The 60937-nt window shown below is 57.0% G+C and overlaps 5 protein-coding genes and 4 long non-coding RNA genes across 12 annotated transcripts; 6 read left to right on the forward strand and 3 right to left on the reverse strand.

Annotated features, from left to right (window-relative positions):
• The first annotated feature begins 1591 nt into the window (after window positions 1-1591).
• On the forward strand, window positions 1592-6657 carry RNF39 (ring finger protein 39). The gene is made up of 4 exons (XM_059179543.1): window positions 1592-2187; window positions 3695-3717; window positions 3903-3994; window positions 5438-6657. Exons 1-4 carry the CDS (start codon window positions 1825-1827, stop codon window positions 6016-6018), a joined length of 1059 nt encoding a protein of 352 aa, XP_059035526.1. The 5' UTR covers window positions 1592-1824; the 3' UTR covers window positions 6019-6657.
• PPP1R11 (protein phosphatase 1 regulatory inhibitor subunit 11) lies at window positions 6594-10143 on the reverse strand. Of its 3 annotated transcripts, XM_059179544.1 has the most exons (4): window positions 9907-10143; window positions 8196-8304; window positions 7751-7842; window positions 6594-6777 (listed from the first exon to the last, which is right to left on the reverse strand). In XM_059179544.1, the coding sequence occupies exons 1-4, from the start codon at window positions 9973-9975 to the stop codon at window positions 6646-6648; spliced, it is 402 nt and encodes a 133-aa protein (XP_059035527.1). In that variant the 5' UTR covers window positions 9976-10143; the 3' UTR covers window positions 6594-6645. The 3 variants fall into 3 exon arrangements, with proteins under 3 accessions (XP_059035527.1, XP_059035530.1, XP_059035528.1); XM_059179547.1 differs by having other exon boundaries at window positions 6594-7842; XM_059179545.1 differs by lacking the exon at window positions 9907-10143 and adding an exon at window positions 9684-9832 and having other exon boundaries at window positions 6594-7842.
• Window positions 10144-11157: 1014 nt separating this feature from the next.
• Window positions 11158-15633, reverse strand: POLR1H (RNA polymerase I subunit H). Its single transcript, XM_059179548.1, has 4 exons — window positions 15366-15633; window positions 15113-15213; window positions 14841-14950; window positions 11158-11849 (listed from the first exon to the last, which is right to left on the reverse strand). The coding sequence occupies exons 1-4, from the start codon at window positions 15499-15501 to the stop codon at window positions 11825-11827; spliced, it is 372 nt and encodes a 123-aa protein (XP_059035531.1). The 5' UTR covers window positions 15502-15633; the 3' UTR covers window positions 11158-11824.
• Window positions 15634-15763: 130 nt separating this feature from the next.
• LOC131834853 (uncharacterized) lies at window positions 15764-19953 on the forward strand. The gene is made up of 3 exons (XR_009354976.1): window positions 15764-16523; window positions 18695-18770; window positions 19156-19953. It is a non-coding gene; the product is annotated as an uncharacterized LOC131834853 (long non-coding RNA).
• A 9561-nt stretch (window positions 19954-29514) lies between these two features.
• ZFP57 (ZFP57 zinc finger protein) lies at window positions 29515-33998 on the forward strand. The gene is made up of 4 exons (XM_059179549.1): window positions 29515-30995; window positions 31370-31496; window positions 31928-32014; window positions 32728-33998. Exons 1-4 carry the CDS (start codon window positions 30789-30791, stop codon window positions 33996-33998), a joined length of 1692 nt encoding a protein of 563 aa, XP_059035532.1. The 5' UTR covers window positions 29515-30788.
• A 94-nt stretch (window positions 33999-34092) lies between these two features.
• Window positions 34093-43700, reverse strand: MOG (myelin oligodendrocyte glycoprotein). 2 transcript variants are annotated; one of them, XM_059179551.1, is made up of 8 exons: window positions 43433-43700; window positions 42038-42385; window positions 38056-38169; window positions 36877-36897; window positions 36536-36556; window positions 35136-35252; window positions 34985-35000; window positions 34093-34744 (listed from the first exon to the last, which is right to left on the reverse strand). In XM_059179551.1, exons 1-7 carry the CDS (start codon window positions 43512-43514, stop codon window positions 34993-34995), a joined length of 711 nt encoding a protein of 236 aa, XP_059035534.1. In that variant the 5' UTR covers window positions 43515-43700; the 3' UTR covers window positions 34093-34744; window positions 34985-34992. The 2 variants fall into 2 exon arrangements, with proteins under 2 accessions (XP_059035534.1, XP_059035533.1); XM_059179550.1 differs by having other exon boundaries at window positions 34985-35005; window positions 43433-43698.
• On the forward strand, window positions 38167-40358 carry LOC131834856 (uncharacterized). The gene is made up of 3 exons (XR_009354977.1): window positions 38167-39298; window positions 39409-39534; window positions 40106-40358. It is a non-coding gene; the product is annotated as an uncharacterized LOC131834856 (long non-coding RNA).
• On the forward strand, window positions 42382-43434 carry LOC131834857 (uncharacterized). The gene is made up of 3 exons (XR_009354978.1): window positions 42382-42536; window positions 42836-42943; window positions 43036-43434. It is a non-coding gene; the product is annotated as an uncharacterized LOC131834857 (long non-coding RNA).
• A 1370-nt stretch (window positions 43701-45070) lies between the features above and the next one.
• On the forward strand, window positions 45071-46825 carry LOC131833313 (uncharacterized). Its single transcript, XR_009354380.1, has 3 exons — window positions 45071-45256; window positions 45814-45894; window positions 45986-46825. It is a non-coding gene; the product is annotated as an uncharacterized LOC131833313 (long non-coding RNA).
• The last annotated feature ends 14112 nt before the right edge of the window (window positions 46826-60937 follow it).

Raw genomic sequence — 60937 nt, forward strand, 5'->3', positions numbered from 1 at the left:
ATCACGCTGGACCCACTTGGATAATCTCATGATTCCAGACTCAGCAGATCAGCAGCCCAAATGCCATGGGCAAGCTTTATTCCTCTCTGCCCTGAGAAGGAACGCAGTCACAGGTTCCAGGAATTAAGACGTGGACGTCTTTGGGGGACCGGGACTCTGGCTAGCACAACATGAAAGCCATTTAGCCCATAGGTTTGGGTCATGTTTGCTGTGTTTTGCTTGTGTAGCTGTGGGTTTTACGAGCGCTGGGCCGGGAGGTTCGTTCTAGGATAAGGATACACGGGTTTATTTGTGTTGGGTTATCAGGGTGTCCAATTTGAGTGTCTCCCCAGTAAGTATGGAGCGGAGGGAAGGACCAGGATGCCTGAGGGCCGCCTGATCTTTATTGTGTTTTATCTTTATGACGTTTATCTCCAAGCGGCTGCCCCATAAAGGCTTACTGCTGCCGGACTGTTGTTCTCATTGACAAGAAAGCTAATGACAGGCTGTCTCTCTGCGTGTTTTCTTTAAGTACGTCTCTCTGTCCCTGAGTAATACTGGCTGTCCGTCCCAGTGACATTCAGCGTGCACAGGAGTATCTGGGCATATCCGTGGCGCCGGCACAGTGTGAGTGCCTCTGTCCGTAAGCGTGGGCGCCGTGGGGAATGTGCACGGGCGCGTTTGCTCAGCGGCGCCTGCGATCACAGTCGTGGGCATCTGGATGTTTACTTCTTCACAAGGCCTCCAGGGGATCCTCACAGAGAGGCCTAGCGGGAGGCGGGCCTGGCCAGGAACTAGGGAGAGGGTCGAGATGGAGGTGAGGGCCGGGAAAACACCGAGAAAGCATCTGGAATGGAAGAGGCAGAGGGCGGAGTCACAGCAAGGGCACAGATCAGATCTGGTCTGGCTGCACTCCTGCTTACTCCCTTGCTGTGGGAGCTTGGCCACGCCAGCTCTCCCCACGGCTGTTTACCAAGAGATTTGAAATAGATAACCCCTGGGTACGTCCCAAAGACGGGGAGAGAGAGACCCGTGGAAATGGAAACATACACCAGGAAAAATGGGAAGAAAGAACTAGAGAGACATAGGAAGAGAGTCCTAAGAGCCGCGCTGGGAGCCAGCCAGAGGCAGGAGTGTGGGCGCCTGCTCCCCACCCTTTACCCCAAAGCTTCAGACTGTTCCTAAGCCCTTAATAGGGAAGGCAGGAAGACGGAGAGAGCCGCCTGGATGACAGCACACACCAACATGAGGCCTGCGGAGCCACAGGAGCCAGGATCCCGGCGTCCGCCCCCGGCCCCCAGATGTAGGTGTGCCGGCCACCTGTTATGACTCACACCCTGGCGATGCGGGCACCCATGCCAACAGCGAGACTGGGCCCCTTGCCCACCCGCACAGCACAGGCCCGGGGGAAGGGGAGATTCAGGCCCCGGGAGGGATGACGAGGGGCTGCCCTCCCCACCGGGCGCCGCCTTGCCCCAGGAGCGCCCCCTCCCGACCACCCCCTGGCCTCGAGGGCCCACGAGTCCTTTCCTCCCGCCCTCCTCCCCCAAACCCTGCCCGGGAAGCCGGAGAACCAGATGAGCTGTTACGCAAGGCCTGTTTACCCGCCGCGGGGGCCTCCTCCTCCCTATAAAACCCGACGCGGCGGGGAGCGCGGCGGAGCTCGAGCCTGCTGGAAGGGAGCGAGGCTGTCCCTGGAGGGCGTCAGGGCAGCGTCCGAAAGTTCATGCGCCGGCCGGAGAGAGGGTCCCCCAATCCGCCAGCAGCAGGCGTGGTTCGCCGAGCGCGCGCTGGGAGGCGGCCGCGGGGGTCGCGGAAGGGTGGGCGCCCGGACGCGCGCTCCCCATGGAGGCGCCCGAGCTGGGCCCGGGGCTGGTGGAGCGTCTGGAGCAGCTGGCGACGTGCCCGCTGTGCGGGGGCCCCTTCGAGGACCCGGTGCTGCTGGCGTGCGAGCACAGCTTCTGCCGCGCGTGCCTGGCCCGCTGCTGGGGCGCCCCGCCGGCCGCAGGCGCCCCGGCGCCCCCCACCGCCTGCCCCTGCTGCGGCCAGCCGTGTCCCCGCCGCAGCCTGAGGTCCAACGTGCGGCTGGCGGTGGAGGTGCGCATCAGCCGGGGGCTGCGGGAGAAGCTGGCTGAGCCCGGGGCCCGCGCGGGGAGGCGCAGAGGGGGCCGCATCCCCACCATGGGCTGCCTGGATCCGCACGGAGAGGTAAGGCAGGGTCGCCCGTAGCGGATCCGCGGCGGCTGCTGGAAGTCCGAGACCGGGCTTTCCGGGGGCGGGGCCCTTATGGAAGTTTAGGCAAAGAATGGATCTGAGACAAGCAAAGAACGAGGGGTCGCGGGCCTGACCCCAAACCCCTGTAGTGCCGTGAGAGTTTCCAGGAAGGACAAGGGGAAGGAGTCTGACACTGTACCCAGAGGTCGGAGGGCTGGACGGCACGCAGGGCCTCCGGAGCCCTCGGCAGAGCGCGGGAGCTGCGGGGGACGCGGAGGGACGCCGCTGCGCGCGGGGGAGGTGGGGACCCGGAGAGAGTCCTGGAGGGCGCGGGGCCTGCGCGGGGCCTGCGCGCCCAGCGGGGTCAGAACCAGCGAGCGCAGAGCGAGAACCAGCCGGAGTGCAGGGCCAGGGAAGGAGGGTCTGTCAGGAGGGCGCGAGGGAGGGAAAGCAGATCCAAACACCCCGGGAGCGCAGAGGGGTCAGCCGCGGGCTTGGCCCGAGCCGCGCCGGGCGTCCTCCGCTCCTCCCAGGGCCCCTGGCGGGGGCGGCGACCGCTGGAGGCCTGGTGCACGCGCCGCGGGGACCTCTGGCTCCTGCCCCTCATCCCATCCCGCCCCCCGCCCCCCGCCGCGCCCCTCTTGGCCCCGGCTCCTTGGCCATCAACCAGCCCCATTCCCTTGCCCGGCCCCCCAGGCGTCCCGGATTCCTGAGCTGCTTCTTCCCAGCAGCCTAGCCGGTCTCGGGTGTTGCTTGCACACTTTGAAGTCTACACAGACCTAATTAGTCCAGGTGTAATTGGCATAATTAGGCAAATTGCCTTAACTCTCTTCCCTTCAGCACCACCCCGGTCTGCTCCAGTCATCCCCAAGGGACCCTGACACGGGCAGGTGGACGCTGGTATTTGGGGGGCGGAGCATGCGCTGCTCCTCCTGGTTCCCACGGTATCCTGCAGATCCGCAGGACGTCTGGGACACATCCAAGTCCAGCTGCCTCTTTGACCAGTGTGACGGACACAACGCAAAGGGCCCAATAAACGCCCCCGGGCTTTTATGGCAACAGGGGAAGCAGCTTTGTTAGAAGGCTTTTATGTACCAACTCTTAGCCCCAGGCTCTGGGTGTTTGGTCTGTCTGATGGATTGATGGACAGGAGGACACCCTCTGGAAGGTAGACAGGGCAGGGGACCACGGAGAGAGACAGAATGAGGCTGAGGGAGGCATCAGCAAAGGTAATGACTCTGGGAGCTAAGTGGGGGCAGAAAAAAGGCCTGGGCCAGGCTGGGGAAGGGAAAGGGGGGCCTTGAGGAGGGGGAGGGAGCAGTAGATGACGATGGGCAGGAAGCATGGGCCGTGAGAGGGGACAGAGAGGCAGCGAGATCACTTTGAGAGGTGACAGGGAGCTCACCGACGGAGATCCAGCTGCCTGGGGGAGGGGAAGAGGGCGAGGCGTCCTGAGGACAAAGCCCAGGGCTCACATCGTGTTTTCTTCTGCCCATGCCAGGATATAAGGAAGACATGGAGAAGGTGAGTTCCGTCTTACCGCCCCTTCCTTTCCACTACGGGCCACCACGTCCATCACCTTTTCCATGGGCTCACAGCCCCACTCAGGGACAGGTTTCTTGCTCCGGGGAGTGAGTGGGGTGAGGGGAGGGCAGCAGACGGCAGAGGGCGTCACCTGATTGCCTGACCTTTCTCCCTCATCTGTGCAGACTCGATGCCCCAAGACCCAAGTCCTCTAACTCAGATGATGATCTCCCCGAAGATTACCCGGTGGTGAAAAACATGCTCCACAGACTGACGGGTGAGGAGGGCAAAGGGACCGCACCGAGGGACGGTGTGTCTCGGGCTTGCTTCCTTTTCTCTCTCAAACCTGCTCAGGTCTTCTCTGACGTCTGTATTAGTGTCCTAGGGCCGCTTAGCAGAGCACCACATACCGAGTGGCTTAGACATCAGAAACTTGCTGTCGTGGTTTTGGGAGGAGAAGTTGGCGGGATTGCTTCCTTCGAAGGCAGGAGGGTGAATCTGTTCCCTGCCTCCCTCCTAGCATCTGGGAGCCTCAGGGGTTCGGTGGCCCGAAGACAGCCTTCTTCCTGTGTCTTCTTTACATGGTTTCTCCCGGTACTCATTAGTCTCTGGGTCCAAATTCCCTCTTCTTATAAAGACTGCAGTCATATTGGACTATGGCCTCCCCTAATGCCCTCATTTTAACTTAATTTCCTCTGTAAAGACCCTATTTCCAACGAAATTCACATCGTGAAGTGCTGGGAGACTGCAGCACACCTTCCGGGGGGAACACGACTGGGCACATAACGGTGTCCTCAGTGCCCACAGCCCAGCGCCCTACTCTCCCAACAAACAAAGCATCAGCCACTTCTGCCCTGTCCCATTACTCCTCTCCAGGAGACTTCCCATCTCTCTGAAGCTCCTGGGGAGTGCCCTCTCTGCCCACTACCAGAGCTGCCCTCTGCCTTTTCTCAGCTGCCAGAGGGGCGCCTGACTGGCTCCATCTGTGGAGCCTGTGACTCTTGATCACAGGGCTGTGAGTTCAAGCCCCATGCTGGATGTCGGGATGATTTAAACATAAAATGTTAAAAGTCAACAAAAAAACCTGCCAAAGATACTCCACCATCTTGATCACCCACCGTCTCCCCCAACCCCGATTGCTTCTAGCACCCCCAATTCAGAAACCTTACCTCAAACGCAAACCCCACACACAGCCGCGAATACTCGGGTCCCTCTGGCTCTCACCGCTGTCCCTCTCTCTCTGTCCCATCTTCCGAAAGCAGCAAGCTGGTCCGTTCCCACCTGCCCTTGGGGTCCCAGTGTCTGTCTGTCCTTCCCTTGCCAGCCACCTTCCCCACCCCGCAGACCAAGCTCCAGGCCCACCCCGGACAGAGCAGAGGGAGGTACCAGTCCTTAGGCTTCCCTGCAAGCTGGACTGGCTCCGCTTCCCCCCACCCCACCCACAAAGGAGAGGCAAGCTTTCCTTCCGCCTTTGCACCCTACCCACCCCCCACGCTCACCACAATCCTTGTCCAAACCCAGATCAACACAAGCAGAGCGTGGGTGCAGGCTGAGAGCTGCCCGCGCCCTCCCTTTTCTAGACCTTGCCCCACTTAGGCTTCTGTGGCCTCGGGCGCTGCCGCGAGGCCTCCGGGATACCCTCTGCCGCACACCGCCTGATCCTCCCGCCTCGGAGTCGGAAAGCCCCTCAAGCCCTCCTTTCCTGCCTGTCCCCACACAGCCGACCTGACCCTGGACCCTGGCACCGCCCACCGCCGCCTGCTCATCTCGGCGGACCGCCGCAGCGTCCGACTGGCCCCCCCAGGGACACCCGCGCCCCCCGACGGCCCCGCGCGCTTCGATCAGCTCCCCGCGGTGCTGGGCGCACAGGGCTTTGGGGCCGGCCGGCACTGCTGGGAGGTGGAGACTGCCGAGGCGGCCTCTGGCCCGGACTCCTCCGGGGAGGATGAGGACGACAACCAGAGCCGCTACGCCGTGGGGGCGGCCGGAGAGTCCGTGCGTCGCAAGGGCCGCGTGGGGCTGTGCCCCGCGGGGGCGGTGTGGGCCGTGGAGGGCCGCGGCGGCCGCCTGTGGGCCCTCACGGCTCCCGAGCCCACTCCGCTGGGCGGCGCCGGGCCCCCGCCGCGCCGCATCCGCGTGGACTTGGACTGGGAACGTGGCCGCGTGGCCTTCTACGACGGCCGCTCGCTGGACCTGCTCTTCGCCTTCCAGGCGCCCGGGCCCCTGGGGGAGCGTGTCTTCCCGCTGCTCTGCACTCGCGATGCCCGCGCCCCGCTCCGCATCGTGCCGGCCGAAGGCTGAGACCCACCCACACCCGCCGCCAGCGGCCTCGTAGGCGCCAGCCAGGCCGTCCGCGCTCATCCACACAGCCTCGGTGTCCACATCCACACCCAGGGCCGAGTTCGGACGCGGTGCCACCGCCACCTCGGGCTACGTCCTGCCTCACCTCTCCCGTCCGGCCTTATGCTCGTCCACACCCGGACGCTGCGGCAGGACGGACGCAAAGGGCCTTACTGCCTGCTCAGGCCTCTCCCCGTCTGGAGGAAACGCACAGTCCTTCTCCACAGCTCGAAGCCTCAGGCCTCCCTGACCTGTCCAATCTGAGCTCCCTCTTCAAGACTCTGGCCTGGGTCCCAGGGCCTCCTAGGATGCTTACTAAGCTTTCTGAGCAGGGGGCAGGCCGCCCTACTCCATGAGGCCTGCTTTCCATGCTCGCAGCCTTTCCCCCTTTGGAACCTCCCCGAGACTCCCCCTGTAAGGAACCAGTGGTGCTATCGCTCTCTCCTCTACTGGGAATGGCCTGGACACCCAAGCTGCTCCTCATCTACGGCTTCACATCTTTCTCCGTATGTATAAATGGGCCCATATTTAACACGTTTTGTGATGCTGGGTTATTTATTTTGTGCATCTGTGGCAATAAATGAGATCTCAGTGGTGGTATGTTTTTGACTCATCTTTGCAACTGTGCATGGCAAGAAGCCGCGAAAATGATGGCAAGATCCCAGTAAGGAGTGGGGAGGGCTGAGAGCTGGACATCTGGGCTGGCAGGAACATCAAAGCCTAGGAAGGAAGGGGTAAGAGTGTAGTATAGGGGACATATCCCCATCTCTTTGCTCCCTCTCTTTTCCTTCCTCTCCTAGGGACCCAGGGCCCTAACACTATGCTGGGTCTGTCTCTGAAGCCAGAAGACAGAGGAGACAGTGGGCTCTAAGTGACCAGTCTTCAGGATGGCTTTGTTGGAAATCCTGTATCCTATGAGAAGGGTGAGGAGAGGCCACCACTGTTTCCTTTCCCATGTCCCATTAACAGGGAGAAAGCAAAGACCCCTTTCCCAACTCCTCCGGAGGGCAGGAGAAGGGAAGGGCTGAAGCTCCCTGAGAGCCCTGAGGTCTCCCACGAGGCCTCCCATCCCACAAGCAAGGACTAGAAGTTCCAATTATATAAGTCCATTCCTGGAAGAGCTCAGAGCCAGGATTAACAGGCACAGCTGGGACAAGACTGCCCCCAATCTGACTGGGACCCCTGGCAGTGAAAGCTAGGGCTGCTGAAAACCCAAGTTAAGTGCTTGGGACTCAAGGGGAGAATGCAAGGGGCCAAGATAACTGCATCCCAGGACAGACAGTTTGGCAGTGAGAACAAGGGCGACAGACCGGGACCTAGGCGCCTGGATCCCTGGAGAACAGAGGATGAGTACTGGAAGGAGAAATGAGTGCTGGGGGAACCCAGAAGTCTGGGTTCTGGAGTAGCAGCAAGTCAGAATTCCAGGATTTCTGCCTACCCTCCTCTCCCCCTTCCCTCCCTCAGGCAGAGGAGAGAGGAGGAGGGGCTGGAGGAGGGATCAAACCATGGGTTTAGTCCCCAGGTAGCCACATGAATACATTCAGGGCCAGACAGACACAGGAATGGTGGGGGACAGAGGAATTTAGTGCTGCATTGGCCCTGGAGGGGGCTGGGAGGGGTCAGGAGGCTGGGGAGGGGTGCTGGGGCTCGGTCCTGGGGTTGCACGACGCCGTCCTTTGCGGTGGCCCCGTACACAGTGTGTATGACCACAGCCCTCCTCTTCCTCCTCATCACTCTCCGTGGAGCTCTCGCCAAAGGCCCGAGGTTTCTCGTAAATACAGCAGCCTGGATTTGGAAGGAGGAGCCCGGTAAAAAAGGAGCAGAAGTTAGGACGGATGTACAGTTGCTTCCACTCCCATGGATCTCAGTAAAAACTCCTACTCCCACCATTGGCTCCTTCTCCCTTCCAGGATCCCGCGTCCCCAGGCCCACCCCCTGGGGCTGAGGCGCCCAAACCCCTGTCCTTTCTGCCAGGAACCCACCGCTCCACTTCTCCCTGGCTCTGACACCTCCTGCCTTCAGGCCTCGGCCTATTCCCACCTCGCTCCCTCTACTTGAACCTCGTCTCCCTGAAGCCAGGAACAGGACCGCAGGCTGCGCCAGAGCACTGTGGCTGCTGGTGGCCGACGATCACTCACATTTTGATGAGCGGCGGCCCATGTGTTCGTTGTCCACAGTGTCACTCGTCCACTCTACCTTTTTCTCTGGCTTCCTTTTCCGAAGCTTGATGGTCAGGCTCCGGTTCTCCTGGAAGGTGAAGAGGGACGGGCATACCTATCTAGCTCCCCGAGGCTGATCTTCCCCACTCCCTCCCTGGGGGCTCCTCTCCTCCAGGCCCCAGGGCAAGCAGGGCCACAGACATGGCAGCAGAGGAGCTGCATGCTGGGAGGGGACAGAACACTACAGGCCTTTGCCCTCCAGGAATCCCTGGGGATTCGAACGTTCTCCATGACTGCTCCGATACAGAGAAGACACAATTTGGAACCTACAGAAGGTCCCAGCAACTCTTCAAAAGAAAACATAACCCTCCCTGTTTCTCTGTCTTCCTCCCCAAATCATCCCTGGTGGGACATTATTCACTCAGTCCCCCATACCCGCGCTTTGATCTCCTTTTTCCCAGACCTCTCTCAAGCCTGCGACCCCCTTCCTGCCCACCTACTCCCTAGCACCCTGGCATCTCTATCATTTAAACGCCCTTAACCCAGGGGCTCTGAAGCCCAAGACACCTCTGCCCTTTGAAAGCAACTTAACCTGTTTTTTGCAAAAATGCTACTCCTTTCTCTATTTTCATCTGTTCTGATTTCTCACAATACTATCTCCACCTCCTCCGTCTGGTTCGCTCATTTCTTCTGTTTCCCTTTAGAGTCACCCGTTCAACAAATACTTATTGACAAGTGTGCTTCTGGGCAAACTGCCTCCAGCAGTGCTTTCTCACAGAACCTTCATGGTCCCCCAGCACCTCCCTCGCTCCTCAGCCCCCTACGTCCCATCCTTGGGTCTTCCCACCACCCCGGGCAGCATCCCCCAACCCCGCATCCGCACTCGGACCCTGCTCCGTGTCCCCACCCTGGGCAGCATCACCCACATTCCACTCGGACCCTACTCTATGTCGTCTGCCCGGGCAGCATCCGCCGCATCCCCACTCGGACCCTGCTCCATGTCCCCTCTCTGACTCCCTATTCCCTGTCCCCACCCCGGGCGGCCTCCCCCGCACTCCCGTCGGACCCTGCTCCGTGTCCCCACCCCGGACGGCCTCCCCCGCACCCCCGGTCGGACCCTGCTCCGTGTCCCCACTCCGGGCGGCCTCCCCCGCACCCCCCTCGGACCCTGCTCCGTGTCCGCACCCCGGGCGGCCTCCCCCGCACCCCGGTCGGACCCTGCTCCGTGTCCGCACCCCGGGCGGCCTCCCCCGCACCCCGGTCGGACCCTGCTCCGTGTCCCCACCCCGGACGGCCTCCCCCGCACCCCGGTCAGACCCTGCTCCGTGTCCCCACCCCGGACGGCCTCCCCCGCACCCCGGTCGGACCCTGCTCCGTGTCCGCACCCCGGGCGGCCTCCCCCGCACCCCCCTCGGACCCTGCTCCGTGTCCCCACCCCGGACGGCCTCCCCCGCACCCCCCTCGGACCCTGCTCCGTGTCCCCACCCCGGACGGCCTCCCCCGCACCCGCACTCCGACCCTGTTCCTCGCCGCCGGGCCGGCCTCCTGCACCATGCCGGCCACTGCGCAAGTCCCGCACACCGCGCACGTCTCCCGACCCCAGGGGTCAGCCCGCTCCGCCCCGAGCCCCAGCCGCTCCCGCCCGGCCTCTCCCGAGGACCCCAGGAGCGCCGCCCCCCGCCTTTCTCACGGGCTCGGTTGTCACGGTAACCGTTGTCTCAGTGACGGTCTCACTCAGCCCGGCCCCTGCCTCGGCCATGGCTAAGGCTGAGGAGAGGGAGGAGGGGAGGAAGGGGGAGGAGACGCCCTTCCCTTTCTCTGGTCTCTGGGGTCTAAGACAATCGGGGTCGGGTTCAGAGTAGCAGCCAGGATCCTCCGCCTTCGTTTCGACCCCCTCCTCCCGGGCCTTCGCCTCCCCGCCCCAGGGGATAACCTGTCCAACCCCACTTCCGGCTCTCTGCTTCCGGGTGTGACGCACTCTGGAGGTCCCCTTTTCCCTTCCGGGCACTAAAGGCGCCTAAGCGCACGCGTCGCCAGAGTAGTTCCGCCGTCACGTGACGGTGCGCAGGCGCCGCAAGAGGCAGCCCCAGAGTTGGCGGAAGCGGCCCTGAGCGCCGGCAACAGGCGCACGCGCACGCGCAGCGGGGGGGGGCGGTCCGGAGGGGCTGTGGGCGGGGCGCGGCACGTGGGCGGGGCTGCAGGGCGTGGCGGGGCGCGCGGAGGATGCACCGCGCCCCGCCGCTGAGGCCCACGCAGCGCCTGCCTGGGTTTCGCGGCCTCTCGTGGGAATGGGGCTCCGACCGCAGCGGCAGGTGCACGCGCCTGCTCCGGGGAGGGCTCCGGTCCCGCGGGGGTCTGCGGGCGCCGGGGCGGGTGCAGGTGGCGCCTTCTGCTCGGGCTGTCCGCAGAGCGCGCCCAGGAGCCCCCGCCCGGTCGGCTGCGGGCTGGCGGGCGGGACGCGGTACGGCCCGCTCCGTCGGCTGGGGCGGGACGGGGGTCCGGGACCGCAGGCACTGCCGTCCCACAGGAGCACCTGCCAGTATCCCAGAGGCAAGGAGGGTGGGTGCCGGGGGCCGGCAGAGCGCAGCGGCTGCGAGGCGGCTGGGCGGGGGCCCGCGTGCGGTGCGGGGCCGGGGCCGGCTGGACGTGCGCTGGACACACGCGCCGCTGCGCCCCGGATTTCGGACCCCAAATCCAGCGGCCGCAGAGCCCCGCCGGCCCACGCGTCCCGGTGGCCGGGGCACACCCGCACGGTGAGTCCGAGCTCTGAGCGTGTCAGGGGCATCGCAGCGAAGCAAGGAATGCGAAACCAGCTCCCGGCGGGCATCCGGGACGGTTATTGTGCCCCGACTCCCGAGTGTTTCCCTTCCAGGGTTTGGACAGACTGATAAAAAGATACACCTCGGCATGTATAGTAAAACCCATTAAAAAAACACGTATCTCTCTGAAGTGGGATTCCTTTTATTTTTTACTCGCCCCCCATCTTTCTACACATGAATCTATCACAACGAATATATATTACATTTATCTCAACAGCAATAAAAAAATTTTTCCAAAATGTCCAACTGTAGTAAGCACATACTGGTATTCCTTAGTATCACATTTTTTGTTGTCTAAGCTCACAACAAAGAGATCTGGTTAAATTATTTGTTTAATCTCCCACTATCCAGATTCCTACATTTTGTTTCTCTAAACTCAAGAACCAAATAGATTTAGTGGTGGAATACTTAAAATTACTTTTTCTATTAGTCTCATTCCTGCCTCCATTTTTTATACTTTTTTTCTTTTACCTTCTCATATACTAATTTATATATATTTTTTGTAGCTGATATACTTATTGAAAGAACAAATATATCTATAAATTCATTTAAATTCCTTTTGGAACAAGACAGATTATAAATAATATACATATGTCTGGCATATACAGAAAAATAGAACTTTGATAAGAAACTCAACTAGAGTAGGTGTACTCTAGGGACAATGGTAATCCCCACATGATAACTTCCTTCTATGGGAGCAAAACATTGCAACTAGGATGAACAAAGGATCTTAAGAACCCAATATCCGTCACCATCCGAGGGAGAATTGTTGCGTTGCCTGGAAAAAAATCAAGAGTCTTCCTTCTCCTGGAACCTACAGAAAAAGAAAGGACTCATTATATTTTAATAAGCATAGAGGTCCTAGCCGTGTAAGAGAAGACATTCATTTGAAGAATCAAGGAGGGAGTTTTATTTAAGACATTGTGGAAGACTAGCTCCCCTCAACAATCCTTCATATTCAGACAACTAAAAATGCCGTATTAAAAATGTATCTAGGGGCACCTGGGTGGCTCAGTGGGTTAAGCCGCTGCCTTCGGCTCGGATCATGATCTCAGGGTCCTGGGATCGAGTCCCGCATCGGGCTCTCTGCTCGGCGGGGAGCCTGCTTCCTCCTCTCTCTCTCTCTGCCTGCCTCTCCATCTACTTGTGATTTCTCTCTGTCAAATAAATAAATAAAATCTTTAAAAAAAAAAAAATGTATCTAGGGGCGCCTGAGTGGCTCAGTGGGTTAGGCCACTGCCTTCAGCTCAGGTCATGATCTCAGGGTCCTGGGATCGAGTCCCGCATCGGGCTCTCTGCTCAGCAAGGAGCCTGCTTCCTTCTCTCTCTCTCTGCCTGCCTCTCAGTGTACTTGTAATTTCTCTCTGTCAAATAAATAAATAAAATCTTAAAAAAAAAAAAATGTATCTAATGAACCATAATGAAATACCACCTCACACCAGTCAGAATGGCTAAAATCAACAAGTCAGGAAACGACAGATGCTGGCGAGGATGCAGAGAAAGGGGAACCCTCCTACACTATTGGTGGGAATGCAAGCTGGTGCAGCCACTCTGGAAAACAGCATGGAGGTTGAAAAAAGTTGAAAATAGAGCTACCCTACGACCCAGCAATCGCACTTCTGGGTATCTACCCTAAAGATACAAATGTAGGGATCTGAAGGGACACATGTACCTGAATGTTTATAGCAGCAATGTCCACAATAGCCAAACTGCGGAAGGAGCTGAGATGTCCTTCAACAGAGGAATGGATAAAGACGATGTAGTTCATACATACAGTGGAATAGTACATTGCCATCAGAAAGGATGAACACCCACCGCATCAGACACGGATGGGACTGGAGGGGATTGTGCTGAGTGAAATAAGTCAAGCAGAGACACACAAATACCACATAATTTCATTCATATGTGAAATATAAGAAACAAAACATGAAGATATGGGAAGGGAAGGAAAAACAGAACGAGATGAAAACAAAGAGGCACACAAACCATAAGAGACTCTTAACTACGGAAACAAACTGAGGGCTGCTGGAGGGGAGGGGGAGGGGGGATGGGGGAACTGGGTGATGGACATTAAGGAGGGCATGTGAGGTAATCAGGACTGGTCAATGACTTGATGAATCACTGAGCTGTGTGAAACTAAAAATAGACTATACGTTTATTAATTGAATTTAAATAAAAAGTGAATATATATATATGCATTCCAAAATATATCTAATGAAATATAAAGTATATGCAAATGATATCTTAGGACACAAAGAGCCACGTGCCATTAGACAAAGAATGAAAAAAGAAAAGGGATAAACTGGACCTCATAAAAATTAAAAACTTCTGTTCATTTAAAAAAAAAAAAAAAAGCTGGACACCTGGGTAGCCCAGCGGGTTAAGCTGCCTAATCTTGATTTCAGCTCAGGTCATGTTCTCGGGGTCATGAGACGATCAGGCTCCATGCTCAGCAGGGAGAGATCTCTTTCCCGTCTGCACCCTGCCCACCCCGACTCTCTCAAATAAATAAATCTTAAAAAAACAAACAAACAGAACTATTCAGTGTAGAGATTACACACAGACATACATAACTCAACTAATAATGACTAAGGAAGTAAATAAGTAAAAAGAAAAAAAGCACCATGAGTCAGTTACCAGGAACAACAAATAGCAGCATCAGACCCACAACTATGGGTATCAGAATTATTAGACACAGGGGCGCCTGGGTGGCTCAGTGGGTTGAAGCCTCTGCTTTCGTTTCCGGTCATGATCCCAGGGTCCTGGGATCAAGCCCCACATCCGGCTCTCTGCTCAGCGGGGAGCCTGCTTCCTCCTCTCTCTCTCTGCCTGCCTCTCTGCCTACTTGTGATCTGTCAAATAAATAAATAAAATCTTTAAAAAAAAAAAAAAAGAATTATTAGACACAGAATATAAATACTCTTATTAAATATACTTGAATGTAATACATATTTTAAGAATAAAAGGAAGAGGGTGCCTGAGTGGCTCGGTAGGTTAAGCATCTGACTCTTTTAAATATATATATTTTATTTGACAGACAGAGATCACAAGTAGGCAGAAAGGCAGGCAGAGAGAGAGGGAAGCAGGCTCCCCGCTGAGCAGAGACCGATGTGGGGCTCGATCCCAGGACCCTGAGATCATGACCTGAGTCAAAGGCAGAGGCTTTAACCCACTGAGCCACCCAGGTGCCCCTGCATCTGACTCTTGATCTCAGCTCAGGTCTCAGGGTCCTCAGTAGGTGCCATGTGGAGCCTACTTAAAAAATAAATAAATAAAAGGATAAATTTATTTATTTACTTTTAAGATTTTATTTATTTGAGAGAGAACGAGTGGGGAGAGGGATAGAGAAAAAGGACAAGGCTTCCTGCTGAGCAGGAGCCCGAGGAGGGGCTGGGTCCCAGGACCCCCGATCAGGACCTGCTGAAGGCAGACGCTTAACTGACTGAGCCCCCCCAGGTGCCCCAAGACAAAGCGTTCTTGGACCCATCCAAGGACCGGAGCTGCCCGGTTCTTGGAGTGACATATGATCAGTGCTCAGGAGAGAAGGGCTACCGTGAACCGGTGCTTCCGAACACCACCTGCTGACCCCGGGGCAGTACTGGCCCTCGGTAGGCTCTCATTTCCTCTGAAGCACTTTACAAGGCTATAACCAGATGAAGAAGTGTTCATTTTACAGGCCCCAGAGCTCCCTGTTGGCTGGACTGTGGAGACGGATGGGGCCAACGGAAATACCCGTTTCTTGGTCAGTGGAGACGCTGCGGGAACTGCAGCTCACCGAGGGCGTGGGGGCGGGGAGGGTGCGCACCTGCAGCGGGTACAGGTGTAGAAGACCGTCTGCCCCTCGTCGGCGGAGCGCATCTGCCGGGTGTGGTAGGCCATTCCCTCGTGGCCACATCGAGGGCAGCGCCGGTCAACCTGGCCGGGAACCGGCGCGGGGACGGGTGTCAGCGCGCACGCCCCGTCCCGTCCCGTCCCGTCCGCACGCGGCCGCCCGCGGGTCACACCCCACCCGCCGCTTCCCGCCGGCCGTCACCGCTGCAGGTCCCCGCCGCCGTCCCGACCGGGTCATCCGCTCACCACGGGTCCCTGGAACTCAGGCCCTTCCTCCGCCGGCGCAGGCGCGGCCGTCCCCGGCTTGTTGAACACGACGCAGCTGCTCACCGCCCTGCCCTCGAAGTCTGCGCGGGCGGCAAGCAGGGCTGTGGGCACCGCGCCGCCCGCCCCGCCGCCCCCGCGACCGCGCCGCCCGCCCCCGCCGGGACCCCGCCGTCCCCGCCGCCCGCCCCCGCCACCCCCGCCGCAACCCCGCCGCGACCCCGGGGCCGCTCACCTCGCACCGGGACGCGGAAGGCGCAGCGAACACAGGTGACCGTGTCCTGCGCCCCGGGCAGCGGCAGGACGGAGCCGCAGTCCGGACAGAAGTCCAGGTCCGACTGGAACCTGGAGCCGGAGCGCGCGCCGTCCATGCCGTACCGGACGCGGCGGGACGGACAGCGGCCCCTCCGCCGGACCGAGCGAGCCGCCGCAGCGCGAGCCCCGCTGCCCGCACGCGCGGGGCTCCGAGTCCAGACCCGCAGGCCGCGTGCGGTCCTCCAGAGCAGACGAGCGCGCCGGCTCCGCGCGGGGCGGGCCAGAGCGTCCGCCGCGCCGGCTCGCCATTGGCCGTGACGTCACAGTCCGTCGCCGTGCGCCGCGGAGCCCGCCGGGCCGGCCGGGAGGACGGTAATGGGCGCGCGGCCTCGGGGGCGGCCCCTCCGGGAGGAGTCCTCTGCTGGAGCGTCAGTGCTCGCTCAGCCGCGGGGGCGCTGGCCCTGGGAATCCCGCGGCCCTTTCCGGCTGCCGCAGCGGGGCCTCCGAGGCCGAGCAGGGGCTCTCCGCCGCCTCTCGGGGCCCCCGGTGCTCCGGGGACCGGGTCCATCGGGGCCTCCTCCGGGGAGGAAGCGGGGCGGGCGGAGGTGGAGGACGGGCCGGGCCTGGGGCTCCACTCCCGGGTCGAGGACAGGGCGGGCCGGCCGGCGTCCGTCGGGGGCAGCCGCGGTGCATCTCCCGGGACCCGGCCCGGCCTTCGGCCCGCGGCCCGCCTGGTCGCCCGGCTCTGGCGCAGCGGTCGGTGAACGCTGGTCGTTCGGCGTCGCGCGGACACTTGGGGTTTCCCTAAGCCCGAGGGCCGGCACGTTCAGAAAACCACGCTGTGGCGTTCGTCGGGGACCGACAACTGGGCAGACCCCGTCCCCGGGTTTCCCGGTTCCGTGCCGGCCCCGCAGCGCCGCCGACCGGGCAGCTGCGCGGAGCCGTCCGTGCCCCTCCTCGAAGGCCAGCTGTGGCCTCTGCCGGGGGAGGCCCCGCCGGGACGGACCGGCCGGACGGGTGGGGCTGGAGCGGCCCGCGAGCTCCCGAGCAGTCCCGTGACTCCCCCCGCCGGGCGCCGCTGGGTCTGTGCGGCCCAGGGAGGTCGGCTCCTCGGCCCGAGGCGGGCAGGGTGCACCCTGTGAGTCTCCCGTGAGAACGGAAGCTGAGATGCGCTGTGCCGCGCTAACTTTCCGTCTTCGGTTGGACGGCGGCCGGGCCTGTCCACCCTGGTTGAATACGGCCCTGATGGGCCGCGCGCCGCGAGGCACAGCCGCCTCCCAGCGCAAACTCGGTCCGGCTGTATTTATTAAGCTGGGGCTGGGGCTGAGAACTTGAGAAACGTTAGGGGACCCTAAGGAGACCAAATGACGAGGATGCAGTGAGAGTACACGGCTGGACCCGTGCGGGAGCCCAGGGCAGGCCTATGAAAGAAACCTGTGCCTCGGGACTGAATGGCAAAGGTTTCAGCAAAAAGACGGATACAGGGACGCCCGGGTGGCTCCGCTGGTTGGACGACTGCCTTCCGCTCAGGTCCAGAGTCCCGGGATCGAGTCCCGCGTGGGGCTCCCAGCTCCACGGGGAGTCTGCTTCTCCCTCTGACCCTCTCCTCGCTCATGCTCTCTCTCACTGTCTCTCTCTCAAGTAAATAAATAAAATCTTAAAAAAAACAAAAGATGGGTACAGTGTTATGGGGAATGTAGCAGAGAGAGATGCTCAAATTTGTGATAAGGGTAATCAGCAAATCGGGAACTTTGGGAACTTGGGTCAGTACTCTCATGTTCAGTACTGTGCTAGGCTCTGCATACTGAGAAAAGTAAGATGGCTGCGCTTTTTAAATATGAAAATAGATTCACATAGAGAAATGAGAATGTGCCTAAGAAGTCTGTGAGGTCCAATATTTCGTATCAGATTCATTCTAATACATTTGTAGATGTAAAATTTTTTTTCTTAAAGATTTTGTTTATTTGACAGATCACAAGTAGGCAGAGAGGCAGGCAGAGACAGAGGCTCCCCACGGAGCAGAGAGCCCGATGTGGGGCTCAATCCCAGGACCCTGGGATCATGACCTGAGCCGAAGGCAGAGGCTTAACCCACTGAGCCACCCAGGCGCCCCTGTAGTTGTAAATTTTAAGTTACACCCTTTCAGAGTCTACATTTCAGTGTCAACATTTTAAAGGTGATAGAGGAATACAGGTATACCAGTGTAAACCCTGATTATTTTCCAGTGAGTTTTTGAGGTAATGGTTAAAAAAAGTTTTCAGAAGAAGACAGAAATCGTTGTTACAGAGACTATTTCAGAAAGACTTGATAGAGAGTCAGGAGCTTGACTTGTGGAGGGGAATTAGCTGCCATTTCCTGAGAACTTACCACATGTCAAGCGTTGTGGCAGGTGCTTTCATCTAATGTGTGTTTGTTCTTTATTACCCTGGGCAGCAGACTTTTGTTTTCTGTGTCCATTTTATAGATGAGGGAGCTGACTGACACTGTTGTCTGCCCAGAGTCCACACCTCAGAGGCAGTTCAATTAGGATTCAGATGTAGCCCTGTCAGGCTTCAAAGCCCATGCTCTTTGCCATAAACAGTACAAAAGGCCCAGGGATGAAATGCCGGGCATCCCCAGTGGCTTCAACACGACCTCACAGTAAACTCAGATTAGACCAGGGATGACACATAAAAAGTTGGCAGGCTTCACTTGTGTTGCCATCAGCCTGGCCCATAAAAAAAGGGGCGTAACCACAAATTCCCACCCTAAGGTGCTGAGCAGGGAACAGTTTCACAGTGGATTTACGATGAAGGATAAGTGGCAGTATAAGGCAGGGAAGCAGAGGGGCGGGTGATCACATAATCTCAGAACCAAACATTGGAAGGCAGAGATGCTGTATGTGCTGATAGAGGCGGAGAGGGCCAGGGCCAAGAAGCTGCAGAGAGAGGAGGGACCGAGAGCTCTGGACTCTGGAAGTCTCTCGGAAGACAGAGGAGGCCAGGAGACAGAGCAGTCCAGCCCAGCCGAGCTTGCCCAGCGCCACACCCAGGAGTCTGCGTCTTCCCTCTCCCAGGCCCAGATTCCCGATTCCGAATGGTTCCCCTTGAGTCCACGGGAGATGTGCGAGCCTACTTTCTGTGAAAGGATTAGATGCTGTTGTTAAATTCCCCGGAGGAGGAGATCCTCACAGCAGGATCTCTCTTCCCGAGGGGACATACCCCTGGCGTTGACCAAAACAGTTGCTTACCCTGGTTCAGTCGGTATGTGAGTAGATAGTTTCTGACACCTCCCGCACTCTGATCTACCTCTGTTTTCTCTGTCTTCCAGTCTGGCCTGGGCGAAAACCTCTACAGACCCTAGGATTGCTGTAGGTCAGCAGTCCCCACTGGAAAAAAAAATCTTGGTAAATAATCTTCACGTTGTACAGTTTGGAGTTACTAGGAGAAGGGGCCTTAGGCTTCAAATCCTGCTCAGGTGACCCCTCCCCAGAGGGTGTCTACCCTGGCACATGTGTTTAGCTATATCCATACTTGCAAAACAGAGTATTATGTTCAAAATGCCCAATACTCTCTTTTTTAAAAAGTAGTTACTGATGTCGGTGGTGGGTGATTCAACTCTGAGAGCTCAGAGTTTCGCCTGGGGTGATGGGAATAAAGATCACAATTGTTAAACACCAAAGTAAACAAGAGACTGCAAATCTTCTCAGTGTCACTGATGAGGTGCAGCTCCTGTTTAAATGTGTTTAAAAAGACGGTCACCTTATAAAATTCTGTGCCTCACTTTGACAGAATCTTGGTGGCGTGCATACAGCAGCGGCAAGACAGCTGATAACTCGGAAGTACCACGAGGAATATGAAACATTGTGCAGGGAGCAAGCTCTTTCTCTTGACCACTGGCTGGCCAAAGCGGAGTCTTATTATAATAAGAGAATAATGGACATGATGAAGGAGCAAGGGACAGGCCATGAAGCCAAGACGAGATTGGAGGGGAAGACGACCCACAGGCTCGAGAGACCAAAGCAGTATTACTTGGTTCCGGAGAGAGAGGTGAAACACATAGAAAGGCACATTCAGAGAGTGGGTCGGGTCAGAGAGTCTAAGAACAAACCAGGTAAACAATTACCACGGCCCCCTAGTGAGACAACGTTCCCCAAAATTGTGCCCGAAGAGCATGGTGTCCTGAGTGCCCAGAGAAGAAAGCAGGTAAGCGAGAGGGAACAGACGCAAATCGAAGGTCACCAGGAACGCATGCTTCGGGGGAGAGCGCTCACGGAGCAAAGGCGCAAGGAGAGAGTCTTGAGGAAAACCCAGAGCCAGCTGCCAACACGAGAGCGGCGCGGGAGGGCAGGGAGAGAGATGAAAGAGCTTGAAAGTGTGACTGCGTACCCCCTCTTCCAGCCTCGCGGTAGAAGCCGGATTAAAGTGAATATCCTCATGGAAAAGAATAGAGAAGAAGTGCCTGCCGTCATAAAACCACATCAAAGAAAATTCTTGACCATGCCACCCTTTCTGAGAAGCCAGATAGGAAAAATGAAAGACTAGTAGAGTTTCAGTGCTTTGAGAATAAACCCCCGTGTCTTAAGTGAACTCTTGTTTTTAGTACTAGTTCCCAACCGTCCCCGGAGTGTCTGCATCAGATACGGAAGTTTCGGATAGCTCTGGGCTAAAAACTCCGTTCTCTCGTGTTCCTGCACCTGGCGAATCCTTGACGTCGGGTGTCACCAGCCCGAATGCGGTTGAGCAATGACACTGAGGAAGGAACTGGGATCCGCCGCTGCGCAGGCCCTGCGCCCAGCCCACTGCGGCTGTCTTGAGGTTGCCGTAGGTCAGTCGGTGGTCTTTCAGTTCCTGTTTGTACGTTTCTTGGGGCTACTGACCGGGTCTTCCACGTCTGGCTTGTGCCCTACAGTTCGGTCTGTGTGAGGGGCTTTGAGAGCCTCCTGTGGGCCAGGTTTTGTGAGTGAATCAGAGGTCCCGGCCCTTGACTGGGCCACAAGTAATGGCATAGATAGCCCCAAACACTGCGTGTGCTCAGGGTTAGGATGGAGGCCTGTGCGGTGCTGTGCCAAGGAGGGGCCCCGAGCCCCGCCCGGCAGAGCCAGGAGGGCAGACACAGGACACACAGCCCATGTAAGCACTGTCTTCCCAAGGTCTGGGTCCGCTCAGATGCAAACTGGACTCACCCTCTCAAGCATATGTCCCCCAACCCTCACTGATGACTCAGAAGACAAACGTGTGCACTGCGAGAATTTTCATCCCAAGCAGAATGAAATTTACGGATTTCCTTTCATTTCCAGTTCATTTTCTTACCATATAGCAAAACTTTGGGAAGGTAGGGGTGAGCGTTGGTGCACAGAGAATGAGTGAGGGCTGCCCCGAGAGCATTCTCCGTCAGTCGTGGTCCCCACCCCCATCCCCACCCGCAGACCAGCAGTTCACTTGCGACATCGGCAGTGTGCCGCGGAGCGTTCCTGGGTGACGGGGCTCTTCTGTGCTCGCCCTCCACTCGCTGTGCCTCCTGCAGACTGTGTCTCTGGCCTTCCGTCTCCGTGTCCCGTGGGAGATCCTCTGCCCTGCACGGTTGTATCGCCCGAGCGCAAGGGGCAGGGGATGTGGAAACCCAAATCCGCGGGGCGAGGATAAGTCCCACATAACCGGGAGGCCCGCGACTCTTCCTCTCAGGGTCCTGAGTTCGAGTGCTGCACTGGGTGTGGATACAACTTAAGTGGTTGTTTACCACGAGGATTTTCAGTGCTGGACACATTAGTGAGGTCAGCTGCCCCCTCTTTCTCCTCCAAATCTAGTAGAAAAGCAACTGCTGATTGCAAGGCAGTTTCCCAGCTCATACAGCTATGGAGTAAAAGTCGGCTTTTGACTCAGTTCAGCTAACCTGACTCCATCATCTCTGCCTGACACACAGTTCACCCTTTATCTCCCGGACCCTGTATGAGCAGCACCGTAATTACCCCAAGCCAAGCACCCTTAAAGCCTGAGTCACACTTGACGCTTTTCTTTTGTCTTGTATTCTTTTAAGATTTTATTTACTTGAGAGAGAGCGAGCACAAGCAGGGGGAGCGGCGGAGGGAGAGGGAGAAACAGGCTCTCCGCCGGGCAGGGAGCCCGGTGTGGGACTCCCCCCGCAGGCCCCTGGGACCATGCACTGAGCCGAAGGTCAGGTGAGCCCGGAGCTTGTGCGGTTCTCACGGCGCTGAGGTGGCGCCCCGGCCTGTTGAAAGCACGAAGAATGTTTGCTGACTGCGGGGAGCAGAGCAGCGTCCAGGAGAGCCCGGCCCCAGAGTGCAAACTCAGCTGGTTCTAACCACTTCTTACCTCCCGGGTGCACAGTCAGCCTTTCTTCTTGTATTTGAGTGGAGGCACTGATACATCTTTGTTTACTTGTTTTCTGATACCCCTCAGTAAAATTCATGACTTGATGCATCCCCTTTCTAGAACTTTCTCTGGTGCCTTCCTCTCAAGGCACCTGGCAGCAGCATAAACTAAAGTGTCATTCAGGTCTGAATAAAGGGTTCCCGGAGGAGGAGGTCAGGGAGCGAAGGTCTGCAGGGACGCTAGGTGAGGCGGCGGTGAGCTTTCTCTGTTACCTGCTGATGGAGAGTAGGTTGTCAGCCCTGAGCACGCTGTGACTTAGCCCCACAGAGTGTAGAGTTGTGGGGTTTGTTCAGGCCCGAGCATGGCCACATATCAGCCGGTGTGGGTCTAGAACGGAGACAACAAAACTTTCCTGACCAGTTGTTCCAGTGGATAAATGAGAGGCTTTGTAGCATAGAAGGCTGTGATATCACGAAATGTCCTTCTACTGGTTTTCTTCCCCTACTGAGCTAAGAAGTGGAGTTTGTAGAAGGTGAAAATGGATCAGGAAATGCCACAAAGTATAAAGCCCCTGGTACCGAAGGTGTGAGACTGTAGCTCTCATCCAGCCAGAACCGTTCAAACAAGTCGCCAGAAAATGGGCTGGAGCCTAAAGTAATCTTTAGGGCTATATTGGGAAAGGTCTCTGACGGTGACCAGCCCTGCCTGATGGAGTGTGTGGCTGACCGCCAGCCCGTGCAGCCCCGTCCACAGCACCCCACGCCGCTGGCCTTGGGGGTGACCCCCACAGATTGATGATCACTCGACCCTGCTCTCACGCAGAGCACAGGCCTCCCTACCCGCTCTCTGAAGGAAGAGCGTTCCTGTGGAACCTAGCGTGAGCCCACCGGACATCCACCAAAGCCCGACCCATTTCCCAAACGCACCTGCCGCCCCACGTCGTTTCTGCGCCAGCTCACACGACTACCTGCTTTTCCTAACACAAGGACGTCTGCAGAGGGTTTTCGCTCTTACGAGAGAAGCCCCAGCCATGCTAACAGGTCTTCTGTACGCGTGCAGTGGGCTGACGCAAACTCTCCGAAAGCAGGGACGTGAGGCCGCCGGGTGCAGTCAAATCGTGAGGCGGCAGCCTTGGGTAGCCGCACTTAACGGCTTAAGTTTGTAACTTAACTTCCAAGTTCGTAAGCAGTTGCCGAGAGAGGACAGTCGTGAATCTCGGTCTCCTTAAGTATTTGGGCAGGTTTAACGCAGGCAGCAAGCTGGGTGGCTGGTTTTCTCTTTGATCATGTTTTTACAGTGGTAAGTTCTGTCCCAAACGAGCCCTGCCTCACAAACCATCACGCGGATTGATAAGGTGTAGCTCGAGAAGGTAAGAAAGCTGGGAAACCTGGGAGGAGCAGGCTGGTAGTGTTTCCTCGGAGCGTTCCCACGTGAATGTAGCAGAAACTCCCAGGCACTAAGGTACAAGGGAGAATACACAGATACTGAGGGAAGGAGTTTCCTTCCTGTGGGTAGCAGGAGGCCAGGTCATCTGTTTAGAGGGAAGACAAGTCTTGAGTACTGGGTTCCAAATGGACCAGGGATCTGGAATTTCTTGTAACAGACTCCAGGCAAGAGTCGGCCCCACAGGGATAATGTTGATCATGGGGATGAAAGCACAGGGAGGCCAGTCGAGGGTATCGGGATAGCATTGTGCGGGACAGCGTAGCTACCCCTGCGGTGAGCGCCGTGCTGGGGTTGGTTGTCAGGTGACCGCTGTGCCCTGAGACTACTGGAATGTCACGGGTCAGCTACGCTCACGTTTAAAAAAATAATGTTGCAAAGTGTGATGTGTTGAAATGTAGCAACGTCATGGTCACATTTCTTGTTTGCAGGCCTTAGAAACTTGCTTAGGTGAGTATCAAGAAAAAAAGAAAATCAGTAGAAAGTATCTGAAAATATTTTATGTAGTGGGCCTCACAGGGGCTCGGAACCAAGGCAGTAAGGACACCCTCCACACTCTCGTCTCTCCTTGTCTGCTCACTCCCGCTCCCTCTTTGCTCTCATAGTGGGGAGGGGCACCGCTCCTGTGCCAACTCTCCACCCAACGGCTTCAGCTGCAAGAGTTGGCTGCTGTTGAACTGGAAGTGTCCTCCAGTTTCTCCCGGCTAAACACGCGACCGTGCTATTCCTTTGCACTCCTTCCAAGCCAGATCTCCTAGGAGGTCTGTAGAAGCTGCCTGCCTTCTGGCCCCAGTGCCCATCAGGCCCCCCAGGCCCCCTTCACCGGGTTGTCAGCTCCCCGCAGCTAAATCCAAAGGACTCTACGGGTAGAATGGAGCAAGGCAGAACCTGACAGGCACGTGGCGCATGGGCAGCATCAAAGAGACCTGGACAGCTGGAGGGTAGGAATCCGGTCCCTGGAAAACAGAAGAGCAAGGACATCAGTAGCCCTGATGGACAGGGAACCGATGGAGCCCATTCAAGGAACTGCAGCAAGGCACCGAGGGTACAAAAGAAGCAAACAGAACACTCAGGATAAAAGACTGGGCCAGGAGTTTTGAAAGATGCACAAAACTGGCCTGCTGACTTGGGTTTCACTAGGGATGGGCAGCCACCAACCGAGAGTGAAGAAAAGCCCAAAATAGAAGCAGGAGACAGAGCAGACAATTACTATATCCCTCATGTTGAGTCAGGTATGTGAAACAGGACTTTGAACTCATTAAAGCATGTCTGATAGTATCTTTAACCATGAAAGTTGAAATGCTTGGAAATGGAGCCTCGGGATGTACAGTTTACAAGACTGGTGCGTGGTTTTATGTAGATCTAATTATACAGCCTTCCCCTGGATTAGCCTCACAAATTAGAGTAAGGATGAACGCCGTGACAGCGTAGGCTTTCTAAAATTCACCTGCTACCTACTGTCAGTTCAAATAGTGAATCATCTGTACCTCATCTGTCATAAATCATATTTTTGTTCGTAAGCTCCTAGCAGAGGAGAAGGGTGGTTGTGTAGAGGGAGAAAATAAGACATATTAAGTGTCTGCCATGCATCAGATACAATTAACTTCTTTGTGTCATCAGTACGTCTTGATTCCAGGGCAATCAGTATATCCTGACTCAGTAGAGAATGAACTGTCTAAAGCTTCCCATATAGACAGAACATTTTGTTGAGAGGAATAAGCAATTTAGCCAATAATTTCCTCAAACTTTCTGTGATGTGCATGTCACATACCCAGATATTCTTTTCTGTTTATATCTATCTTTTGTAGATGTAAAGATAGATATAAACAGGGGGTAGATAGATATAAACAGATAGATATAAACAGATATAAATTGGGGGTCTAGCTCTTTTTCTTGCCCAAGATCTCTTTCTGGCAAGCGAATGCCCACCCCCCTCCCCTTAGAGAATTGCTAGCCCCCGAGTCATAGCCAACCACAGCACGCTCTCTTCTGGGCACAGTGATGGACATCAGTGTAGCTGGTGGTTGGCATGTGCGTGTCCCATGACACCAATCAGAATCCTTCCTGTTTCAACAGCAGGGACAAGAACCTTTTTACAAAATACACAGAAAGCCATTACACACCCGGCTTTGGGCTGCGTGGGACGTGGGACTTAGTGGGCAGTGTCCTTAATCAGGTGGTCATTCCCCTTATAATCTAGGACCAAGTACATCTGGGAATCCAGGCAGCTGCGGCCGAATTAAGTTCGACTTTCTTACCACCGCCCCCCTCCCATTTTGGCTGGATGGCTCCCAACAGGAGGTACCAGTCAGGCCAGCCTGGGGGTATTATTAGCTTATTAGGGAAAAGAAAGAAACACTATGTCCAGGAATTTCCAAAATAGGTCCATATGACCTGCTATCCCGATCATTAGGAGGTAGCCAAGAGATGATCCTTCGGCGGGGGGCGGGGGGGGGTAGCATCCAAGGGTGGCCAGGCTGTCTCACAAAGGTGTGTGGGCTGTTCAGTCTCTGAATGGTGGTAGGAAGCATGAAAGATCCAGTAATTACCTTGACTGTCAGCCCATTGTTGAGAGGCTTTGCAACGGAAGCCATGCCCCGTCGTCAGACCACAACGGTCTAGAAAGCCAGAAGCGCCGCACAGGTTAGTTTCCAGGGCCACTGTGCTATTGCAGGGGTTGGCTGATTGGACCAGGATAGCCGCACTGCGCCCTCAAAGTGTCAGCACTCACAGGTCCTAGAGAGGGTGGGAGGTCCCATGCATCGTCCACCCGAGCAGGGGTGCCCGGGGCCCCTTGCTATGGGGCTTCCCTCCCTGTACGACAAGCAGGTCGGGAGTCCAGATCAGAGACCGAGCCCTTCCTTGTGTGCCTGTCTGTGGTGGTGAACGTCCTGCCCAAAGCAGGCTCCCTCAGCAGACGGGCTCCCGTCTGGCTTGGCGGAGAGCAGGCTGCTCCGAGGCATCCACCCAAGGGACAGACGGCAGGTCAGCAGCTGGATTTATTTCCACAGTTCACAGCTCCAGAGAGAGGTGTCTGTGCAGCCTAGTTTTCCAAGTGGAGACCAAACAGCTGGGACAGCCCAGGAGGCCATAAAATGACAGGAAGGTTGATCAAGGGGAGGGCTGGGGAGAGCCCTGAAAACTGCCCTGGGCTCTGCCCAGCGAGGAGCATGGCAGCCTCCATTTTTGGTTCTGAACAGCGGCCTCTGGGACTCGTGTTGGCTTGGGCCTGAGACAGCACTCAGCCTGCTGGCCCACAGTGATCCAGGACCAGGGCCCGGGGAGCCTGGCTGAACCAGCCGCTCTGCTCCAGATGGCAAAGTGGGGGTTAACACCGTCCCCAAAGGGACAGCTGCCACTTCTTCCTGTGAACAGAGATGCCGGGGCCAGCTGCATCCTTAAGGTTGCCCTTTCCATGTCACAAAGTTGGCTCCCCCAACTTTGTGAGACGTGGAGTCCAAGCTGACCCGCCCTCCTCTGTGGCTGTGCGGCCAGAATGTCCAAAGGCTTCATTGGGTCAGGAGCCCAGGAACAAGCTAAAGCTGCTTTCCAAAGACACCCCGCAACCGTTTCAGGAAGGTGCTGGGTCTAGAACCGAGGGTGCCAGCGAGCTCAGGCTGCCTCCCTCCGTCAGCGGCTCTCACCAGCAAAACCGGCCACTGCAGCCACTTGCAGCTGCTGCTTTGGAACTGCAGGAGATGCCCCAGGGGAAACCTCAAACCGGCCCATACGTGGAGGGCAAGGAGAGACTCAAGAGAAAGGCAGACCATTCCTGATTGGTACGTGGCAGTTTTAATAAGCAAGGAAGCTCACGTATTACCCTTGTTGTGGGTGCCCATGAGACAGGTGTCTGCACCTGCCCACCACAATCCTAAAAGTTTATGGAGAGGCCTTGACTGGGTTGAGTTAGGTGTTCAATCCAGAGGGTCTCCACAACAGCTTACTCTCTCAAGACCGTGTCCTTGAAACAACTCTCACTGTGGAAATGGTGGGTGCAGTGTACACTCCAAGGACAGGGAGGGAGAGAGGAGGACCTCCAGGGGCCTGCTCTCGGGTCAGCGGGTGGTCATGTCCTCTAGATGAGCTCCTCCAACAGTAGCCCCCGTGACCGAGTGCTTGCCACAGCCTGGCACACTGTTACAATGGAGCAGGCGTCTTCCATTTTGTAGCCTCTGAACGAGAAAGACTTGGGGCAACGGTTCTAGATCAAGCACCAGGAAACTGGCGTGGGGTTTTACGATTCACAAAATACTTTCATCGGAGCACCTGGGTGGCTCTGTTTGTTGGGTGTCTGCCTTTGGCTCAGGTCATGATCTCAGAGTGCTGGGATGGAGCCCTGCATCGGGCTCCCCACTCATGGAGCCTGCTTCTCCCTCGGCCTGCTGCTCCCCCCGCTCGTGCTCTCTCCCTCTCTGCCAAATGGATAAATCAAGTCTTAATGAAAGACAAGGAAGGAAGGAAAGAGGAAGGGAGAGAGGAAGTACTCTGTAAACACGGCTCCCATTACATCCTCAGATGACTGCCAAAGTGGTGCCCTGGTTGTTGCTGAGTTCCAGACCTGGAGTGGGAAGGCTCCGCATCCCAGGGGCTGTTTCCTTCTTGCACAGACAGAATAACAAGTCTCCACATAAGGCATGTTTGCAAACCTATTTTGTAAATTGTAAAACCCCATGCCATTGTGGAACATAAAGGGTGATCATAACACAAAGTGGAATGTGGGGGCGTCCTGAGCTGCGAGCGAATGCCGGGCTCTGGAGCCAGTGGGCGGGAGAGAATTCTTGAGACGTCATCGTGCAAAAAAAGTGATTTTATTAAAGCCCGGGGACAGGACCCGTGGGCAGAAAGAGCTGCACTGGGACAGGGGCCCATCACATATTTTCAAGTTGGGAGGGGCCAGGGACAGCCACAAGCCTCCAAGGTGATTCTGAAGCAAGTTTTCCAGGACTCTGAGGGAGCTAGCTATTGTTGGGAAAGGGCGCTTATTCCTGTTTAGTGAAAACTCCATCCTGAGACCCTTTAGATGTATATCAGGGTCCACAGGCTTGGGGGATGAGGGCTGCCATACATTTTGGGGGCAGAGACAAAGGAACTTACCAAAGGAACTTCCGTATAAAGTAGACTCACAGGATCCTGGGGTCGGGCTAAGGCTGCCTTTTACCCTTAGCGAAATGTCCCAGCGGAAGTTCCCTTGACTGCTTCAAGGTCAGGTCACCGGGCCACCGGGCTGTAGGCAGTAAGGAAACTTAGCTTTTTTTTCTTTTGTTTCTCACATCAACTGCAAATTACATGGAAAACAATAAACGTGATACCCATTGGACTGATTAAAATCAATGTACGTGGCCGAGCCTGGGCGCCAGGGTGGCTCATTGGGGAAGCTGCTGCCTTCGGCTCAGTCGTGACCCAGGGTCCCAGGACGGAGCCCCACGTCGGGCTCCTGCTCAGGGAGGTCTGCATCGGCCTCTGCCTGCTGCTCCGCCAGCGTGTGCGCTCTGCTCCCCACCCCGTGTCAAATAAATTAAAAAAAAAAAAAAATCACTGAGCCAGGTTGAACTGAGTGAGGGTAAGGGGCCGGGCCCTCCCCGCGCTCCCTTACCTGCAGCATTTCGGTCAAGGGGTGGAATCTCCCCACTGCCTTCGCTTTCTAAGATGCTGTGTGCCTCCACCTCCCCTCTGGGTCTTGTTTTGGCTCTAGATGCTGTGGTTGGAGGTGGTGAGTTTTAATCGGAGGTAATCCTCTTTTTTCAAGAACAAATCCAGATCCCGGCGCTAGGTGGGACCTGCGGTTGCTACGGGTAGGAGGGTGGGCTGCTGAGGGGCGGGGCTCTCTTCCTTTCTGACTGCTTGGACTGAACTCTCTTGACCTTGGTAGGTCTACAGCCGTGGCTGGGCCCCCGGGCAGGGAGCGCGACGGTGAAACCGGGCTGGGAGAGCGGGGCTGCAGCCGGCGCTGGGCCCGTGGGCACTGCCCCCCCACCCCACAGTCCCTGTCCTCAGTGCGCCGCGGGTGAGTGGGGCAGCTGGGTGTCGAGCTTGCAGGGACGGAGGCAAATGCAGGGTGTTGGTCCCGCACTCCCCAAGCCTGAAGCAGGCCGGCGGGCATTGAACTGGGGGAAAACCTGGGTGTCTGGGGTGTGGCCCGGGGCACCCACCTCTCTGGCTACCGTGGGGGGGGGGGGGGCTCTGGCCCGTGTTGAGAAAGCGGGGATCCCAGAGGAGACGCTTCGGGGCCAAGGGGCTTCAGGCCTCCGCAGCCCCGGCCCGATGGATGGGAACCCCTCGGCCCCAGCCCGCGGGAGTGAACCGTCTCCGCGACGGTGCACAGTTCTGCTCCGGCCTGCCCGCGGGAGGCCTCACTGGCCCGGCCGGAGGGCCCCTGACGCCGGCAGTGGGAGCCCGGGCTGCTGGCTGCTCCGCAAAGCCTGGCAGGGGCGTTGGGGCTCTTGGTCCCAGGACTGCTGTGCGGAGCTGCGGACAGTGGATTTGCGTCCCAGACACGAGGACGGGAAGATGGCGACAGGCTCCCTCGGGGCATTCGCATTTGGGAAGGGCGGGTCCCCGGGGCCACCACCTTCCCCGCTGAGGGGTGTGGGTGTGCCGAGTGCGCTGGGAGGTTCCAGGAGCCTGCGGCAGTAGCACTTCCGTCCCCAGACCAGACGGTGGCTTAACAATCTGGACCGGGGCATTTCCTGAGCACCCCAGCAATGCTGTGTGGGGGACCGGCAGGCCGCAGGGTAGGGGATGGTCCCCACCCGACATCTCGCACAGCGGCTGGGTTGTGCCTCCTCTTCAGCAATCCAGCTAACGCCATTGTCTAGTGCCCCTCTCTGTTTCACCACCAGTCCAGGGAGAGTGAAAAAAAAAGGCCAGTGGGTTTTCTGAGCTGTTCAAGGGACTGCACCTTGAGAAGGAGACGTGAGGTGAGAGCTGTCCCCCAAGGAGATGGGGTTCGGCCGGAGCTCCCCGAGTGGCCCCAGTGCGGGGCTCACCGGAGCCTCGGTGTTCTCTGTGGGCTGCTTATCCTGTCAGTCTTCCCGAGGACCTTTCTGATTCCTTCACAGAAGCGCGTGTGAAAGTCCGTAGAATCCCATGGTGTTCGGCACTAGATGGGGTCTAGAGATTTGTCCTTTCCCATTGTCTTGTAAGACGCGGTCAAAATGATGCAGCTTGCACGAGGCGGTTTGCACTGTCTGCAGAATTCCGCACGGCTGCCCGAGGGAGTGCCGGGGACACGGCCGTCCTGTCCTCAGGGGGAGAGCCTAGGCTTTGACACTGACTCTGCTGTGGACGAGCTTCTCGGCGTCTCCGCACTTGAAGTGCCACGAAGTGGAGTCAGTTACTCCGACCTCCCGGGCCGTGCCGGCACACAGCAGGGCCTCCGCTGTTCTTGGTGTCCCTGACCCGCTGAGGGAGCCCTGCCGCTCTCTTCCTGCTGGTGACGCATTTTGTTTCTCTCTGACCTCAGGTTGGGAGCGGTGGGCACCGGCCAGAGGCTGAGGCAGGGCGGGCAGAAGGCACCTGTCTTCATAGCCCCACACCAGCTGCGGAGCCCCTGTGACGAGTCCCTGAACCCTGTAGCCTGCCCTTTGAGGGACCAGAGGGTGACCGCAGAACCAAACCAGGAAGAGCAGGTACATCCATCCCGGGAAGCCATGCCAAACCTCCCCGAGGCCTCTGCATGGCCTCTCCATCTGCACAGTGACCAGGACCCAGAGAGCCCCAGTCAGCCCTGGGGGCCAGGCGGGCCGTGGACAACGCTGGAAGCAGACAGCGTGGAGGAGAAGCTGCCCCTGCGGGTGGCGGAGCAGGCGGAGCGGGCAGCCGCAGCCAGAGCGTGCTGGTGGGAGCCGTGGCTGCAGGTGAGCAGAGCCGGCCAGAGCGAGTGCAGACCGGCTGCCAGCCTCCGGAGCTCCGGAGCTCCGTCCTCTGTCCTCAGTCTGGCCCGTGGTCACACGGGGTTTCAGCCGTTTCCAGGCTGAACAGCCCCCTGCGAGCAGAGGTGGCCTAGGCTTTTCTCGGCCCCCGCCTCCACCCCACCCTGCAGCCCTCCGTGGAGTGGCCCCCTTACTCGTGCACACACCCCCTCACTTGTCTTCCTTCCTCTCCTTTTGTAGATCACATCCCTGGCTTTGTGCCTGTCCTTTCCTGTTCCTTCCTTCCTTCCGCCGTTTATTGTTCAGTCGGTTCTGTAAACCCTGTGCTTGGATAACTCGAGTCCCCCCTGCTCTCCCAGGAGCCGGTCACCTTTGACGATGTGGCTGTGAACTTCACGCAGGAAGAGTGGGTGTGTCTAGACACCAGTCAGAGGCTCCTGCACCAGAACGTCATGGCCGAGACCTTCAGAAACCTGCTGTCCGTGGGTAAGAGGCCGGGGTTCCCTCAGCATGCCCCCTGCCCAGGACACCCCCCAGGACCCTGGGACGGCCAGCTTCCCTGAGCAGGTAGATTGGCTCACAGCTTGCTTTCCTGACCCTGGACCTCATCTGCCTTCCAGCTGTGAAGGACCTAGGTCACTAAGCTCAGGGTAAGAAGAAAAGAGATGTAAGCCCGCACAAAGGCAAAGATAATACTCGGCACGTGAGGGTACATTGAAATTGTAGCTCTTCACGCAGCAGTGCTCACTGCACTGCTCGCGGCCGGGAGCCAGGGACTCCGTTAGGAGGGTGCCTCCTTGCTCCCAAGTGTCCCACGTTAAGTCCTTAAAACAAGGCTGTGGGAGAAGTTAGCCAAGCCTGGGATCTCACTCTCTGTCCCCTTCCCGCTCCCGTCAGAATCTTTCTGTCTACCCCAGATCTGGTCATCAAGCTTGAGCAAGAAGAAAAGCAGTGGAGAGCCGAGCTCCCGCTCCGTCCCCCAAGTGGAGAAGGCCTCCCTTCCGGTAAGCATGGCCAAGGAGGAGAGCAGGCGAGGGTCCAGGCCAGGCCCTGGGCGGGTAGAAGGCTGCCTCGGAGCCCCGGGGCCGAGCACGTCCTCGCCCAACCTGCATCCTTCACACCGGGCCCCACTCGGAGCCACAGGAGGGCTTGAGACCCTGTGCTCGCGTCCCTTGGCCCTGTGGGCATGTGTAACTGTTCAGGACAAGCCGATGTCTGCAACCGCAGGGATCGGGGTGCCTCTAGGTTGCCTGTGTCCCCTTCAGGAGAACAGAAGAGGAAGGGACATGAGCTTATGCTGAGCCCCAGTTGAGACCTGTTCCTGAGCTGGAACAGGAGGAGAGAGGTTTCTGGTAGGGCTGACCAGGGGCACCACTTCCCGTTCTAGCTGCGTGATTTAAGGCACTGCCCTTCCCTTGGGTGTCCCCATTTGTACGACGTAGGAGGGCCCCTGTGGGTGTCATGGGAGCGGGAGATACTGCAAGTGAGAGGAAATGGATTTCAAGAAATGGGGTTATAGGCCAAAGTTGTCATCTCCGCTCCCGCTGAAAGACTTTCACATTAAATGTTGATTAACTTTTAACTGGGAAACACGGAGGTCTGTCCTGCCTGCCGCCGGTGAGGTGCTCTAGGGAGAGCCAGCGTGTTGGGGGCGGTGCAGGAGGGCGCTGGGGGGATGGGGCTGATGGGGCCAGTCCCTGTCCCTCCTCCACCGCAGGCAGTGGGAAGAAGGCACTCGAGGAAGAGACGCAGAGGCCGCCAGACGACAAGGAGGCCCTGGCCTGTGGAGGGACAGGCCCAGCCTCTGTGGCCCCGGCGCCCACACCTAGGACCCCTGCGCTGCCCGCGCCCCAGGCCGGGCCGCCCTTCCTGTGCCCGCCGTGTGGCCGGAGTTTCAGCAAGCGCGCCAGCCTGCTCAGCCACCCGTGCGTGCACAGTCCCCACGCGACCAGCAGGTGCGGCCAGTGTGGGAAGGGCTTCCAAAACCCAAGGGAGCTCGGCTACCACAGGCGCACACACCTCGGGGACAGGCCCTTCTGCTGCCCACTCTGCGACAAGACCTACTGCGACGCGTCAGGGCTGAGTCGCCACCGCCGCGTCCACCTGGGCTACCGGCCCCACTCCTGCCCCTGCTGTGGGAAGTGCTTCCGGGATCGGTCCGAGCTCAGACGCCACCAGAAGACACACCAGAACCAGGATCGGGTGGCCGGAGACCAGAAGCCCATCGGGACCGTCCCAGGCGCCGGAGCTCAGGAGCGCACCGACGGGAGCCAGGGGTCCAGCCAGAAGCTTGTGGCCGTGACTCAAGCCCTGGCGGCCAGGGCCCGAGAAGCCACCACTGGAACCCAGGGTCCTGTGGCCAGGACGCAGCCAGGGACTGATGGGAAGCCTGTGACCACTGTGAGACTGTGGGCAGCAGCCCCAGGACCTGGGACCAGGATGCACACGCCCAGCCCGAGAGCCCCCTGCCTGGACCCCAGGCCCCACGGCCCCCCAGCGAAGCCCTCAAGACTCAAGGTGTTCTCTTGCCTCCATTGTCCTTTGACTTTCGGCAAGAAAGCGTGTCTCTCCAGCCACCAGCAGGCCCATGTCTCAGGGCAGCCCCGCAGCTGCTTCCGCTGTGGCAAGTCCTTTAGCTCATCGTTGGCGCTGGTCAGACACCAGCAGACACACTGGAGGCAGAAGACCTACCGCTGCCCAGTGTGTGATGTCTGCTTTGGGGACAGGGACAGCCTCCTGGGTCACTGGGGGGACTCCAAAAGCCAGGACCTGTGTCTGGGCAACCTTCAGGTGTGCTGGGCCATCCTGGGCCAGTGGCTTAGCTTCTTTCATGATGCCCCCCCTTTGTCAGGGAAGGAGATGGACCTGCCCCGGGACTCAGGCTCCCGGGAGAGGGTGAGAAGGGCCGGGGGGGGTACGCCGGAGAGGGGAGAGCAGGTGAGCCCAGGCCTCGCTAACCGAGGTCTCCTTCGTGCTTGCTTCTGCTGATGCTCTGGCAGGGTCAGGGGCCCCCGCAGGAGGAGGGGGGAGGGGTGACCAGGGAAATGCTGAAAAGACGACAGGAGAAGTGGCACACGGAAACTCCTGTACGTTAATTAGCACCTGCCATTTTCTTTGTGTCTGATCGACCGTCAAGTGGTAATTGTTGAGAAGACAGTGGCGGCTGTGGTAGGGCTAAGAGGGGAGCGGAAGGAGGTGGGGGGGTCGGGGGTCCCATCCCTGCAACTGGGGAGTCCAGCCGGTGTTCGGATGCGGCCCTTGCTGCTGCCCGCGGGGCGGGGAGGGGGCAGGGGAGGGGGCTCCAGGGTTCTCGCTCCCCCTGCTCCTCCCCGGCAGCCTCCACACCCCTCAGCTCTGCCCCTCAGGATGGACGCTGGGGAAGAAACAACCCCCATGGGCGATGTTGGCGGACAGGAATCGGCGGCAGGGAGGCGGCTGGTCTCAGTCCTGCCTGCGTTCCTGAGCAGCACAGGTGTCGTCCGTCCGAGAGAGGAATGCCTGCTTGGCCGCAGCAGATGGCGAGTGGCCGGGGTGGGCAGCCCGACGGGGGCGGGGGGGGGAAGGTAGACGGGAGAAGAGGACGCAGCCTTCCTGGAAATGCAGACTGGATGTCCCTGTGGCGGGGAGGCCAGTGAGAGTGCGGCGGGTGGAGGCCACACCCTGGGAGCCCGTGCCAGGGCCACCAGGCCGCCCTCCAGGCTGGCCAGGATGCAGCATCGCTCAGAAGGGGTTTCCTGGAAGGAGGAGGAAACACCGTGACGAATCTGTGTTTACCAAGCCTTGATCCGCCGAGAGGAACGGCCCCCAGGAATCCCCTGGCCTCGAGGCCCTCCGCAACCCCTCTGGCTGGCCGGAGGGAAGGCCCTGCAGGCGGCAGCCGTGAGGGACTGAGGGACGGCCACCCCGACCCACACCCCTCCTCCCTGCCTGCCTGGGGTTCCCTTCTCAGCTTATAAAGGGAGAAGAAAACTTACTTAGCTCCTCAAGAAACTGCCCTGGAAAAAAAGAAAAATCCATGACTGGTGGAAGATGACCCGCCCCTCCCCACACAGCACCCCCCCCCCGCCCCCCGGCCCCTGCTCTGTAGCGGCCCCACACCACTGAGAGCCCGCCCTCCCACCACACCTGCAAGTCTCCGGTGCAGCCAGTTGTAGCAGATGACCAAGGCCAGCAGGGGTCCGAGCACTGGCACCAGCACAAACAGGGTTATCTTCCAGCAGGGCACCCTCAGGAAGTGGGGGTCTGAGCGTGACCACAGAACAAACTGGGTTAGAGGTTGTCCCCTGCCCCCTCCCCCCAGTCTGCGTATTGTTGGGCTTCTTAACTGGCTGAATGGGCCCAAGAACACACAGCTCTGTCTGTGCAGAGTTCAGGCATCTGGGGAACTCCAGTGAGTGACAACGGTGCGGGATCCCGGTTCTCACCAGCCCTTAATTGAATTGAGCATTTCTTCCATTAAAAATGGAGGCCACAAACCAGTCGTCAACAGTACCTATGACCCTGTTACCAAGAGAAACCACAGATAAACTCTCATTCCCGCTGGACTTGTTGCTGAAATCTGGAAATATCTATCAATATTTGGACAAAATTATTGGACCTGCTGCTACATTGTTTAGTGCGTTTTTGTTGTTTGAAGAAGCATTTGTCACTATATGACAGATGGGTTTATGTTTTGATGCCTGTACTTCAGTGGTTTTCTCAGCAACTGTACTTGTTATCTGTGACCCTTTTAAAAACATTATTCTGGAGAAGGGTCCGTAGGTTTCACCAGAATGTCCAGGAGATTCATGGTACCGAAAGGTAGTACCTTTGCTTTGAATCCACCAAAGATCACTTTCCTCCCTTTGCGGGGTGTGTGGTCTGCACGCTGATGGGAGTCCTAAGTGCTAGGGGTGTGCCCCCTGTTCAGGAAGGCTGCTCAGGGCAGCGACCGACCCTCTGTGCTCTGCATTAAGGCATCTTAGCATTTCTGCAACATCCATGCAGCGGGGATGTGGGTGCCCCTCTGTTGCAGGCATGCTCCTTCAGCACTGGGGACACGGCAGTGAACAAAAAGGATAGGGATTGTAGTCTTGAAGGGCCAACATTGTAAAGGGGCTTGGTGTGTCTTCCTCCAGGAAGCCTTCCCTGATCAGTCCCGTAGAGTCACTTGTTCTGTGCTCCTAAGGACACTTCTACCATGTGGGTTTCATCAACGATGCATAAGTAGTCGGTCCTCCATGATGTTGGTGTCCTGTCCCCAACTGGATGGCCAGCATGCCTGGGAGGGCCCGGGTACCTCCCCTCCATAATTTCTGCACACAGACGCCTTGGTCTCCCTGCTGCAGGGGTCGGCGGGCCAGGCTCAGGGTACAGTGCGTGGCCCGGAGAGGCGTCACAGGAGTGCTTGCTAGCAACATCTCAGCGTGACTTCCTCAAAAAGGCAGCGTGAAGGGCAGAGGCAGGAGGCCAACTGGGAGCGAGGGTTCTCATTTCCCCCGGACTGGGGCCCACCCACACCGGGCTGACTGGGCCCTGGCACTTACCAAACGTCCGGTGCAGGTTCTCTGAAAGGGAACACAGGGAGGGACTCAGTGGGGCACTCAGAGGAGACCCCTTCCCCTCGGAGCCTCTGCAATCCGGTCACTTAAAACTCAGGAGTGAGGAACGCCCCTGGAGGAAGGGGAGCTGATGGACTCTGCCCCGGCTGCGGCAGAGGAAGGAGTCTGGTCACAGCTCCTGGCTGGCCGCGGGGTCCGAAATACTAGCGGAGTTCCGTCGGAAGGAATCCCGGGGCGTGGGGACGGTCCTGACCGAGGACCGTGGACCGTGTCGGAGATGCCGAAGGGGAGGCAGGGAACGCGGAGGGCGGGCGACGAAAACTCACCGATCTCCGCGCGGAGCTTTCCTATGGTAGAGAAAGGCAGCGCTGTTAGTCCAGCCCTGGCCGGACATGGGGCCCGTCCCACCGCCGGCGCCCCGGGCCTTGCGCAGGCAGCGGGTGGACAGGAGAGCCCGGGCCTTGCGCAGGCAGCGGGTGGACTGCAGAGCCCGGGCCTTGCGCAGGCAGCGGGTGGACGGCAGAGCCCCGGCCTTGCGCAGGCAGCGGGTGGACGGCAGAGCCCCGGCCTTGCGCAGGCAGCGGGTGGACGGCAGAGCCCCGGCCTTGCGCAGGCAGCGGGTGGACGGCAGAGCAGAGGCTCCGAGCTGCTGGTGGCAGGAAGTACAGGAATGCAGAACGCAGGGAGCCGGGGTGGGGGGCGGGCAGCAGTGCCCCGACCTGCTTCAGGTGCCCTCACCTGAACTGCGGCTGCTCTGCGCCTCCGCCTCAGGGTCTCGGTGCCCTTGGCGCCCCCCACCCCCACTGGGCTGCACTTAGTACCTGTAAAGCCGCGAGCGTGGGGATCGGGAGGAGACGGTGCTGCCGAGACTCGGGACGTAACAACACCCCCTCCCCGACGGCGGGGAGCGAGCTGCCCCCAAGAGCCCGGGGTTCCACCCGTCCCACGCCCCCTCCGCTCAGCCAGGGGACTGACCGCCTCTCTACCGCGGGCGGAGTAGGGCGCCGGGACCCGGGGCCGGTTCAAGGCGGGGAGGACCCCGACGCCCGCTCGCACACCCCGGCCCTCCCCTGTGGTTTCTGCTCTCAGGACCGGCGGGGGGCGGGGGAGAGAAGACCCCCAGGGCCCGGGAGCCGTGGCTCGGAACAGCTGGGAGAGAAGGGGCAGGACGACGCCCTGCGCTCACTCTGGCGCGGCGTGAAGCGCCCAGGTGCGGTCCCGAGGCCGCGGGGACAGCCCCGCGCCCCGCCCCTGGCAGGTGTGTCCGCTCGCGGGACTGCTGACCCTCGCGCGCCTGGCGGGGAGGCCCGCGGTGATACGGGCTGTTGCAGGTCGGCCCCGCCGCGCAGGGAATGCGGGGACCCGTTGCAGAAGTGCAAGCGCGCGGTAAGGCGTAGACTCGGCTTCCGCAGCTTGGACCCGATGCCCCTCGGAACTCGGCACCAGGCCGCCCAGCTCCGAGCGCGTTCCCGGGGGTGGGGGGCGGCCCGCCCTCCAGCCCTTACCTCTCAGTCTGTGCTGCAGGCAGAGGTAGACGAGGCCCGCGGCGATCTGCAGCAGCAGCACCGGGAGCACGGCGAGGAGGACCAGCACGCCGGGGTTGATCCAGTAGAAGGGGTCTGGAAGGCAGAAGGAGCGCTGCAGCCCCGGCCCCGCACTGATCCTGAGGCCCTGGCACAGCCCCAGGGGGAAGCGGGTCTGCTTCCGGGAAGGCTCCCCGCGGGCGAGGCCCGTCTTACAGAGTTTAGGAACCAGCTAAGAGACTTAGGTCAGGTCCTCACAGCGCACCGGGCTGGGGTGGGGGGGCTGGGGGGGTGCCAGGGGGTGACCGCACTGACCCACGACCACCCCTCTGGAGGAGGGGGCCACAGTCCCACGAGACTAGAGCACAGCTTGACCCTGAGCTGGGCCGGGGTGGGGGTTAGGGAGTCAGGATCCGTGCAGTTAGAGGGGAAAACCAAATGGAGTTATTTTTAGTCATCTTTGAACTGAAATTTAGCATTTCTTCCCATTAGCAGGTCTGTAGGCAACGTGCCACAATAGTATGAAGAGAATCTGACTTTGTCATCAAGAAAAAACACAAATATTTTCATACCATGTTAGAGTGGTTTGCAGAAACCTCAAAATATATCACTTTGGTTCATCACTACTTTAACAAGTGAGCCACCCAGGTGCCCCTATCATCACTACTTTGAAATTACAGTAGTTCTCAGGGCCGCTTCATATCTTGTAACATTTTGATAGCCGTGTTTCAGTACAAATATGTTTTATTTCATGCATTTGAAAGATCCCTCTGGGAAGGGTAAAAACAGAAGGGCCGAGGCGGGGGAGGTTCCTGGCTGGCTCCTCAGTAGGGAACAGGAGTCTCCATCTTAGGATTGTGAGTTCAAGCCCCACATTGGGAACAGAGTTTACCTAAAAAAAGAGAGAGCACAGGGGTCCGTTGACGTCCCCGGTGCAGTTATGAACCCCTCCTAGGGTGGTTTGATGACTGAGGGGATGTGGTGTGGGACCATGGATGGGGGTGGTCTCCGGCTCTGGCTCTGCCCCCACCTGGAACTTGCCATTCCAGAATCTCGTTCATCCATGCCCAAGAGCTCTGCCTGTCTAAGCTCAGTGTGTCCAGCTGGCTCAGCCCACCTCATCTTGTTCTCTGCTATCCTGGGACAGATAAAGACAGGGCCATCAAGGGCACGGACCAAGAGACAGCAAGGGACAGCACGCAACTGGACCGAGAGGGTTTCTTAGGTAGGAACCAAATCCTTCGAGCTGCAGGTTAAGGCTCTTATCTGTGATGTGCCCCAGAAGAAAATGTAGCCAATTCTGCTCTCCAAGTTCTTATCCCAAGTTCCCTGCAGGTACAGACTTGCACACTTGTATACCTTCACAAAGTGCTAGAATCACAAAACGGGAGAGAAGGAGCCATTAGGGGCCTGCTGATGGAAAGTAACAGGAGAGAGCATCACCTACGAATGCTTGGAAAAGTAAGTTACACCTGGTTGTACTTCTCTCTCAGTTTACAAGAAACACAAAGATGGGGCACTGTGTAGAACAGAATGGGGATGGACCAGCAAAGCTAGAGCGTGGGAAACTCCACAGGGCAAACAGCAGCCTGTGGATCTCGGTTAGACCTGACTCAAACTGAACAGCTCTAGAAATATATTTGGGTAGCCGGCAGGGGAATTTGAACAGAGAGTGGCATTGAGGATATTAGGGAATTTTTGTTAATTTTAAAAGACAGGTTGACAATATTGTGTTTATGGTTTTTTATTTTTATTTATTTTTAAAAAGATTTTATTTATTTATTTGACAAAGAGAGATCACAAGTAGACAGAGAGGCAGGCAGAGAGAGAGAGAGAGAGAGAGAGGAAAGCAGGCTCCCTGCTGAGCAGAGAGCCTGATGTGGGGCTTGATCCCAGGACCCTGGGATCACGACCTGAGCTGAAGGCAGAGGCTTTAACCCACTGAGCCACCCAGCCGCCCGTGTTTATGGTTTTTTAAAAGAGTTCTTCCCTTTTAAAAGAAGTGGTACTTTCTTCTTGTTTGTTTTCCAAGTAAACTCACCCCCCCATTGTGACCTTGAGATCAAGAGTCACTGAGATCACCCCAGATGACCTTGAGATGGTGAGTCATATGCTCCATGGATTGAGTCAGCCCAGTGCCCTTGAGTGACCCATTCTTGCACATTTAGTGATTTAATGATAATAATGCCTAGGATTTGCCCTGGTAATTCAGTGGGGGAGGGGAGAGACTTGCGGGTCAGGGGAACTGGCAGTCTGTCTGTCCACCTGGGTGACTGCCGCAGAAAGGGGGTGGGACCCTCGAGGCTCCCTGTGATCGTCTCTCTGCTTCTGTGATGCTTTTAAGTTTCATAATGAAGCGTAGGAGGAAAGGCTTAGAGAAAATAGGTAGTAAAATCACAAAAATGCAAGAAAAAAAGTCGGAAAGAAAGAGAAAGACTCTGGAGAGAAGGCGGGGAGGTGATTCTCTGCTCTAACAGTCACTGCAGTTCAGTCCTCGAGCTGCTCGGATTCCTGCTCCCCGGCGAGGGGGCGGTCCCTTGTTTACGGGTAAAACACTTTCCTTAGACTCAGGCTCGCAGACTCTGAGCTGGGAGGACCCGGGCTGGGACGTGGAACCTCAACCCAGGGAACACCGTCCCCGGAGGCGGTTTCGTTTCTCTCGCTCTCTCTTCCCTTCCTCCCCTCTTCCTTCCTCTCGCCTGGCCGAGTCCCCTGTCCTGCTCTCTTCTCTCTCTCCCTTCCTTCCTTCCTCTCTCCCTCCCTTGCTCCCTCTTCCTTCTGTCCTTGGGGACGGGGTTGTGCTGGGGGAGGCAGACTCGGAACGGGAAGGCAGGAATGCCACCCCTGACCGTCCTCGCGAGGACACGGCCGCGCGCCCAGGCCCCCAGCCGGGCCAGCCGTGCGCCCGACCTCGCAGGGCGCACAAAGCCGTTTTCACAGCCCGGACGCCCTCCTGCAGGCGTCGGGCGTTGTTACCGCGCACACCAGGCCATCTTCTGGCCGCGACACACAGAAGCGACGGATTGTCTCCCGAGCGCGTGCGGAGCCGCGGAAGGACCCTGAGACGCTGTTCTTCAGCCAAGGGCAGTGGCAGTCAGGGCTCCCTCCCCGCACCCCACCTGAGGGGACCGAACAACAAATGCCCAAACCCCCCTCATCCAAACACTCCCGAGAGCGAACTCGGAGGGGAGCGTCTCTCTTTCACACGTTTGCTCCTTTGTGTCGTTACTTGGAGCACGTTTTCCGGGCTTGTTCCTCGTCCAATAAAACACCCACACCCACCGGGGGGGCCTCTGTGCTGGGCTTGGGTAGTTGGGCTCCTTCGGAATCCTGCCTCCCTTTAGAACCAACAAACAAGGAGACATTCCAGAGCCAGACGTGGAAGGAAGAAAGTCCGCTTGGCCCTGGAAGTCACTCTCGGGTTATTTGCACCCCCTCTAGCGGCAAAACAACAACAACAACAAAACCAACCAGGAATGGACGATTCTGGGTGGTGCTGCCTCTGTTTCTCCGCTTCTTTATTTTTTAAAATGTTTGTCTCTGTGTGTGCTCGCCCTCCCGTAACTGCCCTATGGGACCGTCTCATAGTCGTCTCTCCGTATCCACTACCCCTGCGGCCGGGACCGTGACGTCTGTGCTGGGTGCCCACCTCCAGCAGCCCGTCACCCACAGCCCCCAGCTCGGTGCCCACCTCCAGCAGCCCGTCACCCACAGCCCCCAGCTCGGTGCCCACCTCCAGCAGCCCGTCACCCACAGCCCCCAGCCGGGGGCACGGCCCTCATGCAGTTCTGGGGTCCAGGCCATTTGCTGCCTCCTCGCCCTGCCTCAGGCCCGGCTTCCCCAGCTGGCCGGCCGTGAGTGTACGCACCCCCCTGTCCCACAGCGGGGGCTGTGAGCCGCAGGGTGGCGTCTCCGTTGAGAGAGGGTCCAGTCTCAGGGAGGTCGCGCCCCCTCAAACACTCACCTTCCACTCTCAGTTCCATGGCCGCCTCCTCCTGGTAGGAATGATCTCGGAAGAAGCAGGTGAACCCTCCTTCGTCGGAGAACCTCACGTTGCGGATCCTGAGGGTCACCTTCCCCTCGCCCATGGCTTCTTTCAGCAGTTCAGTCCGTCCCCGATATTCGGGCGCCTGCTCTGCATCCTGGTCCTTGCCGTTTCGGTAGAGATGGACCACCCTGGAGAAGGGGGGCCGGTACCAGCCCACCTCCATGCCTGTGGCGTTCTTCCCAGGGTAGATGCGACACGGCAGCTCGGCCTCATCGCCCACCAGCGCCCGGATGGGGTGGCCCGGTCCTATGACCCTGAACTGACCTGTCCAAGACACCAAAGAAAAAAAACTGAGTCACGGGACCTCAACACAGAAACACGTCCTGGGAAGGGCTGTGTGCTAGAGCCAAGGAAGAAGACACTGATTTGTAGACGGAGTTCTTGAACCAGGAAGGGGAAATCCCTGGTTACAGAGGTGCGAGCGCCCTGGATGGGAGGAAGGTTCTAGTATGTGGCCACCCTGCAGAGCTGCTCCTGCCGGCTGTCTCCATCGCTGACTCTCTAGCCCAGCTGTTAGGTCCCATCACGGGATGTGGTCCTGGCATCTTACAGTTTAATTTTTGGGACGGGGGATGGGGTGGGCCCTGTCTGAACCTATCCAAGCCGCTCCCTACTTTCCCCTGGTGGGTTTGCTTTGGTCCTTGTTCACACGCTGTTCCCTAGATGTCCCCCACTGGGGCGGCTCTACTTCCCTCCTCTCCTCTGTGCCTTCAGCCCAGGCTCCCAAACTTTTTGCCACGTGGAGTGTGTCTGTCAGCCAGACTCAGAGCTCCTAGAAGGGAAGACTGGTTTCCCATGACACCTGCTAGGATTTCTCAAGGGGTAAGTGGGGCTGGGCCTCCCCTATTGGGAGGGGAGAATCTCCCTGAGGCGGAGAGCCTGTCTTCTGGATGTTTTTCCTTTATGGGCCCCAGCACCCGACAGCACATGGCAGCAGGGCTCCTCTGAAAACTCGAGCGCCCGATCCCGTGGGAGAGAGCTCTCCGACACGAAGGGACGCGGCCAGTCAGCATAGATCGCGACTTATCAGGGGACGGGCACCGCCTCCTCCCGGTCCACCCTGACGGCCGCTCCAGTCCGCAGTCATCAGTCGGAGGAGGCAACGCGGGAAAGGTCGGTCTGGATAAGCTCAAGGAGACCTGGGCTGGGGCTGCCTTATGGCTGCGTTATGGAGCTCGGGCCCGATGCTGAAGCGCGCAGGGAGCCTGTCAGCACACCCAGGGTTTGGACAGATAATGTGCGATGCACCTTGAGGATGAATTGAAGGTGAACCCAGGGTCGCCTCAAGGCAGAAATAAAGATCAGTCTTACCTGCGGAGCTGCAGGACAGCTGGAGGAGGAGGACCAGGGAGGGGAGGCAGCCGGGCAAGCAGGACCTCCACGAACTAGCCATCTCCGCGAGGACTGGGGACAGAGCGTCCCTGCAGCAGGGTCAGGCCAAGCAGAGGCCCTCGGGGTGCATGTCCCCTGCCTCTGACGAAGCCTGAGGGAGGATCCAGGAGGCCGGCCTCCTCCAGGCTGTGCCACAGCTGTGCTCCCACGAACGGCCGAGTCAGCCCCACCAGGCACTTACACAAAAGGGCTACTGACCCAGGGGGTGACCAGGGCCTGGAGCAGAGGCCGCCTGGTACTGGCTCCCCCCAGCCCCTCCTGCAGCCCAGCATTCCTGGGGCTTCTGGGGGTGACCACTCGCTGGGCCTCAGGAAGGGCTGTCCTATGGTCTGTGAGGTTCCTTCAAGCCCTCTCTTCCTGCTGTCTGCCAAGGGGGAAGAATTGTTGTGGGTTTTAGGAAGGGGAAGCCCGGCAATCTCCCTGACCTCTAACTGCCCTCTCTCCGACACACGGCCGGGCTGCCTTCCTTCCGTTCTGATGTGTGCGGGATCGCTTGGGCCCGTTCCCCGAGAACACATTTGGGAAGGGCGTGAGCTGAGCGTTGCCTGTGCTCCGAGAGGCCAGCGTGGAGGAGGGAGGCCCCGGCAGGGCCCATCTCCCGGCCTTGGCATCATGCTTTGACTTCCTCACTGTCACAGGGAGAAGTGAGACCTTCTTCCTGCCCGTAGACTCAGTAGCTCCATGAAGAGTAGGACCAGCGGCATCGCTGACGGGGAGAACGAGAGCAAAGGAAAAAAAAGTTAAACTTCCTTACAGCCCACAGTCCACTGACAAGTCCTTGGAACGGGCAGTGACCTTCCCCTGGGAGCTCAGCTGCCTCGACGTTAATACCCTGCTAAGAGCAGAGGGCGACCTTCGCTTAACATTATCCTGACCCTCAGGATCCTGTAAGTCTACTTTAGCATATAAAAATTCCTTCAGAAATTTCCTTTATCTCCAAACCTCCAGGATTTGATCTGGCAACCAGCCCCCCAGCATATGGCCCACCGATACACATCTGAAGGGTCTCATGACTCAGGTTCTATTGGACGGTAATAAATGACCCTTCCCAACAATAGCGAGTCTCCTCAAGGTCCTGGAAACCTTGCTTCCAAATTCCTTAGTGACTTATGCTCTCTTGGACCCCTCACAACTTGGAAGTCTATAAAGGGTACCCCTCCTGACCCCGGTGCGGCTCTCTCTGCCCACAGATCCTGCCCCCCTGCTTCAATAAACCACCCTCTTGCACCAAAAATGTCTCAAGAATTCTTTCTTGGCTGTTTGCTCTTGAGCCCTAACATTTTCACATCAGTCACCAAATTTGAAAAGCGCATTTGCCAATCTTAAAGTAAGGCTGTAAAAAAGAGTCAGGATGGACAGTTTAAAACCGTGTCGTCCAACACAACCATCACTAGCCACAGTGCTCGTTCAGATTAAAATTAAATAAAATTTGAAGTTCAGTTCCCTGATCACCAGCTGTGTTTCAAATGCCCAGCAGCACACGCAGCTAGTGGTTAACACGCGGGACAGCACACACAGGGGCCATTGTCGTCAACGCAAGAACTTACACTGGGCGGCACTGTTCAAGGGCCAGGAACCCCACTGGGGTGTACGTTTTCTGCTTTTGTCTGAGGTGAGCCTGAATTGCTAGGAGAACAGACTGGTCAGCTGAGCCCGGAATGGCTTGTCACTTCTTCCCGCAAGGCGGCTGGAGCTGGGCACACGCAGGCTGGCCACTCTGGAGCCGTGAGGGTGACCGCCAAGGTCGGGAGGGGTCAATCAGGTGGGAGGGCAGGCTCTGCGTTGGCCTGAGTGTCTCCCCAGGGGCAAGATACTTCCCTGGGCAGGGCTGGAAGTCGTCCAGTTGTCCTCCGGTGGTCAAAGCTGGATGGGAGACAGGTGGGGTGCAGGGCTGGGAGAGCAGAGGGCCAAGAGCTGGCCGACTGGGGGCACCTGGGGCGCTCAGTCAGTTAAACCTCTGCCTTTGTTTCAGGTCATGATCTCAGGGTCCTGGGATGGAGCTCTGCTTCGGGCTCCCTGCTCAGTGAGGAGCCTGCTTCCCCCTCTGCTTCTGCCTGCTGCTCCCCCAGCTTACATGTTCTCTCTCCCTCTGTTGAGTAAATTAATAAAATATTTAAAAAAAGAAGTTAGCCAATCAAAGCCACTTTGGAGAACTCACAGTGTTTCTGAAAACAAACACCAAAGAAACACCTTACTGGGCGCTTCCCTGTGGTGCCATCCTAACCGATTTGCTTGTATTGATTCATTTAATCCTACAACAGCGAAACCAATGTTAAACTATTTCCATTCTTATGTTACAGATGAGGAAACAGAAGCACGCGAATGAAGTCACGTGCCACAGGTCACACCACCACAGAGCGGCAGGGATGGAATTTGAGCAGGTTTTCCCTCCGCAGTCTGGCACCTGTGGGCACCTGTGGGGACCACACCAGTCCCGAGCCACACTCACCTTCGGGTCCTCCCCCGTCTCAGGTCTCTGGAAGGCGGGTGGCCCCTGGAGCCGGAGGAGCTGTCCCAGGGATGACGTGGTCTCCGCGCAAAGGCGAGGTGAACAAGAGGAGGGGCCACCGGGTAAAAGAAGCCAGTGGCATCACCATTTACAGAATTCCGGGTGCTGGAGCGTCGGTTTTTGCAGGTGTGGAGAGGAGGGGGTGAGCGGATGGGGTGAAGCCGCCCTGTGCTGTTCAGAGCTGGGCATTTCCCTCAGTGCTCAAGTGTGGCTTTATCTGACCTAGTGCGGCCGGGGACGTGACCGCACAGGCCTTCCTGGGCTGTTCTTGTGTGCTCTTCTCTCCTTGGCTGCTTCGGTTTTCTCTGCACCTCTCCCCCACCACGTCGGATGGCAGCCCAGGCCCCCAGTCATGCCGGGGGACCGGGATGCTGTACCCAGCGACCGTGGGCTCCTGACCGGCTGTCCTTGTGCTGGTAGGAAGCACGCCGGGAGAGACAGCTCCTCGGGGGCTTACCGGTCAGAGCGCCGTGTGAGCCCTCCGGACTCGGCGTCCGGCTCTCATCTCCCACCAAGGAGACACACACCCTGTTCCGCTTCTTGTGGCCACTTAACAAGGCGTCTTTCCACAGTGACACATGATGTAGCTCCCTTGCACTTGCAAAAAATTAATTTTTGTGGTTATTCATATGCTTTGTTTCAAAATCCAAAAGGCATAAAATAATGTCCCTTGAAAACCTCCCTCCAACCGTCCAGCGCCTTCTTTCTCTGAATCTTTCCACGTATTGGCCACTAGAGGAGGCTCCAAGAGAAATCATTCCCCTCACCTTGCAGTTTTTAAAACACAAATGGTAATAATTTTTCTTTTTTTTTTTTTTTTTTAAAGATTTTATTTATTTATTTGACAGAGAGATCACAAGCAGGCAGAGAGAGAGGAGGAAGCAGGCTCCCCGCTGAGCAGAGAGCCCGATGCGGGCCTCGATCTCAGGACCCTGAGATCATGACCTGAGCCGAAGGCAGCGGCTTAACCCACTGAGCCACCCAGGCGCCCATAATTTTTCTTTTTAAAGTAAGCCCCACACCCAACATGTGGCTTGAACTCACAACCCCAGATCAACAGCACCTGCTTGACCCACTGAGGCAGCCAGGTGCCCCATAAATGGCAATGATTCCTCTTAGAGACCATTCCGTATTAGTACCTAATGAACATACTCATTAATTATTTTATACAGTGACACAGTATTTTATTACATGAATGTATCAAACTTAACTGGTTTCCAAGAACATTTAGGTTGTTTCCATTTTTTAAGTGTCTGTTTTACCAGCTTAAATGAAAATGTGTTTAATTAATTTAAATAAATACATATTTCAAAGAAATCCTATGTGTTAAGCTTTGTATTAGGCTTTGATAATTAAAGTTTCAGGAACACAGGTTCTTGCCTTCATGTAAATTATATTCCAATTACATTGCAGCTATATACTTTAAAAAAAAAGATTTTATCTATTTGAGAGGGAGAAAGAGCAGAAGTGGGGTGGGGGCAGGAGTGGAGGGAGAGAGAGAAGCAGACACCACCCCCCCATCCTGCTGAGCAGGGAGTGGGTGGGAGGCCCTCCTACCTGATGGGGGGCTTGATACCAGCACCCTGAGATCATGACCTGAGCCGGAAGAGAGAGATTCTAGTTATGTGTCTCCTAAGGGCAGAAGTCACAGAGTGTCAGACCACCATTTTCAACCTTTTGCTCTTCCATATAATTTGCTAATGAGTATTGGTCTGCTCGGGTCAGTTATACACTGTGAGGCGCCTGGTACTAGGTAAAACTCTTGAGGCCCCTTGTCCAAACAGCATGAAAGAAGCCTTTCCTTTCTTGTGTGGGTTCACTCGTGCTCTGTCTTGGTGTCACATTCTCGTTTTTGCTATTTAATGTCACATTCCTTCAGGACACTGATACTTGCCCCGGGCTTGTCTAGACAGGGGTGCATGCCTGACCCTTCCTTTCCCTCTGCCCTGACCCCTCCTGGGAAAACACAGTGCGGAGTGGGGCGGCCTCTCCTGGGGACAGTGGGAGGCAGCTGAAAACCAGTCCTGCAGATGGGGGAAGCGTGACCAGGGAGACCAAGCTTGAGACTGGGCTCCAAGGCCCTGGGGCAGTCTCTCCAGACCTCACTTACAAAGCACACACTGGAAGGTGAGGTGGCTGAGAATTTCAAGGTGAGGACACAGCATGAGAAGCCCAACTCCCCAGCACCACAGTGCCTGGCTCCTCCTCGTGTAAGCAGAGGGTGGTGTCTGTCCTGGCCAAGTGCCCAGGAGGTTCACTGCCTTCCACGTGAGGGGAGTAGCTAGTCCCAGGAGCGTGTGCATTTGTCATGTTACTAAGTCCCGATGAATCGCGGTACACCAAGGTGTACCCTTTGTTGCAGTGCCGAGAACCAGGGGCATGGCTCCCCGTGAGCTGTGATCCCGCACAGCGAACACTCCGGGCTATGTTCACGGCCCCCCCACCCTGACTCTTCGTCTGGGACAGCCTCTCGGGGTGTAACTATCAAGAGGAATTTGACTTTTCCACTTTCCACTTTCGTGGCTCTATTTCTGTAGCATGTGTGTTCAAGTTGGTCTGGACAGTCCCGGAGGCCCTGTGACTGGGGGATGTGCAGGGTCTGATTTCCGTCCATTTGACCAGGTGTTCCATAGGTGGGCCGGCCCGAATCAACCCGTCGCAGGTGAACAGCTGGGAGCATGCGTGTCGCGGTGGTCAGGGGCCTCTGTGCACACTGCTGGGTTTACCGAAGGGACACCCACAGGGCAGAAGAGGGGCAACAGTGTTCCGCCGAAGGTTTACATCGTACCTATCAGCATTTCTCCCAGTTTCGGGTCTTCCCCGGTCATATTCCGAAATTCAACTGTATTTTCCTCTTTTACAAAGAAAAGCATCCACCTCGTCCTAAGGTGAGTCAGGCACGTCGGCGCAAGGGGTTGCTCCGCGGAAGCGGCAACGAGCGGTTCTGTGGGGCCTGGTGGGGGAGAGCGGTCGGGTGCAGGCCCTGGGAGGCCGTGCAGACCCCCGCACCCCGGGCCTCCCGTCCCTCCGGTTGCGGGACCGTCAGGCCGAGCCCCTCAGGACGCTAGGCCAGGTAACCCTATTCCCAGCTGTACGAGCCTGCAGGAATAGAATTCGTCTCCCCGTCTTTCTCCCCCGGGCCAGTTCGCCTCCTTTTCGCCTTCGCTGCTCGCGCACTAGCCGGCAGGATCCACAGGTGGAGGCCCCAGCGCGCCCCGGTTCGCCCGGCAACAGTGACGTCATCACTCCGTCCCCGAGAATTGGCTGCGGGAGCCTCCGGGGGCGGAGAAGAGGCGGCAGCATCCGCACCCACTGTTTGCCCGGCAACAGTGACGTCATGACTGCGCCGCCGGGAATTGGCTGTCCGAGCCTCCGGGGGCGGAGAAGAGGCGGCAGCATCCGCTCCACTGTTTGCCCGGCAACAGTGACGTCATGACTGCGCCGCCGAGAATTGGCTGCGGGAGCCTCCGGGGGCGGAGAAGAGGCGGCAGCATCCGCAGGCGGAGGCCCGAGCGCGCCCGGGGTTTGCCAGGCAACCGTGACATCACGTCCCCCAGCTGAGAACCGGCTGCCGAGCCTCCTCCGGCGGAGGAGAAGCGGCGCATCCGCAGGTGAGAGCCGCGCGGGTCCGGTCCGGGTCGGCACCCCCTCCCGGGCTCCCCGCCGCGGCTCGGCCAGGACGCCGCGCACCCACTGGGCAGCACCCCTACCCCGGCCCGCCGGTCTCCACGGGACTGCCCGACGCGGCGGAACGTTTTGGATCCGGGCAGCGGTCCTCCTGCCTGTCCTGTCCTGTCGCCGCCTGGCAGTTACAGCCTTTCCCGGCAGACAACACTGCGTGGGGGTCCGTCGTCCTCTTGCCGCTCTGGCCGGGAGTCCCGGTCCGGCACCTGGACGACCCTGCGTCCACACCCGGACGGGGCACAGAAGCTTGCACCTGAGTGTCCGATGCAAATTCCAGCCTCGGTTTCTCTAACTGTGGCCTGGGGTCTGTCTCCCCACCCCCACCCCGAGGGCTTGACGTGCGCAGTAACGGAGACCCGGGGCACGTGGTGCTCGGCCGTGCGGGTCCTGCCTCTGCACCCTTTGGGACCATCCCAGGGCCGCTGTGCACAAAAAGTGGGGCCTGGGGGCAGGACTTTGTCTCCCAGGCGGGTAGTAATAGAGGAAGTGTGCTGGAGGAGCGAGGGGCGGAGGGCACCGCAGCCTCCGTGCTCTCCCTGTCGGGCTGTGGGCAGCTTCCTGCAGTCTAGTCCCAGAGGTCAGTACTTCCACCTGAACTTGATCTAGATCACGCCAATCTGCTGACTCGGACATCAGTGGTTCTGAACTCTGGATCAAGGGTCTGTGTGCTGATGAGGCCCTTCAGGGTCCAGGCTGGCCTGGGGTGGGGGGTGGCTGTCTTGAATGGACAGGGAGTGGCTTTGCTGCTTTTCAGGACCAGACACAAAGGTAGATCACTGGGGCCCTGTCCCCTCCCTCCCCTCGCTGCTCCCTTCTCTCCCTGTTACTAGCTGGACTCACAGGTCCAGGAAAAGTGTCCATCCTGTGCACCATCCACCCTCCTGCTCCCCTAAGGAGACAGGTCTCTGCCTCTAGGCCAAGGTGTATATGGGGACAGTGAACAAGCCTGGGGACCACTCAGGGATCCTTTGAGTGCAAATTAGGAAGCTGAAGTCCACATTTTAAAACCTGAACCAAGCCAGGGGCACCTCTGACTCTTCCATTTCGGTTCAGGTCCTGGTCTCAGGGTCCTGAAGTCAGCCCCGTGTTGGGCTCTGCCCTGAGTGGGGCTTTGTCCCCAGATTCTCTCTCTCCCTTTCTCCGTCTGCTCCTCCCCACCCCTTCTCTCTCAAATAAATGAGTCCATCTTTAAAAAAATTAAAATTAAAAAAAAATTAAAATTAAAACTTGAGCCAAATCAAATTGAACTAAACTGAGTCCTTTCGTTGAACCTTCTTTTGAACATAGTAATAACTTTATTTTCAAAGAAATGTGGAATGTTTAGTTTCAAAACCTGAAAAATGCTTATTTTTGTGTATTTGTTTTCCTTCTTCCCTATTAAAAATGTAAATTCAGTTAATACCTTTTGACAGCCATTCTGACCGACCAGGGGCTTGGTTCCCATTTGCGGTTGATTCTCAGCAGCAGGAGAAATGGTCTTACTAAGTTATCCCATGAAGAAGGCAAACGTACTTACGGTTTTACCCCAGAAAAACTACTGTGGGTGTCTGTGTGTTGGGGGGGGCAACTATGTTAATATGTTTGTAAGATTTTTTTTTTTTAAAGATTTATTTATTTATTTGACAGACAGAGATCACAAGTAGGCAGAGAGGCAGGCAGAGGGAGAGGGGGAAGCAGGCTCTCTGCTCAGCAGGGAGCAGATGTGGGGCTCGATCCCAGGACCCTGGGACCATGACCTGAGCCGAAAGCAGAGGCTTTAACCCACTGAGCCACCCAGGTGCCCCTGTTTGTAAGATTTTTAATGTGCTTCTTGAAGCTGTTGATTCAGTTACTGACTTGCTGGCACCCCACAAGCCTAAGCAGCTCAGTTAGCCCGCTGCTGTCATGCCTTCTGATGAGGGAGCAGGAGGCTGGCTGAGGACAAAGCAAAAGCTGGCACCTTGCACCCCCTCTCCACCCGCTCCCCTCAGTAATATGTGTAACATTCCTCAGGCACCCCTGACCGCCGTAAATGAGAAACAAAGAGTTAACTTGCAGAAATCACAATCCTGCAAGACGGGAGTCTCCAACTATCTTGATGTTAATAGCTTGCTAAAAGACAATGGTGGGCTCCCGGCACCTTGGAGGCCCTCTTTAGCATATGAAAGCTCGGTTGAAACCTCCCATCCCTCCCCTTCCCCCAACCGCAGGGTACGTAACCTGCCATCCCTCACAACCGGGGGCAGCAGCTCTTCCTGCCCACGGGTCCTGTCCACGTGCTTTAGTAAACCACCATTTTGCACCAAAGATGTCTCAAGAATTCTTTCTTGGTCATCGGCTCCGGACCTCAGCCCACCGAACCTCACCTGGGTTCTAGAACTTCATCACCTCCACCGGGATCCGGCTTCTTAAGAAGCCAGTAAGAGCTGACGGGGACTGGTGAGTGTGGAATTGAATGCGGACGTGTGTGTCTGGGGGGTGGGTAGGGGTGATGTGGACGCAATAGCTTTGGGTTGCTATGGTTCTACTTTTTAAAAAATGGTCTTTTTTTTTTTTTTTTTTTTTTTAAGTTAGGAAACAAACCAGCAGGACCGGCTTCTGGGGGGAAATGCTCGATTTTGGACGGGACCGCAGGCTTGCCTGGTCACCGGCGCCATCTACTGGTCACACTGACGTACTGCTCCGACGGTGGACCGTGGCCGGCGCTGGGTCCCCCGACCTGCCTGAAGATCAGCCGTAGGGGCGCAGGTGAGAGCGCGCAGAGGCCGTCCGTGAGGTTTGCCCACGGCTTACACTTACTGGCCTGTTGACCCACCGATGAAGTCTTGTTCGAGGACCCTCTGCTGTGTAGCATCTGAATCAAGTGCCACTCGGGGGAGGAAATACTGTTTTGCCCTCATGTGGTTTTTAACGTCCTCAAAACAGCTTTCCATGGTTGTCCCTGTCCCTTACAGTAATGTGCCATCAATAAGTGGATCCCATAGTAGTACTAGGAGGAGGATACTGAGGCCAGCGGAGCTGAGAGGAGCCCAAGGTGGGCCAGACCCAGCCGCCCAGGCTGCAGGTGCAGACGCGCCCTCTGCCAGGCATGCGAGCTGGGCGGGGCAGAGGGGCGCAGGCTTGCTTTATTCCTGGTGTTTTGTCGGGAACCATGACCTAGTGGTTCCCTGGCCTTCCTCTAGCATTTCTATACCTTTTGTTGTGGTTTCTATACCTTCTTATTTCTTGCCCCAGCTTGAACTCTGTTTGGAGATGTGATTTTTAGCAACAAAGCTAAATTTATGCACAATTCATTTCTGTTATTAATTGAACATATATTTTTTCAAATTTTTATAAAGATTTTATTTATTTATTTGACAGACAGAGAGGCAGGCAGAGAGAGAAGAGGAAGCAGGCTCCCCGCCGAGCAGAGAGCCCAATGCGGGGCTCGATCTCAGGACCTTGGGATCATGACCTGAACCGAAGGCAGAGGCTTAACCCACTGAGCCACCCAGGTACCCCAATTGAACATATTTTAAAGATTTTATTTATTTGAGAGAGAGAGAGACTGCGCGAGCACATGAATGAGCACAAGCAGTGCGGAGGGGCAGAGGGAGAAGCAGACTCCACACATGGGAAATGAGGTATGTATAAGGTTATTCAAACAGATTAAAAAAAAAATTATTATTTATTTATTTATTTGACAGAGAGAGAGAGAGAGAAAGCACAAGTAGGCAGAGAGGCAGGCAGAGGTGTGTGGGGGGGAAGCAGGCTTCCTGCTGAGCAGAGAGCCTGATGCAGGGCTCGATCCCAGGACCCTGAGATCATGACCTGAGCCGAAGGAAGAGGCTTTACCCACTGAGCCACCCAGGCGCTCCTCAAACAGATTTTTTTTTTTTTTTTAAAGATTTTATTTATTTATTTGACAGAGAGAGAGATCACAAGTAGGCGGAGAGTCAGGCAGAGAGAGAGAGAGAGAGAGAGAAGCAGGCTCCCGCTGAGCAAAGAGCCCGATGCGGGGCTCGATCCCAGGACACTGAGATCATGACCTGAGCCGAAGGCAGCGGCTTAATCCACTGAGCCACCCAGGCACCCCTCTCAAACAGATTTTAAAAAAAAATTATTTATTCATTTGTCAGAGAGAGAAAGCACAAGCAGGGAGAGCGGGCGAGCAAGAAGCAGACTCCCCGCTGAGCCGGGAGCCTGAGGTAGGACTCATCCCAGACCCTGAGATCATGATCTGAGCTGAAGGCATACACTCAACCAACTGAGCTGCCCAGGTGCCCCTGAAATGATTCAATGCAGTGTGTTTGTAACTGCAGATTACAAACGTCTTAGGGTCTATTGAACGAGGACTGATTAGGTAAACTATGAGACCCCCCACGCAGTGGAGACTGTATTTAAGTCATCCCTGTCCCCCACATGGGGCTCGAATTCATGACCCTGAGACCAAGGGTCACTAGTTCCTCCAACCGAGCCAGCGAGGGGCCCCTGGGCCATCTCTTCTGGGTCCACTGTGAAGTGTCTGAGCTGAGACGTGCCCAGGGTGAAGTTAGGGGCCTGCCGGCAGCTGCCTGTTTCTGAGAACCTCCGTGGGCCAGCGACTCTCACATGCTGACTGGTCGGTCAGTCCCTATGACCCCCAGCAGGAGGGACACAGTATCGTCCCCACTCTAAGAATGAGGAAGGCGAGGGTTACGGAAGGGCCAAGCAGTGTTGTGCGAATCTCGGAGAGGTGGCTTCTGGGGAACTTGCTGGCCAGTTTGGACCTGGGTGCAGGAGCCGTGCCCAGACAGAAAAGATCTGAGAGTCCGGGCGTAGCACTCGGAGAGGAGGCTCACGGCCTCCATGAGCTTCTGCTTCCCACACTGGGGCGTTCCAAGTGGCACCCGGCAGAGGATGGGGCGAAGTGTGCTTCCTGGGCTGGGAAATTGGGAAAACCCCAGGAATCTCTTTGTAAGTCGACCACACATTTAGTGAGTGCCTGCTCCCTTCGTCCCCTGACACAAAGACCCTTCCTGTCTCGGAGGCCGGGATCATCGTTTGTCTTCCGTCTACTTCTCTCCCAGAATAAAATTTTAAGCACTAGCAGTTGTCAGTGTCTCAGGCTCACCGAGCACTCTAGCTTGTCTGAGCCTCATACCCACGTCCCGGAGCGAGTGAGCGACAGGGCATCTCGGGAAGGCCTAGGGGATGGCACACACACAGCAGACCAGCAAGGGGTCCTCAGGCTTGGAAACTGTTGAGATGACCCGCACTGTGCAGTGAAAACTGATTCTTTTTTTTTTTTTTTTAATTTTTTTTAAAGGTTTTATTTATTTGTCAGAGAGAGAGAGGGAGAGAGAGTGAGCACAGGCAGACAGAATGGCAGGCAGCGGCAGAGGGAGAAGCAGGCTCCCTGCTGAGCAAGGAGCCCGATGTGGGACTCGATCCCAGGATGCTGGGATCATGACCTGAGCCGAAGGCAGCTGCTTAACCAACTGAGCCACCCAGGCGTCCCTGAAAACTGATTCTTTTTTTTTTTTAAAGATTTTATTTATTTATTTATTTGACAGACAGAGATCCCAAGTAGGCAGAGGCAGGCAGAGAGAGAGGAGGAAGCAGGCTCCCTGCTGAGCAGAGAGCCCGATGCGGGGCTCGATCCCAGGACCCCGAGATCATGACCCGAGCCAAAAGCAGAGGCTTTAACCCACTGAGCCACCCAGGCGTCCCTGAAAACTGATTCTTGAGTCAGAAGATGTTTTCGTTGCTTGGTCTCTCACGACGCTTCCGACCAGGTGGCAGGCCCTGTGCGGTGGCTCTGGGGAGGACACGAGAACCCCGCTCAGGGTCCCTGCTCCCACGGAGCTTAAGGCCCAGTCAGGAGGGCAGGTATTACATACATGGTTCTAGAATTGAAAGGCAATGACCGCGGAGGTGAGTGCTTTGGAGGGTGAAGGCTGTGCTGGGAGAGCCCGGGGCTGGGTGGGGTGGGGTCTGTCGGGAGGGGAGAGGGGAGAAGAGGCAGGGGCGTACCGGGCTGCCTGCTCCCACAGTGTGTGGGCAAGGCGCAGGGACGCCGTCTGCCGGGGTGGCTGGAGCACCAGGAGCAGGAGGGAGGAGCAGAGGCCAGGGCTGCAGGCACCGGCGGTGTGACCTTGGGGGTGTCCTTCCACCTTTCTGAGCTGCAGCTTCCTCTTCCGAAAACGCATCACAGTGCTAGCAGACCCGGGGAGGCTGGGAAGGTTAAGACGGATGATGTGAGTGGCTCATAACTCACGCACTGGGAAGGTGTCTTGGGCCCGACGGAGGGTTACAGAGGCCGAAAGCATCCGGAGGTGTGTATGAGTCATGCTGGCTTCCCGAGTTTCAGAGGGACGGGGAAGGAGGAGTTAAAACCTGCAGGTGTTGGTTTGCTCTAGATAGCTAGATCAAGACCTGCTCACGCCTGTCCCAGGCTTTCCTCTCTGCTCAGATTAGGATTGTCCATTTGGGTCCCTGGACAGGCCCTGTCCAGGGACCCACCCACGGCAATAGGGTCACAGTTTTCCATACAGGCCATCACGAGGGATCCTGGCTGGTGTTTTTATGGCTTTTCCATGAGTAGAATCTCTAGTCTGTTGCCTCAGATTTGTTCACTTGACTCCCAAAACCTCCTTTGTAAATCTTTGCTCGTGTTTGTACACTCAGTTCCACACACCCTATTCTGTAATTCCAAAACCCACAGTGCTCTAAAAATCAAAAACGTCGTTTCGGACTCGTGTGGTGGCAAGACCAGATGTGAAGGTATTCATGGTCTTTGATAACTGCACCTAATGTCAATAATCATGTATTTCAGGGCGCCTGGGCGACAGGTGAGTGACTGACTCTTGGTTTTGGCTCCTGTCTCGAGCTCAGGGTCCTGAGGTTGAGCCCCATGAGGGGCTCCAGACTCAGGGAAGGATCTGCTTGAGGTTGTCTCCCCCTCTCTCTCCCCCTCTCTCTGCCCCCTTCCACTCATGCTCTCTCTTAAATGAATGAATAAGCTTTAAAAAAAAAATCCTGTATTTTATCACAGAAATGTGACTCTGTCCTTACAGATGTCATACCTGTACACACACATGAGAGTGGAGTTCTCAGCATTCTGTGGTTTCTATTAGAAAAATGTGGTGATGTGTCTTTTTTCTCTGAGGATTTGGCGAGCACGCTGGTGTGGTCTGAATAAGTGAAAAATCATGATCAGTTTTTTCTTTTTTTTTTAAAGAAAGATTGTTTTTATTTGACAGAGAGAGAGAATGCACGTGCACAAAAGCCAGGAGTGGGGCAGAGGGACAGGGAGAAGCAGGCTTCTCGCTGAGCAGGGAGCCTGATGCAGGACTCGATCCCAGGACCCTGGGATCACGACCTGAGCCGAAGGTCAGCGCCTTACTGACTGAGGTCCCAGGTACCCTCACTGTCACTCCTTGAACTGGACATAGGGAGAGAGAAATCTGTTGCAGCCAAATGCACAAGCACAGATCTTGCGAACACGACCTCCAAGTGCACACATGCCTGATGGCCCGTAGGGTCTGTGGACTGGCGCCACTGTTCATACCTGCTCGAGACTTCGTTATGGGTATTTAACTAAACATAAGATGCGTTGGTTTTGAAATCTTAAAAATCCGATCCTCCTGTAGTTCCAGGAATAGAAACATTCACTACATTTGTCTGTGAGAACTGACCCCTTTCTCACTCTGTTGCCCTGGCTTCCCTGCTCTTCAGGAGGGACGGACAAGCTCTTTTCCTTTCTGTTGTGTCAGTCAGCCTAGCATTTCGGGACAGTGTTTGCTTCCTTACCACAGACAACCTCCCTTATAGAGAAGTCAGTCACAGAAGCGCCAACTCTGAAATCTGGCGATGGAGACGGTGCTGACCCTGACCCCCAGCATCGGGTGGGAGGGCCGGAACTGCCCCGAGGCTCCTGCATCTCCCTGAGGTTTCTGATCGCACGGTGGGTTTCCCTGTGCATGCCAGGGAAGGTACGCTAGGGGTGACAGTCACTCTGCCGGCTCCTCTTCCCAGCACAAAGCCCCAAGGCGGGCCCAGCTGAGAGCGCACAACAGGACTAGGGCTGGGCACGGGGAGCAGTTGTGAGCATTTGCTGAAGAACGGTTTCCCTTACCCCCGGACCCCTCCTGGCAGTGCGGCAGCAAGGGTTCCAGCCCTCAGGAGGCCAAGTTGAGACGTGGCTTGTGATGAACTCCATGTCTGAAGTTGAAGCGTTTGTCCCGTAGAGTTTTCTCCACTGCACGAGCTGTGTAGGACAGAAGACAGTCCTTGAAGATGCGACTCTCACCTGAATACGCCCCCCACCAGAGACCACTCCCCACTAATTTGGATGGGAAGCCCCGGGATGCTCCTTGAGCTCTGACAATGCCTCAGGGTTGGGTCAGGGAAGGTCCTTCAGATTCAATCTCGGAATACAGGGGAAGAATTTGGAAACGGACTAAGAGGCTTGAGTTCAAATATTGGCTCAGTCAGTTTCATAGCTGGGTGACCTCTAATTTATACTTAGTTTCCCCAGATCACAGCTCACCGGTCTCCAAACTAAGGACCTCCTATCTACTTTGCTTGGCTGGGTAAGAATGATGTGAGCTGCCCTTTGAAAGCACCCAGCACCCAGCACCCAGCACAGCATCCTTAGTTCAGCTACCTTGGTTCATGTTACCAGGGCACGTGGGGAGTTAAAGTTCTGGGCTCTCCTCTCTACATGTTCGGCAGAAGACAGGAAAGGCAGAAGAAGGTTGGGAGATAAAAGGAACAGGAAGACGGGTCCTGTTCTCAGGGAACCCGAGCAGGAATGCTACCATCTCTGAAACGGATCCCAAACTGTAAAAGGTTGTGTCACCAAAGGCACAAGGACTAGGGGGTGGCATGGAGCGGGGCCTTCCCAGAGGAGAGCGTTTGCTGCTCGGTGTGGAAGGCGAAGGAGTGGACTGGCCCTGGGAGTGCGGGGTTGGGGTACTGATGAGGAAGACATCAGCGAGTCCCGAGGGACGAGGGCCCGGGTCTGGGAACGGACACTGGAGGAGGGAACCGTGTCAGAGGAGGAAATGGCAGCTGTCGAGCAGCTTCAGACTGCTTAGGACAGTTAAAAAGAAAAGGTAAATGATTAGAAAGCTAACACTTGTAAAACATCTGAGCAAACGCCGACTACCACCACCACCAGGAAGGAGGCCGGTAATTCACGGCCTGCGGGGCGATTACTGTTACTGTGACGCGTTGTCTCCCAGCTTTAAAACCTATATATACCACAGTTGTACGCATTTTGTATTCTGCTTTTCCCTCCTCCAACTGTCGTATTTTCCCCTGGTCATGTCATTAGCTCCTCTCTTAACGCGTGTTTTCGTATCTCTTCCTTTGAATGGATACGTTCCAATGTATGAAACCAATACTCTGTGATTTGGACAGGACGGTGGTTTCCTTTTCTGCTTTAGCACTGCAGCACGGCCAGAAATACCACCAGAATGATACTCAATTTCACAGAACCACAGAGTCCTCTGCTGGGGGCATTGGATCCTTCCACCCCTCACTTCAGCATGGCCAAGCAGCCAGGACTTGGGGGAGGCCAGAGACGAGTGGCCAGAATGAAGATGAGACGGGACCTCGAGAACTCATTTGCAGGAGCCTCCATACAGAAAGGCCATGCTGGGTCTGGGAAGGGCGTCCTCTGGGCCAGCAGCCAGGACCACACAGTAGCCCAGAGAGATGGTGTTCTCCAGGCCAGACAGATGAACGAGCCCCAGACTGGGCGCAGGCAGGAAACAGCTTCTTTTCAGAGCAGTCTGGGAAATCTCTCACCCTGGTGCTGAGAACTTTATTTTCCTTGGCACACACATCTTTTGGTCCTGCCTAGAGGACAGCCGGCCACTCCGAGGAGGGTGGCTGTTGCTTTGAGTGGTTAGAAATCCTGCCCTAGTCTCTTCTGCTCATTTTCTAGCTCAGTGGGTCTCAACCACTCCCTCGGGAATGTTTTTAAAAAGCTGTGAGCTCTTCTTGTGTAATTACAGAGATGAGGGGAGCCAGTGTTGCCATTGAGGAGAAGAAATTCTTCTGAGCATAGCCTGCACAGTGAATCGTCCCCCATCCAGAATCTCAAGTGTCCCCTAGGGCCTTCATGTAGGTGAAAACCTGTGTTTAATTATCTGAGCCTAGAAATTAATACTGTTTGAAAGATGGTATTAATATACAATGAACTTTCTAGGAATGCAATTACAGTTCGGTGTAAATTTAGGGAAGAATGACTTGGCTACCAAGAGTTGTTCAACATTTTGTGACATCACCTAACGGACGGCAGCGCGCCGCAGGTGCTGGGCACAGGTGCCCAGCACCTGCAGAGTTGCACACCTGTGAGTCTGCCTCCTTCCTGATTACGATCTCCAGCGTAGTCAGGGCTCAACACCCACAGGGTAGAATGAGGCTCAGGTTATTGTAGTACAAATTTTTGCTTTCCATTGTCCCCTTATGGCACAGGTAGGGAATCCTGTTGACCTTTAGTAGTTCCGTGCGTAGCTAGGTTGTATCATTTATGAATTTCAATTCAGCCTACAAAGGATTCACTGGGAAGGCTGAAGGCACTGGGAAGGCTGAAGGCCGAGACCCTCACTCCCATCAGCCTCACGCTATCCGCCCTTCCCCCACGTCTTTGGCGACCAGCCCGAGGTGAGCTCCCCCCGCCCCCAAGGAGTCCCCTGTCGCCCTGGCAGCCCAGACGCACTCCATGAACACACACACTCACACACACACACACGCCCTTCCCTCCCATGAACACACACGCCCGCACGGCCTCGCCACCACACAAAGGCCAGGAGCCCGCGGGAGCTGTCCAGAGGCCTGCACGTCCCGCAGGCTCCGGGCTCCGGCCCCCCACTACCCAGAAACTCTGACAGGCCCGGCCGGAGTGGAGAAAGACACGGTCGGCTCCAGCCCGCCGCAGGCTCCTTTGTCTCCCTGCGCCCTTCTACTACGTCCATTTCTCTGCCCACGCTCCCCTCCGCGGCTCCCGCCCGCGGTCCTCCCCCGAGCTGCCGGCCCAGGGCAGCTAGGCAGAGCGGCTGGGCCGCGGGAGGCGCTCGAGGCGCCCGGCCTTCACCCGCCTCCTCCGCCCTTCGCGGTCTGACCTCAGCTTCTCTCCCTCCCACCTGCCTCGCTCCCCTCGTGGCCCCGGCCCCCGCCTCCCTGCTCTCACCCCGGTCCGCAGCGGCCTCCCCGTGCAGCCTTCCTTCTCCACCTGCAGCCCCGCGTCCCGGCCCCGCGCCCGCTCCTCCGCCTTCGGC

This window comes from Mustela lutreola, chromosome 6, assembly GCF_030435805.1.
Source record: "Mustela lutreola isolate mMusLut2 chromosome 6, mMusLut2.pri, whole genome shotgun sequence".
In the NCBI taxonomy this organism is placed as follows: Eukaryota; Metazoa; Chordata; class Mammalia; order Carnivora; family Mustelidae; genus Mustela; species Mustela lutreola.

Coding starts and splice junctions, on each gene's coding strand:
- POLR1H (XM_059179548.1), bottom strand. CDS start 15,501: ATGGACGGCGCGCGCTCCGGCTCCAGGTTCCAGTCGGACCTGGACTTC. Junction 14,951..15,112: donor CTGAGTTCCAGGGACCCGTG/GTGAGCGGATGA, acceptor GTTCCCGGCCAG/GTTGACCGGCGCTGCCCTCG. Junction 11,850..14,840: donor TACACCTGTACCCGCTGCAG/GTGCGCACCCTC, acceptor CTTTTTCTGTAG/GTTCCAGGAGAAGGAAGACT.
- MOG (XM_059179550.1), bottom strand. CDS start 43,514: ATGGCTAGTTCGTGGAGGTCCTGCTTGCCCGGCTGCCTCCCCTCCCTG. Junction 36,898..38,055: donor CCTGCAGCACAGACTGAGAG/GTAAGGGCTGGA, acceptor TCTCTACCATAG/GAAAGCTCCGCGCGGAGATC. Junction 36,557..36,876: donor AAAGCTCCGCGCGGAGATCG/GTGAGTTTTCGT, acceptor GTTCCCTTTCAG/AGAACCTGCACCGGACGTTT.
- RNF39 (XM_059179543.1), top strand. CDS start 1,825: ATGGAGGCGCCCGAGCTGGGCCCGGGGCTGGTGGAGCGTCTGGAGCAG. Junction 3,718..3,902: donor ATAAGGAAGACATGGAGAAG/GTGAGTTCCGTC, acceptor TCATCTGTGCAG/ACTCGATGCCCCAAGACCCA. Junction 3,995..5,437: donor CATGCTCCACAGACTGACGG/GTGAGGAGGGCA, acceptor GTCCCCACACAG/CCGACCTGACCCTGGACCCT.
- PPP1R11 (XM_059179544.1), bottom strand. CDS start 9,975: ATGGCCGAGGCAGGGGCCGGGCTGAGTGAGACCGTCACTGAGACAACG. Junction 8,305..9,906: donor TTACCGTGACAACCGAGCCC/GTGAGAAAGGCG, acceptor TTCACCTTCCAG/GAGAACCGGAGCCTGACCAT. Junction 7,843..8,195: donor GGGCCGCCGCTCATCAAAAT/GTGAGTGATCGT, acceptor TTCCAAATCCAG/GCTGCTGTATTTACGAGAAA.
- ZFP57 (XM_059179549.1), top strand. CDS start 30,789: ATGCCAAACCTCCCCGAGGCCTCTGCATGGCCTCTCCATCTGCACAGT. Junction 31,497..31,927: donor CAGAAACCTGCTGTCCGTGG/GTAAGAGGCCGG, acceptor TGTCTACCCCAG/ATCTGGTCATCAAGCTTGAG. Junction 32,015..32,727: donor TGGAGAAGGCCTCCCTTCCG/GTAAGCATGGCC, acceptor CCTCCACCGCAG/GCAGTGGGAAGAAGGCACTC.